This window comes from Podarcis liolepis, assembly GCF_965112155.1.
Source record: "Podarcis liolepis genome assembly, chromosome: 16".
NCBI classification, from domain to species: Eukaryota; Metazoa; Chordata; class Lepidosauria; order Squamata; family Lacertidae; genus Podarcis; species Podarcis liolepis.
Genome location: NC_139567.1, coordinates 7,845,255 through 7,917,343, shown reverse-complemented (window position 1 = coordinate 7,917,343; position 72,089 = coordinate 7,845,255). Strand labels below are relative to the sequence as shown.

At 45.3% G+C, this 72,089-nt stretch overlaps 1 protein-coding gene across 1 annotated transcript; it reads right to left on the bottom strand.

The window, feature by feature from the left end:
* Positions 1-51,764: 51,764 nt before the first annotated feature.
* LOC310695894 (glyoxylate/hydroxypyruvate reductase B-like) lies at positions 51,765-52,400 on the bottom strand (the record flags this gene model as incomplete). Its single annotated transcript, XM_083480832.1, is given in 2 exon segments — positions 51,765-52,064; positions 52,068-52,400. Coding segments are annotated over 2 exon segments (633 nt in total).
* Positions 52,401-72,089: the final 19,689 nt, after the last annotated feature.

Here is a 72,089-nt window from a genome sequence, read left to right as displayed (position 1 = left end):
CACAGTTTCCCATGGAAACACTGTGGGAAGATAGAGAATGAGAATGGGCCCCTTTCAAGAGAAAGGTCTAGTGGCTAACTTCCAAAATATATGTGGTACATAGAAATGGAAGCCAGCTGGTAACCATGGAGTTATCAGCCAGACTAGCTGTGGATCACTTCGCATTGTCCTTCAGTTCATCTTCATTCTCTGCCTATTTCAGCTCTTCAAAATAGGATGTTCCAGTGCATTTCAACATTTATACAGTGAAATGGATGGTATTTTCCATCCCATGGGGCAAACCGGTTGTTGTTGATACGCAGGGGCAGGGCTGTAGCACATCTGCTATGCAAGCAAAAGGTCCCCGGTTCAATCCTCTGCAAGCTCCTCTATTCCATTTCCTGAACTAACCTGGTTTGTCTTATTTTTCATTTATTTATTTTTAAAATGTCTATCCTGCCCTTCCTCCCAAAGGAGCACAGGGCAGCAAACAGCCAAGTAACAAAACAACTAAAACTAAATAAAACATACTTCAAACATTTAAAAACATCTAAAAGCATTCGAAATAAAAACAGTTACATACCCTCTCAGCTAGGGCTGGGGAAGAAATTCAATTCAGTATGCATTGAATACGAGTCTATCAAATTTGTATCTCCCACAACTGAATCACAACCATGCTTCTAAATTGTTATCAGTTTTCCAAGTAATGTTTGCAGAAATGCATATTTTATAGGAAATCGTGCATAAAATGAAAATAACATACAGAAATGTATTATATCAAGGAAATTTGATTGCAAAAATGTGTACATTAGTCTAAACTTCATAAAAATGTGTTTATCAAGAGAAATTTGCACGAAGGCACTGCAAACTTTCACAATATATATATATATATTTAATTTTAAAAATTCACAAATTGATTTTAAATGTGGAGAACTGGTTTTATGACTGGAAAAATGAGAGAATCCAAATTAACAGACCATTCCATCCTTACAGTTAATAAACCCAGGTGTTTATCATATAGTGATGTGGTCATGAATGAGACATTGAATTCTGGGGACCCTGACCCAAAACTAGAACCAAGACTAGCCGTGTGGTTTTCTTGGCATATCTGGAGATATATCCTGGAGGGATAAAGAAAAAGAAAGAAACAGCTGGTGGTAATACACATTATGACTGAAGTTGTCCCTCTGTGACTCATTACCCTTTCAGAGTATGCTGCTCATCTTGTGTTCCTGTTCAATTCAATTTACCTTCAAGTATATCTAATGGTTGATAGCCATCTCTGTGGTTCTCACCAAACTAAAACATCAATAAAACACATTTGTCAAGCTTCTCTACTTTTTCTTGTGAGCGCAACAATGCTTAGGAATGTCACTACCTCCCCACCTTCCGCCTCCCCAGCACCCACCTGTGACGTTAACATATGAGAGTGCTGGAGGTGAAATAGTTAAACAGGTTACCCAATCAGGACCCAGGGGGGTGGAATCAGAGGAACTATAAAACCAGCTCTGGGAGGGGTAAAGGGGGGAGTTCGTTGGGAGTTGGGTGGTTGGTTGGAGTGGGAGTGAATTGGGATAGAGTTTGTGGGTAGATTGAGTTAGTGTAATGAAATAGGCTGAGTCAGTTAGGGGCTAGGCAGACAAGTAAATATCTGAGAGGTGGTTTAGTGAGTGAGAGGAGGTAACGAAAATTATAGGTCTGGTTATGGGGTTATAGGTCTGGTTATGGGGTCATGGGGTTAGGTACCCCATGAATGTAATTGATACTGTTTATGAAACCACACACTTGTTAAACTGCAATAAATAAACAAAAGTTTATGTTCCAATTTAACCCTGACTGGACTCAGTATTGTCCCAGGTAGGGCCTGGGTGGTGGCAGCAAAAAATAAAGTGGTGGCACAGGGATCAATAGACGGTGAAACGTCTGGGGACCCTGTGTGATCACCACACCACCCACCCTCGTTCTATAGCAGTAGTAGCTGGTACCCATTGGCACCAGAAAGCAGGGAGTCCAGTGGCTGTCAGAGCCAACGAATTTTAGTTTTGCGCCCATCACCCTGCCTGCTTTTTTCTACAAGGGCAAAACAGACTAAGGAAAAGGAAGTGGAAGCTGACAGCTAGGACCACCCACCTAGACTGGCTAAGTAAGAAGGCAAACTGTGGTGACTGGCTGAGGGCAGACTGAGGTTGGTAGAGCAGTGCTCCATTAGCCATAGTTGACCAGCTTCCAGTGTTCCATAGGATAGGAAAATAGAACACTGTTTTCTTACAGTGCTGTTTGCCCACTCAGGCCAAAATTGTCTATTCTGATTGGTAGCAACAATCCAACAGAGCTCTTTCCCCTCCTTCTTCTAACACAGGGCTAGAGAAGCTCAGACATATTGAGATTATTGATATTGTGCATATGGAAGCTGTTGGATGAATAAAAACTGACTCTTGTATTGGAATAAAAATTCTCCAGTCCAAAAATATGGTTCAGAAGCTTTACTGACAGAACTTAACTTCAAAACAACTTACAACAAATAAAAGTTGAATTCATTTGGTTGCATAATTTCTTAAACTGGCCCCATTATAACGCATACATATATTAGATCACAAATATCTTGTATCCTGAGGTAAAAATAAAAACTCTGTCTCTTCTCAATTGCACCCTCCATTAGCCTCAGGCTGTTTGCGGGAGACAGAGATTCATATGTCCATTCTCTTCAGTAGCTTGGAACAAAGAGCTCACACCCAAACATGGATGCCATCCAGAATAAAATATGTTTGGGTCTGTAATACAATCCTTTTCATATGACTGTGAGCTAAACACACTTGTGCCTGAGGCACAGAGATACAGCCTCACCTAATGATTAACCTCTCAGGCTCTTCTTCAGCTTCAATGGAAATTTCCAGCCACGCTTCACAGGCACATTATATATTTATTTTTTATTTCAATATACATCAAGCAATTACACTTAACAAGCCATGGGGTCCAAATACAGCCTCCAGACATATCTATCTGGCCCCTGGGACTCTTCCTAAGCCACACACCTTCCTAGCCTACACCCTCTGTCTCTGGGATACCCACTCACCATCACCCTGATCTGCTCACTCTTCAAGTGCTTTAGCCTGGCTGGAATGTGTCCTTGAAGTGTGATAATATCTGCATAGGAGACAGATATGTGAGTGGATGTGAGAAATTTTCAGTTTTCCCATTGACACGTGACCCAGGAAGGTTACCCATGAAACAAAGTGGCCCTCAGAATGAAAAATGTTCCCTACTCTTATTTTAACTTGGGCTTTCCGTATGCAAGTCAGGGGCTGTACCACTGACCTACCACCCTTCCAGTTCCATAAAGGACAGGAATCAATCTCTGTTTTGTCTCGCTTATTAATTCCTTCTGGAGCATCTAGTTGGTTATTGTAAGAGATACAGAATGGTTAAATAGGCTGGACCCACTGACTTGACTTAGCATGACAATTTGCATGATGTTCTAGGGCAATTGTAGGAAACCTGTGACCCTCCATATGCTGCTGGACTCCAAATCCCATCACTCCTGACTATTGGCCAGACTGAGTTGGGCTGATGGGAGCTGAAGTCCAAGAACATCTGGGCACTGTCCCTGCCCTCCCCACTCTAGAAATTCTTGCCATCTGAAGGAGGAAAAGGGCACCCTACACTTTCAGGAAACAGAACAGGAGATTTATAAGAGCTGCTGCAGTGACTTGTAATGTCAAAAGGCCTGAGTTGCAGTCAGTTTCCTCACTAGGCAGTGCTGCCTTAAAGTTGGGACTTTAAAGAAATGAATGGAAAACCAGCAATTTCCTTAGAAACATCGAAAGTGCCTGTCACCTTCTTGCCACACCCAAGTGTCTATGATTTAATTAATTAATTTGTATACTGCGCTATACCCACAGGTCTCAGGGCAGTTACAACATAAAAATGCAATATAAAAACACAAAATACATAATAAAAGCAAAAGCAACCCAATAATCCTGAGCATCCAAAATGTTTTAGGTGAACAACAATAATTATTTGTCAGTGGAGGTTCTTACTTACTTTTGGTGTCGCAAGTTATCTTTACTTGTGATGAATAGTTTCCTTAAATCATGTTAAAACATGTTTTAATTTACCCCTGAAAGAACCCTGCCATGCTCACAAGGTGCTTCAAATGGGGAATCTTTTCATGATATAAAACTGGCAATGATCTTAAAAATCCACCCTAAGCCAAGGAGGATGAGAAGTGGATTTGCCAAGTAGAGGGGGGGGGGGAGCCATGAATGCCCTTGGAGGAAAATATGTAAGAATAACTGAAATGAATAAATATCCCTGTGCTTTGCCCCCTCCATGTGAATTTGGCCCAAAAGAAGGTGACAAGCAAATTAACAGCAGTGACAATGTGCTGAATCCACTCAGCAAAGGGGGGGGGGAGTCCTGGGGGCATCTTGGATGAACAAAACCTGATACAAGTTGATGAGTGGAGCATGGACCATGGAGGTGGGATAACCACCTGCAACTGATTATTCAGCTGCTTTTCTATTCTCAAAACAAGTCCTCCTCCTTTAAATGAAAGCTCGTATCTTGTCACAAGTTAAATGCTGGGGCAAATGAGTATTGTGTACTCGCTGCCCCCTTCCTAGCAATCACCCTGCACCCAGGCTAAAAAAGTAAGCCACCTGGTATCCACAAAGAGCATTTCTCACAACATTTGTCTTCTCTTCTCTTTAGAGGTTTGGGACTCCTTGACAGATCATTATGATGAAGGCATAAAGAAATGAAAATTTACAGACATTCTGAAACTGCAGTATACAATGTCATCTATCTCTCCCAACATATCCTATAGAGAGCCACACAACTGCGCAGAGCAATGATGAGCACTAATGCAATTCCAAGATACCCAAATCCCATGAGCTGTGAAGGGGGAGCTTCTATTTGCTGTTTTTACTTACCTTTCCTTGAGAAAGAGCACACTGCAGTAGTAAATAAGGTTAGAGTGCCTAATCATTAATTCTATTTAGGCGTAATGTGTCATAAAGCTAAGGAAAGCAGGGCATTTTCCTCTCTGTTGGGGCACAAAAAATGTATTAACTATTCCAGCCAGGACTGTGAATGATTTATTAATTCAATTTTGGAATGTGTGACTGTCAGATCATATAAATTCATGTTGTAAAAAAGACACTCTCTTGGAGGACTCCTTTGCCCCTTCTTTAAACCAATTGAGTGACATTTCATATGGTTCAGGGCTGTATTAATCTCTCTCTCTCTCTCTCTCTCTCTCTCTGCATGTCATGCTGAGGTTATGCAATTTGGCACATCCATATTAAGAAGTTGCGCACATTTGGGATGGAGAGCAGAGGGATGATCTCTGATGTAGTGAACTATGGTTTGCGTTCATGATCTGAAATTGCAGGAGATGTATTGAAGGGACCAATGTGTTTCCATTCCAAATGGTATTCCTCACAGGCATTTATTTCCAAAAAGAAAAGTGGCTTTAAAAAAACACTTAGATTGTATATATTGTTCTGTGCTTCTCACTTCCCTGAGCAGCAAAAAGTTTGAGAGGCAGTGCAGACAGGGTTTGGATTCAAACAGAAAACAGAACACTGGAGACTTGTGTAAACTTGGTAATCTTTGGTTTATTTCTTTTTTAGAAATATGAGTAGATCCTAGGGATGTGCTCATTTAATTGATTTTATCTGTTCGTGTTTTATCTTGTTAATATATTTCTTGACTCGCTTGTATAAAGTGACCGACAAATGTAAATAATACAGTGGTGCCTCGCAAGACGAAAAGAATCCGTTCTGTGATTCTCTTCGTCTAGCGGTTTTTTCGTCTTGCGAAGCAAGCCCATTGACGGATTAGCGGATTAGCGCTATTAGCGGCTTTTAGTGGCTTATCAGCTTATCGGATCAGCTGATAAGCGGTTTAGCGGCTTAGAAAAAGGGGGGGGGAACCAGCAGGAACTCGCAAGACATTGTCATCTTGCGAAGCAAGCCCATAGGAAATTCTTTTTGCGAAGCACCTCCAAAACGGAAAACTCTTTTGTCTAGCGAGTTTTCCATCTTGCGAGGCATTCGTCTTGCGGGGCACCACTGTAATAACATAATAAGAAGCTGCCTTATACCAACTCAGACCACTGGTCCATCTAACTTAATACTGTCCACACTGACTGGCAGTGGCTCTCCAGGGTTTCCAGCAGGGAGACTTTCCCAGTCCTAAATCATCTCATCAGTGATCTGCATTCTGCAGCCTTCCCAGGTGCCCATCCTCCAATTAAAGCCCAGAGAAAGACATCAAGAAGGAACTTCATCCTTTGAGCTTTTTCAGATCAGGAAGCATGGGGCGGGGACATAAAAATGTAAGAAGAACTTGCTGGATCTGGCCAGTTGCCCATTGTGGTGATAGCACAGGGTCCCCAGTCGTTTAACGGTCTATTGATCCCTGTGCCACCACTGTGCTCACTACCCCGCTGCCACCAACCAGTTACTCTTTGGTAAAACACTGAGTCCAGTCAGTTGTTAAAAGTGAACCAAAAAACAAACATTAACAAGTTTATGCTTTCTCAGATAATATTCCTGTCAGTATCTTAACTTTAGTTTCTTTACTGGCCTATACCTTCCTAATACCTTCTGACTGATTATCTCAACTGTTTGACTGACTCCTCTTAACAAATTCTCTCACTCTCTCACATCAGACTAGCCCAACCCACAGACTTATCTTCTCTGTCTCTTCTAACTCCAGACTGTCTTCTCAACCACCCTAACTCTAACTCCCAGCTCCTCCAAAACCCTCTGTGCTTAAACCTTATACACAGTTAACCCTGTCCCCTTGGGTTCCCATTGGTTAGTCATTTTACAATAAGTTAACCCTTTCCTTATGAACCCAATATGATGTCACACACCTAGGAGGGCAAACACTGCACCCATTTATTCCAGCATCTTGTTCTCATGGTCAGGGCACCCCCCCTTCCCAGAGTTGTCAACCTTTCCCCAAGCCTCTGGGGGGATCACTCTCCTCCTATGGAGGCTTGGGAAGGAAGCTGCATGCCTGCCAGCCATATGGTTGATTGGTTGATGGGGCACAGCTGACGGGCATGCAGGGAAAGTGGAGGCCACCGGCAAATCTGCGCAGCTCCCCCACTCACTGGGGCGCCCCTGAGAGGCCAGCGCCCTGGCGCAATGTGCCAGTAAGCCCAATAGGAAAGACAGCTCTGCTCTTCGTGGCCAACCATTCTCCAGCAAGCAGAGAATGGCATACCCTCCAAGTGCCCCTATTGTCCGGGGACAGTCCTGAATTTACAGAAGCCATCCCTGTTTCTGATTTCATCCCGCTTTTCCTTTGGACGTCCCTATTTTCATTGGAGAAATGTTGGAAGCTATTGAGTTATGCAATCCCCAGCCAAGGAGATAAGTAACTATACAACCTTTAGAAGACATCGGAAGGCAGCCCTGTATATGGACGTTTTTAATGTTTAATGTTTTATTATGTTGGAAGCCACCCAGAGTGTCTGGGGGCAATGCAACCCAGTCAGATGGGTGGGGTAAAAGTAATAAAATTATTATTATTATTATCATGGAATAGGTTGTCCCTAGTTTCATCAGAGAAATGTTGGCAGGTATGGAATGAGCACAAGACCACTCTTCCCTCCTGTGGTTCCCAGAAGCTGGCATTCAGAAGTATGTGGCCCCTGGAAGGCTTTCCAGAAGGGTATGCATCCCTCATGCTGAAAAATGTTCCCTATCCCTGCATTAAACCACAACTTATTTTAAACTATGTTTTAATGTGTCGTGCGCAGTCTGCATGCCTCCCTCGGCCTGTATCCAGAGCCTTTCATTTCAAAGCCTCTTTGCTTTATGAGGTTCAGTTAATTGGAACTGGATCAAACCCAAATCCCAATTGCTCCAGTTTAAGGAAGGCAGCACGCCTGCTCCAACTTTCTTGCACTCTCTCTCTTGGGGTGCCCTCCCCTCCCCTCGCTTTCAAGATTATTCTGGCAGGTGGATGTGAGACAGCAGAAGTTTGGCCACTCTAGGCTTCTGGGAGCCAATCCATCAATATAATTGGCACCTTATCTGTCAAAAGACCTCTCAGGGACCGCCAAGCGAGAGACACGTAATTACCTGGCATGATTCTCTCTCCCGGAAAGAATAATTGAACTTAATCAACATACTGTCCTCTGGGCATATGGGTGAAAATTGTTCTCTTATTGCACTCTGGAGCCTTCTCCTCTCACCTTAACATATCAGGCAATAAAGTGACCTCTCAAAGAGGGACAAGTGATTCATTGCATCTATGCAGCTAGCACAAGTTATAATTTCCACTTGTACCTGCACCGTCTGCCCAAATGAACAGAAAGCCTATTACAGTCACTTCCAAAGAAGCAAATTTGTTCATCATGGAAACTTCACCCCTCCCCTTTATGCCATCAGTTTGTGACTAGGAACTGTGCTTCACTCTCTGAAACAATTAGGTACCTGCCAAAAAAAAGCTTAAAAGTTATCTCCCTGTGTCTCTAAATCAACCTTCACTGGCCTTGGGTGCCCTTACCATTGACCATGCTGTCTGGGGCTGATGGGCATCATAGTCCAAAATAGCTGGAAGGCATCAGGCTGGGTAAGGCTGCACTTAATCACTTGTATTAAGGCTGGGCCAAAATCCCACCCCATGTTCTCCCTATCCAGAGCAATTAACTACTTCCTTGGGCACAGCATAAATATCTGTGAATTTTGGGGAGGGATTAGCTTACTGGATCACTCCAGAACATGCATCCTGTTCTCACAGCCCACACAGAGGAAATGAGCACAACAGCATTCTCACCTTCAACTGGTGATCACTGCCTCTGATAGTGGAGGAAAATGGCCGTCTCAACTGCTATCATCCTCATTAACCCTTCACTCTAAGGTCCCAGATTACAACATTAAAACACAATATTAAAAGCAGTTTGAAGACAGCTTGTGATCACAGAATAAGGTGGTCCTAAAAATATACACCTCAAGTGTCAAAAACCAGGGTAAAGAAGCTGTCTGGTATTGATAGCTTCATCCTCCTTTCCATTTCCACCCCAATGATATTTTTGGAAGGCTTTTGTTTTGCCCAGTCGTGACTGGTGCCTATTGAGACTGGTAGGGTGGAAGACAAGCAGACCAACAATAAAGGTAAAGGACCCCTGGATGGTTAAGTCCCGTCAAAAGCGACTATGGGGTGTGGCACTGTCAGGCTTCAGGGAATTGACTTCCTTCCCTGTGGCCATAAATGAGCAGTTCAAATGAAAGGAATTCTTACCATTTAATTTCTTTAATAAGCACAGCAAAGAACAAAAGAATATCTCCCCAGAATGGCAGTGCTCCCAATTAAGGGTCACTCCCTCTTCTGTCCCTATTAATCTATGTCACTCCTTGTGATGGCCTGGGATTCCGATTCGGAGGATGAAACAGAGGAATCCCAGCCTGCACAAGAGTCCCCGCCTCCAGGGCCGGCTGAACTGGGGCAAGGCCTAGATGCTGAAGAACCTGCACCTGTGGCAGTGCATCAGGAGCTGGTCCCAGGTGAAACCCTTCTGGCCCCAGAGAGGCTTGACGACTCAGTGGCCACAGGTGAGCCTCCTCCAGGGCCCAGTAACCCTTCGGCCTCTCCTGATCTGCAGAGGCTTAGGGCAGAGAGGCGAAGGGAACTGGTTGCCCCCAGGAGGAGTGCTCGCCTTAAGGCCAGAGGAGGCGGGGCTCCTGGGGGCCGGGACCGCCCCTGGCCTTAGAAGAGGATAAAAGCCCAGTCAGCCCGGCCCCAGGTTGCGGGAGCAACGTCGTTGTTGGCTTCGGACCTTCCTGTGTTCCTGATCCCTGCTCGGCCTCCTGTTCCTGACTATCCGGTACTCCTGTTCCCTGCTCGGCTTCCTGTTCCTGACTATCCGGTACTCCTGTTCCCTGCTCGGCCTCCTGTTCCCGACCATCCGGTGTTCCTGTTCCCTGCACAGCCTCCTGTTCCAGCGTTCCTGTTCCCCGCCCGGCTCTCTGCCTCGGACCTTGCCCCTCTTCGTGTGGACTCTGCTACACCCAAGGTACCTTACCCCCGGGACCAGCACAGTTTGCTCCCGCCACACCCGCACTCCCCCTTCGTAGGGGTGCGTTCGGGAAGAGCCAGAGGCCATGGCTGAACAGGCGGCTGCACTGGTGGCTTTGGCCCAGGAGAACCAGGCCTTGACTCACACCGTGCAGCAGCTCAGCGACGCGGTAGTGGCACTTCAGCAACGCTTGGAAGCCCTACCGGCTCCTGGGGCCGACGCCCCGGCTCCGGGCAAATACCCAGTGGCTTTGCCTGAGAAATTTGATGGAGCCCCGGCCAGCTTTCCCATGTTCCTGGCCCAGGCCAAGCTGTATATTCAGGGGCGAGCCCGGAACTTTCCTGACGACCACACCAAGGTGCACTTTTTGATTAGTTTGTTAAAGGACCAGGCGGCCAAGTGGGCGTTGCCGCTACTCAGGCAAGACTCCCCCTTGCTGGCAGACTATACGGGGTTTTGCAATCGTTTGGAGGCCGTGTTCGGCAACCCCCAGAGAGAGAGTCAAGCCAACCGGGCGATTCGGCGTTTGAAACAGGGCAAGTCCACGGTGGCCACATATACCACGGAGTTTCGGCTGTTGGCACAGGACTTGACCTGGAATGACTCGGCACTGCGGGACCAGTATCTCGAAGGGCTTTCGGACGAGGTACTGGACCAGTTGGCCACAATGGAACGCCCCACCACGCTGGACACTCTCATTCAACGGAGTCTACAAATAGACGACCGGTTGGAGGATCGTCGTCAGGCCCGGGGTCGCCGACACTTCCAGTTCACGGCACCAGCTTTTTCCGGCAGCCCCACGGTCACAACTGATTTAACGGAGGAGCCTATGCAGCTCGGGGCAGTGCGGCCACGCCTTTCCCCCGCAGAGAAGGCGCGGCGCCGGGAGGGAAATCTCTGTCTTTACTGTGGCGGAAGTGGACACTTCGCTCGGTCCTGCCCTGAGAAACGCCAGCCGCAGGGAAACCGCCAACCCCAGTAGCTGATGGCCCTAGCTACCGGGGGTCCCAAACCGTACAGAATGGGCCCGCACCAATGGACTTGCAACATCTTATGGTTTCGGTACGTTTATACCCTCCAGGTGGGCCCTGGATCCTCACCCATGCTTTGGTAGATTCAGGGGCAACCCGCTCCTATATGGACGCTGCTTTTGCCGCCCATCATCAGGTGCCACTTCGGAACAAGCCAGTACCGGTCCAGGTGGAAGCGATTGACGGACGACTTCTGCGTTCAGGTGCCGTTACTCAGGAGACCCAGCCCCTGGTCCTGTGTCTCCAGCAGCACCGGGAGTTGCGAACTTTGGACATTGCCTCTATGCCCCGCTTCCCCCTGGTGCTCGGGATGGACTGGCTGGAAGCCCACAACGTTCAGATTGACTGGGTCAAACGGACCGTGCACTTCCCAGACCCATGTTCCCATGCTCAATCCGGAACACTGGCGGCCGCGCCCTCAGAGGAGGCAGCACCCACGCTCCCAGCCGTGTACCAGGACTACCAGGACGTGTTCGAGGAACGGGGGGCAGACCAGCTGCCGCCGCATCAGCCTTTTGACTGCGGCATAGACCTCCAACCCAGAGCGCCTTTACCAGTGAGTCGCTTATATTCCCTAACAGAGCCAGAGCGCGAGGCTTTGCAGGACTTCTTGCGCAAGAACCTGGAGCGTGGGTTCATTAGGCCTTCCACCTCGCCTACCGCGGCACCAGTGCTTTTCGTTAAGAAGAAATGTGGGGAACTCCGCCCTTGCCATGATTACCGAGCCCTGAACAAAATTACCGTCCCAGACCGGTACCCCTTGCCCCTTATCTCGGAGCTGCTGGAGCGGGTGCAAGGGGCACAGGTGTTCACCAAGCTGGACCTCCGGGGGGCCTACAACTTGATTCGGATCCGAGCCGGGGATGAGTGGAAGACAGCGTTTGGGACCCGGTACGGGCAGTTCGAATATTTGGTTATGCCTTTCGGTTTGTGCAACGCGCCTGCTGTGTTTCAACGCTACATCAACCACGTGTTTCAGGACTTGTTAGACAAGTACGTGGTGGTGTATTTGGATGACATACTGATTTACTCCCGTGACCCGGCTCGCCATGAGGGACATGTCCGGACCGTGCTGCAGCGCTTGCGTGAGCACCGTTTGTACGCAAAGCTCAGCAAGTGCGAGTTCCATCAGCCGACTGTGGACTTCCTTGGTCACCGGCTCTCTCCAGATGGGGTGCAAATGGACCCGGGGAAGGTGACAGCGGTTCAAGAATGGGCGGCACCCCGGAACCGCAAGGACCTACAGCGTTTCCTGGGGTTCGCCAATTACTACCGGACCTTCATCGCTGATTATGCTCATCGCACCACCCCGTTGACCCGGCTACTGCGCCCAAAGACGCCGTTTTCCTGGGACAAGGAGGCAGAGGAGGCGTTTCAGGGGTTGAAGGCCTGTTTCCAGAGGGCACCAATCTTACAACATCCTGACCCCTCTCGACCCTTTGTGGTGGAGACCGACGCTTCCAGTACGGCTCTCGGTGCCGTCTTGTCTCAACAGATTGGTCCTGAAGCGCCACTCTTACCCTGTGCCTTCTATTCCCGCCAGCTCCTACCAGCGGAGCGTAACTATACTGTGTGGGAGCGGGAACTACTGGCCATCAAGGTAGCCTTTGAGGTCTGGCGCCACCATCTTGAGGGGGCACGACATCCGGTGGAGGTGAGAACCGACCACCGGAACCTGGAGTACCTCCAGACCACCCGCAAGCTGAACCAAAGACAGATCCGGTGGGCGTTGTTCTTTTCCCGGTTCCAGTTCCGGATCCGCTACATCCCTAGCTCTCAGAATCAGAAGGCGGATGCCCTGTCCCGGAAACCTGAAGACAACACAGACACGGTACAGCAAGCAGAACCCACCACGATCCTACCTCCGGCTGCATTCCTGGCCACCCAGGAGGCGCAGCCACTGCAGGTTCGGGTGCGGGAACAGCAGCGGGTCGACGCTTGGGCCCAGGAACGACTCCGGGAGCTGGCTGAAGGGTCCAGCCCAAAGTATCCGGGGCTGGTCCTGCATCAGGGCCTTCTGCTGCACCACGGTCGTCTGTACATCCCGCCAGGGCCACTACGGCTGGAGGTTCTCCAGATGGCCCATGATGCCCCAGCAGCGGGGCACTTTGGACGGTATCGGACCACCCATCTGGTCAGTCGAGAGTTTTGGTGGCCCCACCTGAAGGCTGACGTGGCTCGCTACGTTGCTGGTTGTGATGTCTGCCGGCGCGCCAAGGGACCTACCGGGCGACCCCCCGGCCTACTTCAGCCATTGCCAGTTCCACCGCGCCCTTGGCACACGGTTTCGTTGGACTTTGTAGTGGACTTACCCTTGTCTCGTGGCTGTACCTGCCTTCTGGTTTTCTCCGACCATTTCACCAAGATGGTGCACTGCGCTCCCTGTCCATCTGTACCCACAGCCAAGGAAACTGCTCAGCTGTACCTTCAGCATGTCTTCCGCCTGCATGGCCTACCTGAGCGCGTGGTGTCCGACCGGGGCGTTCAGTTCACATCCCGGTTCTGGCGAGCATTACACCAGACCCTCGGGACAGAGGTCTGCCTCTCGTCAGCATACCACCCACAGACCGATGGCCAGACGGAACGGGCGAACGCGGTGCTGGAGCAGTACCTCCGGTGTTACTGCAGCTACCAGCAGGATGACTGGGTCGACCACCTGGCATTGGCAGAGTTCGCCTATAACAACGCGGTGAATGCGTCCACCCAGCAGACCCCGTTCCAGGCCAGTTATGGTTATCATCCACGGCTGTTTCCAGAGGTGCTGCCGGCGTCCGCGGTCCCGGCGGTGATGGAGTGGCTTCAAGAGCTCCAGTCCCAGCAACAGCTTTTGGTGGAGCAACTGCACCAGGCCAAAGAAGCGTACAAAGCCCAGGCCGACCGCCACCGCCAGGTGGGGCCGGAACTTCGCGTCGGTGACCTGGTTTGGCTCTCCACTCGCCACCTCCACCCCTCTCGACCTTCGCAGAAGTTGGACGCCCGCTTCACCGGCCCATTCCCTATCGTAGACCAAGTCTCTCCTGTGGCATTTCGTCTCCAGTTACCCGCAACCCTGAAGGTTCACCCGGTCTTCCACAGGTCCCTTTTGAGTCCGGTGGCCCCACCCGACGAGTTCCACCCGAACCGTCCCCGACCGCAGCCAGTGTTGGTTCGGGGAGAGCCTGAGTACGAGGTGGAACGCATCCTGGACTCCCGATACCGCAGGGGAAAGCTGCAGTATCTCATTGACTGGAAGGGGTACGGACCGGAGGACCGTTCCTGGGAACCAGCGGCCAACGTCCACGCACCTGCCTGCCTCCGAGAGTTCCATGCGACGTACCCCGGCAAGCCGGGTCCGGACCCTCGGTTGAGGGGGGGGCCTGGGAGGGGGGATGGTGTGATGGCCTGGGATTCCGATTCGGAGGATGAAACAGAGGAATCCCAGCCTGCACAAGAGTCCCCGCCTCCAGGGCCGGCTGAACTGGGGCAAGGCCTAGATGCTGAAGAACCTGCACCTGTGGCAGTGCATCAGGAGCTGGCCCCAGGTGAAACCCTTCTGGCCCCAGAGAGGCTTGACGACTCAGTGGCCACAGGTGAGCCTCCTCCAGGGCCCAGTAACCCTTCGGCCTCTCCTGATCTGCAGAGGCTTAGGGCAGAGAGGCGAAGGGAACTGGTTGCCCCCAGGAGGAGTGCTCGCCTTAAGGCCAGAGGAGGCGGGGCTCCTGGGGGCCGGGACCGCCCCTGGCCTTAGAAGAGGATAAAAGCCCAGTCAGCCCGGCCCCAGGTTGCGGGAGCAACGTCGTTGTTGGCTTCGGACCTTCCTGTGTTCCTGATCCCTGCTCGGCCTCCTGTTCCTGACTATCCGGTACTCCTGTTCCCTGCTCGGCTTCCTGTTCCTGACTATCCGGTACTCCTGTTCCCTGCTCGGCCTCCTGTTCCCGACCATCCGGTGTTCCTGTTCCCTGCACAGCCTCCTGTTCCAGCGTTCCTGTTCCCCGCCCGGCTCTCTGCCTCGGACCTTGCCCCTCTTCGTGTGGACTCTGCTACACCCAAGGTACCTTACCCCCGGGACCAGCACACTCCTACTCTTGTAATCTGAGTTTGTAGCCTCTGTGCTTTCTGTTCTGATACTTTCTGAGCTCTCTGTGACTTTGGAGAAGGGGGGTGGATACCATCCAGAGACTGTGAATCTATTAACTCTCTCTTTCCCAGTGTTTCTTCTTCTAGCTGTTACCCATCCAGTATTTTCCAGCTTCTGCATTCTGAACTATGCCCCTCTGCAAACCACTGTTCCAAATCTATACTGTCCTCCTGCTCCTGGGAAGATTCAGGATCAGGATCAAGGAGAGGGGGTGGCTCCCACCATTCTTCCTCAGTGCAGCCCTCCTCAGCATGGTCCCTGACAGGCACCCATCTCGCTTCAGGCTGAGGGAGCCAGTGTTTGTTCACAGACAACTTTCTGGGTTGTGTGACCAGCATAACTAAATGGCTTCTGGTGCAACAGGACACCATGACAGAAGCCAAAGCGCACGGAAATGCCATTTACCTTCCCGCCACAGTGGTACCTATTTTTCTACTTGTACTGGTGCGCTTTTGAACTGCTAGGTTGGCAGGAGCTGGAACAGACCAACGGAAGCTCACCACCATCATGCGGATTTGACCTTCTAATCAGCGTCACCCGCTCCCTGAGACCAACAGTAGGTGGTGCCTGAACCAGTGACAGGCAGAGCCAACTGATTCCAGTTTCGTCCCAATCTCCTCCTTGGTGAGTTCTACAAGGGTAACCCTGAGTCTAAGGAGGAGGAAGTGCCAACCCTTAGACCAGGGGTAGGCAACCTAAGGCCCGGGGGGTGGATGTGGCCCAATCACCTTCTCAATCCGGCCCATGGACGGTCTGGGAATCAGCGTGTTTTTACATGAGTAGAATGTGTCCTTTTATTTAAAATGCATCTGTGGGTTATTTGTGAGGCATAGGAATTTGTTCGTTTTTTTTTTTTTTCAAAATATAGTTCCCCCGCCACATGGTCTGAGGGACAGTGGACTGGCCCAAGGCTGAAAAAGTTTGCTGACCCCTGCCTTAGACCCTAGTTGTACATAAGAGAACTGTGTGGTGGGTCCTGGCTGACTGCAGACTAAACTTGGTGGGGCATTGGCCCATTCACCCTAATAGACCAGCCACCACTGGCTTTTCTCCCATCCATCTAGTGTATGGTCAGAAAATAACATTACTGCCGAATTGTAATTGGTGTTTAAATAACGGGGATGGAGGATGGTTCACTGCTTGCCTCTTTACCCTCTCATTCTCCTCCCTTGTTGTGAAGTTCCCAGATTCTCTGCAGGGAGCAAATTGCCACTGGCTCAGCTCTCTGGTCTGATTAGAACATTCTGATATAAACTCCAGATGGCAAGCCATGGATTTTCCCCAAGTGAGGATCATTTCAAAGATTAGCTCAGATTGGCATTATGTATTTATTTATTTTATTTGATCCTGCTGTCGCTGCGAGAGGGGCCTGAATTGGAAAACATTCAGATGCAACCAGAGTATGGAGACCCAGTAATTTTTTTATTAAAAATAATAATCATAATCATAACAGGCTGAAGACATTCCTAAAAGCCTCTTGGTCCATCTCCCACTCTTGTCAGCATAAGACCTCACATAGCCAAAGAGGCCTAAGAGATTAACCTGTTTTCTAGGAACATGCAATCTACAAAACCTAAACAACAATATGCAATGTACTGAGAGCAGACACCCCCAAAAAGAGCGATTACAGAAATGTTTTCAGGCAGAAGGATTGAGTACGTTCAATAAATGCAAATCCAGCCACCCCTGTCAATTGCATTACAGGGTCTGGTCAGGCACCAGCCAATCTTAGTTGAAGGAATATCCTTTCTGGGCCCCAAATGTGGCAATCACTCTATTAAATAATGGGCATGTAAAGAAAGACCATCTGCCACAGCTTTCTAGCAGCACGCAGAAGCCGAGGTCAGGTGGTGGCATAATCCCGCTCTTACTTTGGCTTAATTTCTTCTACTGTTAGAAATCAATGTGCTGCAGTAGCTGGCCCTAATGCAATCCTAGTCCATGGGCACCAAGCTGTGCATAACAACTGGCGAACAGCATAACATGAGAGGAGCCCTGCTGGATCTCGCTAAAGTAGTGGTTTTCAACCAGTGTACCGTGGCACCCTGGGGTGCCTTGAATGATAGCCATGTGCACTGGCCTCTTTCCTTCCCTCCCTCCTCTGATGCCCTCCCCCATCTCTGCCTCCCAAAGGCTTGCACAGCTGTTTGTTGCAGCAGCCCTGGTTATTAGCACCCCATGGTGCCTTTGGGGCTGGTCAGGGGGTGTGCTGGTTGCCAGGAGCTGAGGTGGCCTCAGAGTAAGCAAGCAAGTGGGTGAGAGAGCCCAACCAGCCAGTCCACCAGCCCTTGCTGTTGGGAATGGACAGACAAGTGAGAAGCCGGGCAGGTAGGCTGGCCTTTCTTGTGCTTGCTGTGTGCAATGCCTGCCAGGGAGCTGAGTGCCCACCACTGAAGGCAAGCCTTTCCACCATGCAGGCCCAGCACTGCCTGCTGCTGCCACTGCTGCCTCCCAAGGTGAGTAAGAGGGTGGCCAGTCTCTGTTAGGCCACTAAGGCCTCTTCCCAGGCCCCTGTGGGGCGGCTTGAGGAAGCACCTCTCTTTGGGGTGGAGGGTGGCTTAGGGGCAGCTGTGGTGGCTGCCCAGAGGACTCCCAAGGAGAGGGGAGAAGAGAGAAGGCTGAGGGAACACTCCACACAGGAGGGTGTTCAAAAAGGGTGAGGGGCTGCCGGCTGTAGGCAAGGGCTTCTGAGGCTCGGAGAACATTTCGCCACAAGGGAGCCACATAAATGATGTAGTTGGTCAGGGAGCCATGGACTCAAAAAGGTTGAAAACCTCTGCACTAAAGGCTTATCTAATTCAGCTTCATATTTCCCCAGAGACCAACCAGATGACTATAGGAAGCCCACAAGCAGCCTATGAGGACAATCACAGTGTTCTGGTGTTGTTTCTCCCTGTACAGCATCCAAAGACATCCTGCCTCTGATGATGAAGAAGAAGAGTTTGGATTTGATATCCCGCTTTATCACTACCTGAAGGAGTCTCAAAGTGGCTAACATTCCCCTTTCCCTTCCTTCCCCACAACAAACACTCTGTAAGGTGAGTGGGGCTGAGAGACTTCGAAGAACTGGGACTAGCCCAAGGTCACCCAGCAGTTGCATGTGGAGGAGTGGAGACGCGAACCCGGTTCCCCAGATTACTAGTCTACCGCTCTTAACCACTACACCACACTGGAACAGCCACCATGCCTGGGATAACTGATAGACTTACCCTCCATGAATTTGTCTACTCATCTTTGAAAGCTGCTTAAGTTGGTGCCCATCAAAACGTATTTTACTTTACTAATGCAATAGTTTACTTCTACATACAACACATAGTAAAGAATACTGTGTTGTGGTTTTGCAAACGTTCCATTGGCTACTTGTTGGGTGGAATGATCTTCCCTGTCCTCCTCCAGTGCACTGTTCTGCATGTTCTCTGAAACTTCACCCTTAGCCAATTATTGGGGGGGGGGGGAATCTTGAGTCCTGCTGCACTAGTGGAAGACCTTGCATGGGCTTCTGCTAGCATGCTAGCAGGACTATTTAGCTGAATCTGGCACTCAGTTACTTCTCTTTGCTGTGACTTTCCCACCATTAAGCATCACTGGATGACTTTAGGTTCTTCTACTGTGATAGTGGGAGAAAATTTCTATCATTTTATACACCTTTACCATATGCACCCTTCCCTCCTTTCCCCCCCTAAAGCTCAAAATGTTTCCTCATAAGGAAGTTGCTCTGGCCTGATCATTTGGTACTGTTTTGGTTTGGTTTGGTTTTAAGTCCGCTCATCTTTTCTGGTGAGTGCATGTCGGCCCCTGCAGTGATCTGGCAGGGGGGTGGAGACAGACGCTCCCCTCGTTGTCATCCTGGCTGCTTCACGGCACTGAGAAGGCCACGCCCAGGGGTAGCCCTGCCATCCAATCAGCACCGGTAGGAGGCATGGCTGCAGGAAATTTAAACCTTGATGCAGCCAGGGGGCTCTCCTCTCTCACCCTTTAGTTGAGCTCACCCTGAACTCAGCCAATCCTCACGTGCCTGCCTTCTTGTTTGCAATCAGTCAAGTCAAGTACCGGTACTTTATTACGGTCATAGACCAGCATAAGCAAAGCATCTAAATAAATAGCATAACAGTATGAATCTAAATGAATAATTATTAAATAAATAGGAGCAAGAACCGAACATAGATTTAAACATATACATAGAATACTTAATTAAGCATAGATAATGGATGCATAAAAGTTTATAAGAAAAATTAAAAGATCGGTTAACACAGCTATATGGGGTGGGCTTCAGAAGTGTGGATCTAACAATATGGGCCTTCAGTTTAGGATTGAATTGTAGCATAGACCATTCTTCATTACAATCAGTCAGAGCAGGCATAGGCAAACTCGGCCCTCCAGATGTTTTGGGACTACAACTCCCATCATCCCTAGCTAACAGGACCAGTGGTCAGGGATGATAGGAATTGTAGTCCCAAAACATCTGGAGGGCCGAATTTGCCTCTGCCTGAGTCAGAGGATGGGTCTGCCTGTCCTTGACTCTGACTCCACTTACTGTTGGGTCTCACTGTCTTCTGCCTTACGAGTCCCAATGGGCACCACCCACTACTGAATACAGGGTCCCTTTCTTACAGTAGTTTAGTCTGGTGGCACGGAAGCTGATGCAAGGCATCTCCTTCTTTTATTGCTAAGATAAAATGACATGTTCCAGGAATAGGAAAGGGCTGTAGGCATCACCATAACATCACCAAGCTCCACCTGCTGAGTCTCAGAGTTTGGGATGCTGCACCCTTGGCAACCGTACTATCAACTACATGATAGGAAACAACATCAAAGTAATGACCATTTGCTAGAAATGTTTTTTTGGGGGAGGGAGGGGGGCCTGTGCCTTTAATGGCACATCAGTATGCAGGCAGCCGAATGCCTGAAAAGCTTTAGATGCTGATTTCTTTGTACCAAGTTCCTGTTAAAAGCTGTTTATTATTATTTTTCTGATTGTTGGGAATCCTATGCACAGAGAAGTCCCAGAAAGAGCACCATAGTCTCCCTTCAAGCCATATAGAATTTTGCGCCCACTTTTCAATAGAGTTTAATAAGTCCCTTGCTTCATGGTACTGGGAAACAGAAAAGCTTTGTGCTGGAAAGCTCAGGGAAGAGCAAAGCATTTTGGCAGAGAAGATCAATTTAGGTCAGTATTCCTGAAAGTGCTTTCTTCCCTCTTCTAACATCACTGGCCTCAAAGATTAATGATTATGCAAATGACTCAGCCGCACACATGTCTCAAGAACAGATGGGCCTGTTTTGGCTCAATTGCCACCAAGAGGCATTCTATCATTCTTCCTGTTCCCAAATGTGCTTCTTTATTTATTTTGTCATGTCTCTTAATTTCAGTGAAGGGGGAGAGGGAAGGCAGGTGGGGCGTTTTTGTTTTCTTAGGGCCAGGGCTGGGAATAAGGCATTTGGATGGGTGGCGATTTCTGTCACTGGCAAAGGTATCAAAACTCCTGTCTTCAGGCAAAGCGAGGCCACATTCTGCGTGAACATTCTGTTCAGGTTAGGAGTGTATCAGAGGACTTGCATCAGTTCGCGGGTGTCTGTTATGGATGATGGTGGTTCTTATTATTGAAGGAAGGCGTTGTGGCTGAAATCACACACTATACAGGAATGCAATGTGGAAACATAAGCCCTGCCCACAGGCTTGCAATCAAAATTGCACAGACAAGCCACAACGAGAAAGGACAGGCTATAAAATGGAAGAAAAATTAATCAGGAAAAGTCAGGGAGATGAACAGATGTTCATCTTAAGGAGGCACTTAAACGCCAGAGGGAGAAAATCGGATGCCAGGCAGATGGGATGTCAAGTGGTAGGGACCTGCAAGGGAAAAGGGGCACATTCAGGGAATTCAGGGAGCCATATTTGTCTTAAGCAGAGGTCTGGAACCTACTGAATGAAGATGCGGAGAAAGAAGAATCCTTGTTTGTTTGGGTGTCCCTTCATCTTCCAACCCCCAGAATGAAGATGCAGAACAAAAGTTGAGTTAACGGGTGGCAGCTTTATGAACTAATAAGCAAAAGTATCTGTACTGGGGTGAATCTCTTCTGTGATTCTGCTGAAGGTATCCTGAGTCGAGCAGAAAGACCCAAGTTGTCATGATGGCTTCCCACTTGAGTGGCTCTAAAGGAAGATTGATTAGACAACTGTCATTGGCTCCTAGCCATGATGGCTGTTCTAGCTCAAGCAACAAGCCTCTGAATACAAGTTGCTGGGAATTACGAGGCAATAACAAAGCTGCTGCGTTCATGTCCTGAGAGTGGACTTCCTATGGGCATCTGGCTGCCCACTATGAGAACAGAATGGACTTGACTAGATGGGCTTCTGGCTTGATCTGGCAGGGCTTTTCTTATGTTCATACATAACCAGGTAAAACCTTCCTCTCTCCCATAACCAGGTAAAACCTTCCTCTCTCACCACCCAGGCTCCTACAATGGTTTGGTTTGTTACCTGTTGTGAGGCTGTCATTATCTTTTAAACTTGAAAACAAGCTGAAGGGATGCATCTCTTCCATCCCTCTCACAATGGGGTTTGAGTCTGACAAGGCCCAAGGCTATCTCTCCTCCTAAGTCCATTTGCTATAAGAGGTTAATGCCTCATTCATTTCTCTACTATGGGGAAACCTTTGGTCCCTGTTGCTGAACTACAACTCCTACCATCCCTGGCCGTTGGCCATGCTTTCTGGGGCTGGTGGGGCTCATAGTTCAGAAGCATCTGGAAGGCCAAAGGTTCCCCTCACCTGCACGGCAACCTTAGCAGTGCCTCTTGAAGCCCCACCCATGATCCCTCAATATCTCAATGTGAGTTATTTTAATGATCATCTACTTCATTGTTGCTGTAAGCACAAATTTCCACAGTTCATATGTTTGAGGATTTTTGATTTTGATTATTGTAAACAACTCTGAGGAATGTGGATGCATTAGGAGAGCAGAATCTACATCTTTGAATAAAAAAATAATGAGAGAGAGCGAGAGAGAGCAATTTGAAAGACATGATTCCCCTTTGTCAGTTATATGGAGGAAATGTTTAATTTGGAATTATTTGACACCTTTTTGCTGCTGAGATAATAAATTATTTATATAAATTATTTATCAGGTATATTCAGATTCAAAGGTTTTTGGATGTTTATTTCTCTGTTCAAAGTGATTTATTACAGATTTTGTATAAATCTATGTTCATATATTTTGGTTTTTTTTTTTATAATAATTTTTATTAATTTTCCAAACATATAATAAAACAAATAACCAAACCAAATCATCACAAGACAAACAAACAATTAAACATGTATAATTTCTTAAACTTATTTTCATAAACCTTCTTTCCCGGACTTCCCCATACCTCCCTTTTTCTGCATCCTTATGTTAACCCTTTCTCAGCAACCCTTCGTTTCAATTTGTTCACTCATATTCATTATGCATTATTTCTAGAATTAAGATTTACAGCTGCAGTTCTCTATTTCTTATAACCATAACATCTCAGCCGTCATCAATTTTGCAACAGTCTTTAAGATATTTTTTAAATTTCTTCCAGTCCTCTTCCACCGTCTCTCTCCCCTGGTCGCGGATTCTGCCGGTCATCTCTGCCATACTCATATACTCTGTCACCTTCGCTTGCCATTCTTCCAGAGTAGGTAGCTGCTGCGTCTTCCAATACTTTGCCAGAAGAATTCTCGCCGCTGTGGTAGCATACATAAAAAAAATTTTGTCCTTCCTTGGCACCAATTGGCCTACCATACCCAAAAGAAAGGCCTCTGGCTTTTTCAAAAATGTCCATTTAAGGACCTTTTTAATTTCATTGTAGATCATTTCCCAGTAGGCCTTTACCTTCGGGCAGGTCCACCAAAGGTGATAGAAGGTACCTTCAGTCTCATTACATTTCCAACATTTATTACTGGGCAGATGATAGATTTTTGCAAGTTTGACTGGGGTCATGTACCACCTATAGATCATTTTCATTATATTCTCTCTTAATGCATTACAAGCTGTAAACTTAATACCTGTATTCCATAACTGTTCCCAGTCATCAAACATTATGTCATGACCTATGTCTTGTGCCCATTTAATCATGGCTGATTTTACTACTTCATCTTGTGTATTCCACTTCAGCAGCAGATTGTACATTCTTGACAAGTTCTTTGTATTGGGTTCTAACAATTCTGTTTCTAATTTCGACCTCTCCATCTGGAAACCTATTTTCCTGTCCTGTTTAAATACCTCATTTATCTGACGGTAATGCAACCAGTCTCGTACCTTAGACTTTAATTTATCAAAACTCTGCAATTTAACTCTTTCGCCATCTTGTTCTATAATTTCACAATATTTTGGCCATTTGGACTCCATATTTAGTTTTTTTATCTCTTTGGCCTCCATTGGTGATAACCACCTGGGGGTTTTACTTTCCAACAAATCTTTGTATCTTATCCAGACATTATATAGCGCTTTCCTCACAATATGGTTTTTAAAGCCTTTATGCAATTTTACCTTGTCATACCATATATATGCATGCCAACCAAATCTATTATCATGACCTTCCAGATCCAAAATGTCTGTATTCTCAAGAAGTAGCCATTGTTTCAGCCAGCAAAAAGCTGCCGATTCATAATAAAGTCTCAGGTCCGGCAGGGCAAAACCCCCTCTGTCTTTTGCATCAGTTAAAATCTTAAATTTTATTCTGGGCTTTTTGCCCTGCCAGACAAATTTTGATATATCTTTTTGCCACCTCTTGAAACAGTCCATCTTGTCCAAGATCTGGAGTGTCTGGAACAAAAACAACATTCTAGGCAATACATTCATCTTGATGACAGCAATTCGGCCTAACAAGGAAAGTCTCAGCCTTGACCATATTTCTAGATCTTTCTTCACCTCTGACCAACATTTTTCATAATTGTCTTTGAATAAATTTAAATTTTTAGAAGTCAAGTTTACCCCCAGATATTTCACCTTTTTTGTTATTATTAAACCTGTTTCATTCTGAAACTTCTCTTTTTCTGCCATTGTTAGATTTTTCTCCAACACCTTAGTTTTTTGCATGTTCAATTTAAATCCTGCTACTTGACCAAATTTCTCAATTAGTTCTAAAACTCTTTTGGTACTAGTCTCTGGCTCTTGCAAAGTCAATACCAGATCATCTGCGAATGCCCTTAATTTATAGTCTTTTGCTCCGAGCTGGATACCTTTAATCAATTGGTCCCCTCTAATCATATTCAGCAAAACCTCCAGGACTGTTATAAAAAGTAAGGGTGATAGTGGGCATCCCTGTCGTGTACCTTTTTCTATAGGAATCTCTTCCGTTACCACATTGTTAACAATCAACTTTGCTTTTTGCTTAGAGTATATAGCACCTATACCGTTTTCAAAACTTTGGCCTACCCCCATCCCTTGGAGATTCTTCTTCATAAAGGTCCAAGAAATGTTGTCAAAGGCTTTCTCCGCATCCACAAAAATTATAACTGCTTTCCTGTTAATCTTTACTTCCAACAACTCTAAAATGTCTATGATGTTTCTTACATTGTCTGACATATGTCTCCCTGGGAGAAAGCCTGTTTGGTCCTTATGAATCTCCTGTACCAAAACTCTCTTTAATCTCTTTGCTAAAATGTCTGCAAAAATTTTGTAATCCACATTGAGTAATGATATAGGGCGGTAGTTTTTAACCTGGTTCTTTTCAGTCTCTGTTTTCGGTATAAGTGAAATAAAAGCTTCTTTCCACGATTCAGGTGCCTTTTTCCCTTCCAAAACTTCATTACAGACTTCCTTCAGTGGTTGTATTATCCATTCCTTCAGTGCCTTGTAATATCTAGCAGTCAATCCATCTGGGCCTGGAGATTTTCCCAGTTTCATCTTCTGAATGGCGTCCTCTATTTCTTGTCCTGTTATTTTTTCATTCAAAATCCTTTTACTTTGTTCTGAGATCTTTGGTAATCCGTGCGTTTTAATAAATTCTTCTGTTTCCTGTTTATTTGCCGGCCCCTGTGCATATAATTTCCTGAAAAAGCTTTGGAAGCAATTATTTATCTCATTTGGTTTGTGGATAATTTTTCCTTCCATTTCCAAACTTGTCACAGTGTTCAATTTTTGTCTCTTTTTCAGTTGCCATGACAGAAGTTTCCCACATTTGTCTGCTGATTCAAATGTTCTTTGTCTCATTTGCTTTATCTTCCATTCTATCTCTTGGTTCGTCAGTTCCATATATTGTGTCTGATAATACTTTATTTCTCTCAAAATCTCATGAGACTTTGGTTTAGACCTCAGTTTCTTTTCAGCTTCTTTTATTTTCTCCAAAAGTTTTTCTTTTCTCTCATTCTGTTTTTTCCTCTTTATGGAGTTTTGTTGTATTAGGAAACCTCGCATCACGGCCTTACTTGCGTCCCAAATTGTTCTTTTTTCCACATCAGTTCTCAAATTTATCTCAAAGTAATCTTTCACTGCTTTTTGGGCCTTTTTGTAAATCTCTTCATCTCTAAATAGGGCGTCATTCATCCTCCATCTGAAGGTTCCAGTTGTTGTTAGTTTCATCTCTATCTTCACTGCGTTATGGTCGGAGCAAGTTTTTGGGCAGATTTCTGCTTTTTTTATCTTCGGTGCCATAGAACTAGTTACCCAAATTTGGTCAATCCGTGTCCAGGTCATTTTTGCTTCAGAGAAGAAAGTTCCCTCCCTCTCTAGAGGGTTCCTTACTCTCCAAATATCAATCAAGTCCAGTGTTTCAGTCATTTCAAAAAAAGTCTTTGGAAGTCTTCCATCGTTGGAGATTGTCTGTCTCTGCGCCTTGTCCATATTAGTGGAGACAACACCATTCATGTCTCCCATCATTATGATTTTAAAGTCCAGATAGTCCATTAAAGTCTCATGCAACTTCCTAAAGAATTCCGCCTTCCCCTCATTTGGTGCATATATTCCTAATATTATAATTTTTTCTCCTTGAAGTTGTATTTCTATCGCCAGGTATCTTCCTTGTTCATCTTTAAAGATCATTTTAGGGGCCAATTTTTCCTTTGCATAAATCACAACACCTCTTTTTTTAACTTTGTCTGATGAGATAAATTCTTGTCCAAGCCTTTTGTTTATCAGTAGTTTTCTATGTGTCCTAGTCACATGAGTTTCTTGCAAACAAATTAAGTCCAATTGCTCTCTTTTCAAAATGTGAAAGACTTGGCGTCTCTTCCTGGGGAGGTTAAGTCCATTACAATTCCAGCTAAGAAGTTGCAGAGACATTTTGATACTATGTACCTACTCCTCCAACTGCTCCAAGTTTCTGTTCCTCCTCCGATGGTGGTAAAAGTCCAAATGAAAGATTTGCTATATCAGTTGGTTCTTCCTCTGCTGTTGTATCTACTGTTCCTTTCTGTAAATCTTCCAAGTTTTTTTCCAAAAAGAATTCTTTATCTTGAACTGTTTTTATTTTGACTTTCTTTCCTGTGTAGTTAAAAGAAAGCCCTTGTGGGAACTCCCACCTGAAAGGTATGTTGTTCTTCTTCAGAAGATAGACAAGATCTTTGTAGAAGGCCCTCAGCTCCAGTATATATTTAGGGATGTCTTTGAAGATCTGGACTTGACAATTCTGGATTACAAGAGCTTTTTGATAATGTAGATTTAGTATTTTATCTCTCTCTTCTTTAGATCTCAGTGTAATCAAGCAATCCCTGGGCTTCTTGCCTTGCCTTCTTCCCAACCGGAAGGCCGTTGTTATTTCAAAATCTTCCTCCTGAAATTCGTCCTGCCAAAATTCAAAGATATTTTCTGTGAGGAATTCTATAAGACTGTCTTTTTCTCCCTCTGGAACTGATCGTAATTTAAGATTCTTCTCCTTTCTCTGAAGTTCCCACAAAGACAAAGTTGCGCCGTGTTCATCCACCTTTTTGGTAATTGGTGCAAGCTCCCTCTTAGTTTCTTCTGCTGTATCTTTTGCACTTTGGGCCAGTTTTCTTGTTTCAGTATTTTCTTGAATAAGTTTGTTTATAGAGTCTGTATTAGATGCTACGCTTGCCGTGTTCAAGTCTAGTCTTGTTGTCAGGTCATTCAGTTTTTTTGTATTCTCCACCGATTGCTTTGTCAGTGCTTCCAAAGACTGGTTTATTTTAAGCAATGCCTGTGTCATTGACTCCATAGATGCAGTTGGTGCTTTTTCCTGTCCAGCTGGTATTATGCCTTGCATCGAACCCCTTTTCTTTTGAGGTTGCTGGGTTTGTTTTGTCTTGGATCTAGTTGTTATCTCATCTGGTTGGCTACTCATGTCCTCAAGGTCAATTCTCACAGGAAAGATTTAGCAGTGGAAAACTCCACTCTTTCCCTCTCACAATAGCAATTTTTTTTTAAGTCCTCTAGAGGGAGCATTTAATTGTATCCAATTTAAGAAGCCATAGGCACATGAAATAGTAAACAAAGAATCCAAACAGCAAAGTCCAAAAGTCCACAGTCAAAGCACTTTTTACAGTTTCAGCTTAAATGGTCACAAAATATCTCCATTAAAGTCCTGTAACTTTATCCCAGTCAAGATCTTAACTTTGTATCCAAATCAAATTGACAGCTCAGCTGCCCGGTGTTTTCTCCGGCAGCCCGACTCAGGGTTTTGACGGTGGAAGCTCTCTTTCCTTCACTCTTTCACGCAGGTTGTAAATTTCCAATTTTCCTCCCCCCCTTCCCCTGCTTACTGGGGGGGACGATTTAAGTCCGATGTCCGGTTTTAAGCAGCTTACTAGTTAACTTTCATTTAAGTGCAGCTTTGTCCTCTCGTTGCTTTATTTACATGCAGTCCGGGGAGGCAGACTTCCTTACTTTATGCCTTTCCCGTTTTCAGCCAAATTTTAAATTAAATGTCCCGTTCAGTCTGTCGATCTTACTCACGGGTTTGTAGTCCTGTTCCGACTTTCAGGAAGGAATCAGCGCTCTCTGTTTAATGGCGACGCGGCTTCACTCCGCAGGCTGGGTGACGACTCTCAGCACCGCGCTCACTCCCGATGCCGTTCCGTAGCCTTTAAAAAGGCTCTTTCACAGTACCGGGGGGCGCAAAAGGTGCCCGCCGAGTCTCCTTGCTTACAGGCTTCAGCGCCTGCAATTTTAAGGGTCCCCCGCACGCCGTAGCGGGTCAGACCCGAACTTGCGGAGCAGTCCTCCCTCGGAGCTCGAGGCTAGGACCGCCATTAAACACTGGCGCCAACCGGAAGTCCCATATATTTTGAATTTGAATAATGCTTTATATGTTTGTTTGTTTGTTTGTTTGTTTGTTTGTTTGTTCATGTATGTTTGTTCCTATGGAAAATCAAAACATACATGCATACATAAGGCAGAAGATCATGGAGAGACAATCAGATGGTAGTCTCCAGATCAAAGGAGTAACATTTTAAGGCTCTCCATTCTTGATGAATAGAATATCTTTTGACTATGAGCAGAAGCCTTATAACCATGAGCAGTGGGCACACTGTACATCAGAGAGCTGCTTACCCACATGGAAGGTATTAGGTGAGATCAGGCTGGAGTTGCAGGACCTTGGATACTTCCAAGAAACCAACATCATTTGATGAAGTCTGGAGCTTAATTTAAGCCTGTTCAGCTAGACTACTTCTCCCAGGCTTCACCTGCCCTCTCTATTCCTGACCTCCCAATGTTGAACAGAGAATACCTGAAGGGTGGGGATATGTGCCCATGTTTGCTTGAATGGAAGTAAGATATTTCCATGCATTCAGGGCTTCATATCACATGGAAGCTCCTATTTATGTTAAAGGGAACACAGGTAGAAGCCTCCTCCAGATCTTCCTTGCTCAGTACAGGACAGTCAGGGACTGAAGGAATGAGGACAAGGATACTGGAGGCTGTGGAACACAACCCTGTGCCCCCAACACAGGCCAACATTTCCTGTTCAGGTGTAAATGAGCAGGAGATGGGTTGCAACCTTGGTCTTCCTGGAAAGCAGAATGGACTTTTTAGATATACTTCAATCATATTTAAGGTGTTATCAGGCACTTTGGACTTGGTGCAGGGATGTGGGATGCTGCCAAAGAATAGGAAAGGATTAGTTAAAAAGGTAAAGGTACCCCTGCCCATACGGGCCAGTCGTGTCCGACTCTAGGGTTACGCACTCATCTCGCTTAAGAGGCCGGGAGCCAGCACTGTCCGAAGACACTTCCGGGTCACGTGGCCAGCGTGACGAAGCTGCTCTGGCGAGCCAGCACCAGCACAGCACATGGAAACGTCGTTTACCTTCCCGCTATAAAGCGGTACCTATTTATCTACTTGCACTTAGGGGTGCTTTCGAACTGCTAGGTGGGCAGGAGCTGGGACCGAACGACGGGAGCTCACCCCGCCGTGGGGATTCGAACCGCCAACCATACGATCGGCAAGTCCTAGGCACTGAGGTTTTACCCACAGTGCCACCCGCGTCCCCAAAGATTAGTTATGAACCCATTAATTCTTTAATAAACTGCAGCTGTCCACTCCTGTGACTCCACTTGCTGATTCTTGAAGCTATTGCGGAATGGATCCTGAAAATGGCAATTCATTTTGGAAATGAGGCACCGGGCACACTCTCTCTCTCTCTCTCTCTCTCTCTCTCTCTCACACACACACACACACACACACACACACACACACACACAAACTGGGAATAGCAAATCTGACCCAGAGCCCTCAATCGGCCACAGCCTGAATCAAACTTCTTAGAGCAGCTGGATCTGTCTGGCACCCACTGTAATTAATAGGATTGCAACCGACACAGTATCAGTGCCATAGATCATTAAACCTCAACGATTCTCAGGAAGGTATTGATTCAGTTGCATTGCTGTAAGACACTTTAATCAGAATCAGAGAAGTGGTGGAGAGGGAAGGATCTGATTAATCCGTGAGATACCATTGAGCAGGGAGGACCTCATTTATGTGAAAGGTCTCAAGTGCTGACTATTGATATTAAAGTATCCCCCTGGACTGCAGTTGGTCTATCTGAAGAATGTACAGTGGTAGTGCTGTTCTGCAGAGACAGGTGTGCAGTATATAGCCAGGATTTGGAGCTTGCTGAAACATGCATGTTGGGGCTAGTTTATACATACTGCTGTTGCAGTCATTGAGCGTATGAATTGTGTGTGTGTGTGAAGCACCTCTTGGTGATGAACACTCAACTGAAAAGCAGCATTCAGTGTGCCTTGAGGTGCTAATGCTGTCTCTGATGTATTATCTACTGACTGACTGGCTGGCTGGCTGGCTGACTGATTGACTGATTGATTGATTGATTGATTGATTGATTGATTGATTTGCTGCATTTATATCCCACCTGTCTGAAAAAGAGACAAAGAGCCAGTGCCAGTGTTGACATTGCTAAGCTAGATAGGCCAATGGTATGACTCTGTAAAGGCAGCTAACACTGTCCCTATGTCTATTCTTTAATAATTTCATTTCCCTCTGAACCCAATCCTCTTCATTTCCATCACCTCACCTCACAACTATGTCTACCCTTTTAGGATTGCACTTCATGCATCTGATGAATAGGACTCTAACCCACAAAAAGCTTATGCCATTATAAATGTCTGAAACGTGCCACAAGAGTCTCTTTTTGTCACAACCAGTGCTTGGGGGGGGGGGGACACAGAGTCTGTCTTCTGGGATCCATCTGTGAACAGAATGAGTGAGTGAGTAAAATCTTTTTATACTTTTATAGAAGACAGTGTTGTGTCTATTTCTTTTATGAGGGGACTAAAGGGAATAGTACCAGGTAACTTATTTTAGAGGCTTTACAGAGCCTGAGCAAACACATCCGCTGTGCAAGTTTAAAAAGGGGAGTGTTACTCTGCTAAATTGCAGAACTTGTTAACACAAGTTGGAAAGGATATAATCAAACAATATATCCTCTCCTGCCTCCCTGAACATTCCCACAATGTGGTCCAAAGAAAAGCAGAGTAATACATTTGACACCAGCTTGGCTGCAGGAGTTGCTGGAAGGAGAAGAAGAAGAGTTTGGATTTGATATCCCGCTTTATCACTACCCGAAGGAGTCTCAAAGCGGCTAACATTCTCCTTTCCCTTCCTCCCCCACAACAAACACTCTGTGAGGTGAGTGAGGCTGAGAGACTTCAGAGAAGTGTGACTGGCCCAAGGTCACCCAGCAGCTGTATGTGGAGGAGCGGAGACGCGAACCCTGTTCACCAGATTGCAAGACTACCGCTCTTAACCACTACACCACACTGGCGTACAAGGAGGCGTACAAGGTGCATCCAACTGTTTTAGGGACGCCACTCTAATTTTTTTACTCCTTAGCTTTTTCTTCTCCCAAAGATGTCCAGCAAGGTACCCCTTTGTAAATCCATTTGGACTTCAGAGGCACAGAGGGATCACACTTGAAAGCAAAAATTATGCCAACCTGCAGATTTGGAAACTTGTATTTGCTTTCTTGCTTTCACTCACTCTCTTTTTAAAAACTCTCCTTATTGCAGTGCTAGCAAGAAACAAAGGGAAGAAAGGAATTTTTTAAAGGAAGTGAATGGTTTTAAACATTTTCAAAGTGCATTACCTTTCTATCTCCCTTCCCCAGCTACTCTCCAGCTCATATATCCCACTTGCACTTTGGAGAAGGCAGAAAAGTACATATTGTACAGCCAAACTGCCAGCTCAGATTTCTGTTGCATAACTTCTGTGCCTCATAATTAGATTTGCAGTGACCTCTGCTCTCTGGCTTCTGTTCCTCCTGTAACACAGGTGCCCTGGTGCCTGAATAGTTTTGGCCTCAACTTAAGCAGTTCTGAAAGTTTTGCAGCCCGAGGTTTCTCCTTGTCCAAGCTGCCTACAGCTTGACAGCTTTCTTTCTCTCCCTGGTGACAAGCAGCCTTGGCTCTCGGGGACACAGCAAGGAGGTCTGTGTGGGATGCAAAGAGAAAACAAGGACAGCAAAAAACAGATTCTCATTAAAGTATATATTATTATTATTATTTCTAAAAGAAGGGAGGAAGCCAACTAGATGAATTCTGTCACAATCTTACTGTGCCACCAGCACTGTGTAGGTATCGAATGTGGGTGGATGTTTGACCATGTGGGTTTCACTGACAATTGCCCAGGGTTAAATGTTTACCTGAGAACAATGAAAATAAATTCACAACAAATTGAGTTCCAAGGTGAACATCATCAGAACCAGTGTAGCATAGTGGTTAGAGTGTCAGACCAGGACCTGGGAGACCAGGGTCAAATCCCCACTTGGCCATGAAACTCACTGTGGTGACTTTGGGCCAGTCACTGCCTCTTAGCCTAACCTACTTCACAGGATTGCTGTGGGGGTTAAATAATGAGGGGGGGGAGCCACCTCGAATACCTTGGAGAAAAAGGTAAGATGCAAATGCAATAAATGAAATGAATGAGATGGACTAGATAATCCTCGGTGTCTTTTCCAGATCTACAATTCTATGATTTAGAATGCTGATTGGACAGAAATGGAAGAAAGGGGGTAAGAAGCAGTGTGGGACGGAGTCTAATTTGGAAGCCCCAACATGGCTGATGTCTGTCAAGCCTTGATACAATCAATATTGAATATGGCAGCCTTTGGAAAGTCAGATGTTCTGTGACATTGACACTATGCGGGTATATATAGATGTGTCAGCTTTTTGAGCCACACCTGTAGCCATTCCTTCAAGCAGCAGAGTGATCTGCAGCCGTTTCCAGGTGATTGTGCCTTAAAAACCTTTGCTTGCCAAATCCTACAGATCAAACAATTTTTCGTAACCAAGAGACAGGAGCTGGTCAAGTTAGCCTGACAATTTTTTTCTGACAGCTTGATAACCTTATATGTATGGTGCTGTCAAGAAGAAAATTGCTCCATTAAGAAAATGTTCATCTGAAGTCATTATTTCATGAATACTTTGTCAGAACAGCCACCAATTCCTCTTTGATTTCCTTTCCAACATGTGTTCATTGCATGCCACACTGTTTCTCTTCGGCTGCAGTATGGCTTCTTACAAAAACTAGGTTATTCATCTCACTGTCCACCTAGTCAGAATTTTACAAAATTAATTACATAAATGTTACGTTATAACATTTCAATGCAAAGGAAACACAATGCAAATGGGGGGAAATGTAATCAATTATGTGATGGTCGCAGACTAGAAGCTATTTCAGACATGGGGCAAATAAGTGAACCTTGGCAATTCCTGCTGTTTCCCCACTTCTATCAGACTCCTCTGACATCCATTTAGGGATAGTTTGCCTTTGAGGGGTTCTTTACCACAACATGAAGCTGTGAAAATATATCCAGATATTACCCTTTTACACTTTTTTCATGCTGTTTTTCCATACATTTTCTTGTTATTAATACTCTTGCTTGTTTTACTATGTATTTCTTACCCATTCATTAAAATCACTGGTGAGGACCTAGAAATGAAAAATGGTGGAAAAAACAGGTTTGTTTAGCCTGTAGAAGAGAAGGTTAAGGAGAAACATGATATCTGTCCTCAAAAACCTGAGGGGATACTAGGCAGAGTGGAATGGTTCTCTGTTGTCACGAAGAGCAAGACTGCAATGATTGAGTGGACTTGTCAGGAGAGCAGTTTTTAGCTAAATTTTAAGAGAAAATGTCTAATGGCAAGAATTGCTTGTCTGATGAATCCACACTGGGTCATCAAAAACTTGCATACAGTGGTACTTCAGGTTAAGTACTTAATTCGTTCCAGAGGTCCGTTCTTAACCTAAAACTGTTCTTAACCTGAAGCACCACTTTAGCTAATGAGGCCTCCTGCTGCTGCCGCACCGCCGGAGCACGATTTCTGTTCCCATCCTGAAGCAAAGTTCTTAACCCGAGGTACTATTTCTGGGTTAGCGGAGTCTGTAACCTGAAGCATATGTAGCCTGAAGCGTATGTAACCCAAAGTACCACTGTATTTGAGAAATAAATCTTTCATCTCTTGCACAACAGATCCACATAATAGATATTAAAAACACATATCTATTAATTTTGAGTCAACGAAACAACTAAACAGTAGAACTATAAAAGGATCACCTTCCTGGCCGTGAAACTATGAATTGAACACAATAAAGGCCTGTCAAACTGACATCATATCACCAGCCAGAAAGGACAACATAGCAGGAGGCTGGTCTCCCTTGGTTCTACCTAGCAGAGCTCTTCATAAAATTGGCACTTTATGTGTCAAGGGCAGATCCTACAATTGGTGCCCATTATATTTAATAAAGCCACACATCGTTCAGCACTATAAGAGACGAGGTCTTGCAAAAGGCCAAGGCACTGTTGTTTGTGCAGCAGCTACAGCAAAAGTTGAATCACCAACCATCCCTCCTTATCTGCAGACTGCTGGCATTTTGACATCCATCCTAGGTCTGCTAATAAGGGAGTCAATGTCAGGTGCATGGGACTACAAAATAATAAACTAGGCACCATACACAACATGGGGTGGAGTAGGGTAGATGGGAAGGGAGGGAGGGTGAATTCTCGTGCAACTGTACAGCTGGTGATCAGGGTTTGGTTTATCTTGGATGGAAAAGAGCTGCAGCTCAATGGCAAAGCAGCTGTTTTGCATACAGGAGGTCCCAGTTTCAGTCTCCTGCATCTCCAGGCAGGGGTGAGATATATGCTTTCTAGGCGTGGGGCTGAGCTCTTTAGCACTAAAATGGAACAAAACAAAACCCACACAAAACCCAATTGCCATTTGTTCCAATTCAGAGCTAAATTGTGAGTTTTCCTTCTTGAGGTTGTTTTCCTTCTTGAGGTTGTTTGACTAGTTCTGTCTGTCATACTAGCTACCTTAGCACCTTCAGTTTCTTCATCTGCGAAATGGGTCTACCTTCTAGGGAGGGGAGGGGTTATGTGTCTGCTGTTTTATTTTTTAATCACTTAGCAAAGTTTTTGCACTCTTCCCAGAATAGGATTTGTTAATCTTATTCTGGGTGTTAAGCACTTGACTCTCACAAGAATGGCTGGAAGGATGGGATATGCGTTTAAACTGGAGACATTGTCTTCCAGGACTAGAATCTGCTCATGTAAATTGGGATTGGTGAAGCATTTATTTTGCTTATGTCAGAAATGCTATTGTCCAAGAAGACTTGTCAAGTTCCATCAAGAACAACCAGAGCTGAGAATTGAATTTCCGGTGCTCTTTGCTCAAAATGCTTACACTTGAAAGCCAAACAGCTAGATTATCAATCTTCATGCCCTAGCTTGGGTGACATTTATTGGCTTAAACATTGAACAGGACCCAACATGTTATGTGGGAGTCCAGAGCCCTTTCTTTATAGGAAGGAAATTGTAGGAAGTTTGCAGAGATTCCAACCATCATTATGTTACAAAAACAAGGCTATTGACCTCTACAATCTTACATACAGTACACTGCAGTTTGTGGGCTGTATCCAAAGTCTGTCATACTCAGAGCCGACCCATCGAAATCAATGGGTCTACTCTGAGTCTAACTTGGCCAGAAATCATCCAACATATGAAACTCAGCGAATGTTGATATTAACCACTAATGCTAAAATTTAAGCAGGCTGGTGAGAACTGTCAGGAAATGCTAACATTTATTAGTAAAATATATGCAATACCACATGAATTTAATGAATGGCCATATGTAATTGAAATATACTCAGAGTCGAGAGTGGATTTCATGCTCTTTATTCAGCTCATAGTGGTGAGAAGGAATGAAAGTCCCCTCAAAGTATCTGCTTTATATACATTATTTACACAATGGGCTGCACGTGATTGGCTAATTCTGGAATTCTCCTGTAGGCCAATCAGATTGTGGATTCACTTCCATCTGGAGCTGGATTGGGTGGCTCCTGCAGACCAATCATACTGCTGCATTGTTCTAGGACCAATCAGACTGCTGCATTTTGGATCCTATTGTTCTAGGACCAATCAGACTGCTGCATTTTGGATCCTATTCAACTCAGTACATAACAGTAATCCTTACCATCTACTAATAAAGGCATACTGGAAAAACTTCAGAATAAGGAAGTTTCTCACTTTTCCCAGTAACTCTTACATTTACTCCAGCTTCAGTGTGCTCTCACTGCTGCTGTTTGAAGCTCAGTGCACACGGCATTAGCCACAATATATCTGTATCCTGTAGTTTCTTGAGAAATACTCCTGTTTGATGCCTTTTCCCTCAAACCAGATTCCATCCGTTTTGAAAACATCAGTCATGGTTAAGCTGAGGTGTGTACATTTCAGACATCCATTGTGCATGTGCGGATGATGGCACATCTACAAATGGATGACTTCATTGCAAAAGAAGTTGGGGGTTTGTAGGCACAGAGAAATGGATCAGGTAATGTGGGAGGGGGGATCAGGTAATGGTGTGTACAACAACATAAAATGTGACTTGAAACACAGTGGGGGGGGGACAAATTTGCTGCATTTTAAAACACTGATCTGTATCTGCCCTTTGGGGGCCAATTGGCCATGGAATTATTCCTTCCTTTAGCTCTGCGTGACTGCTGTAAATAGCACCCGTGGGTTGAGACCAGGGCATGCGGAAAGGAGGGCTTTAAAATAGAATCAGAAATCACAGCTACCCCCAATATATTGTTCCAAATGTTTTTTCGAGATGTGCTTCTTTATCAAGTGAATGCCTTTAGTGTCTTCTAATGTTTCTTAAGAGCTGCTTGGAAGAGCCTCGCTGCCGATTCACGCAAGAGCAATTGCCTTGATAAAGATACACCTTTTGAAATTCATCGGAAACAATATAGTGGAGCATCTGACCTGACTGAGGGAGGTCTTAAACTTTTTCAGCCTGAGAACCACATTCCTTGATGGAAAATCTTTCAGGGGCTGCATAGCAGTAATAGGTGGGGGCAGAGGTAAATGGGAGCAGCATCAAAAGGGTCCTGTTTGTGAACTTCTTCAGGGCATCTGGTTGGTTAATGTGAGTTGCTGGAGTAGATGGGCCTTTGGCCTGACCCAGAAGAATTTTCCTTATCTTCCTATGTGCTTATGAGAGGGGCATTGCCTGGGGAGAATCCCAAAGGTCATATAGAGATGGTTGGAAGGCCCTTGCACCCTCCATGGCCCCAATCTGAATAGCAGCTTCTGTATTTTCTATTTGCAGAGGGACACAAGTTCCCATCAGTATCAGGGGGTAGTTTCTCCTATTCCAAACTGCAAAGGCGGGGAATCAGAATTTGAACCATGGCGCAGGCACAGGGTCCAAGTCCTCCTCTCTGTAAGTCAGGTGTGGGAAACCTCTGTCCCTCCAGTTGTTGCTGAATTACAATTTCCCTCATCCATGGACATTGGTCATGCTTGAGACAGATGGCAGCTTCAGTTCAGCCACATCTGGAAGGCCAAATGTTCCTTGCATTTGCTCTAAGCCATGATCTCACTATCCATTAAGGAAACTATGAGCTGTGTAATACATCAAGGCAGGAATAATGTCACATCTTGTTTAGTTGTGGAGGGGGGTTCCCTTAAATCTCATAGCAAAATTATTTGTATTTCTTTCCAAAAAACATCCCATATTAATACTGAGACTAAACTTAACAGATTTAAATGCCCCCCCTGCCCGTGATAACAAAATCAAACCAGAAATAGCAATATAGTTTGTTAAACAAATTGTAACCATTTCCTTTAAAAATTCTAATTATGTTAACTGTGGCTGGAAGCTTTAATGAACGAGCTAATCAACTAAAGTTTTACAGTCCAATCCTATGCAAGCTTTCTTGGAGCACTGTATTACATTTATAGCCCATATTTCCTCCAAGGAGCTCCAGGTTGCATGTGTGGTCTCCAGTCCTCATTTCATCTGCATAAGAACCCTGGAGATGGGCTAGAATAGGAGAGCAACTATGCAAGCCTAACTATGTTTACTGGAAAATAAGTCCTATTGAATTTAATGGGGCTTTCACCCAAGGAAATGAAATTAGGATTGCAGCCCAAGTGGCTGGCCCCAGGTCACCTAGTGCGCTTCAGTGTTGCCCAATATAATTAATAACAAAGGGTTGCATCCAACTAACATCTAATCAGAGCAGACCCTCTGAAGTTAATGAACTAAATTAACCATGTCTATGAATTTCAGTAGATCTACTCTGAGTAGCACAAGCGACAACTACAACCCAGAAAGCCAACTGTTAATTATGCACTTGCTTATTTGTGGGGCTAGTTTGCTACTGTAAATAAAGGAAGAAAATATAAACCGGTAAAGGATATCTTTCTTTGTAATTATGAATGATAGTGTTTGTTTATTAAACTGTAATATTTCAAAATGTCAAAAAAAACAACACAACACCCTGCAATATGCCAAAAGGGTTTCAGGAAAATGCAATGCTTTTAATAAAAAAAAATTATACGTAAATTCCTCCATTCATCAATCAGAAGGCAGGTGATTAAGCAGCTAAAAGCATATCCCATTGGAGGCAAACTCTAATTTACACAATTTAGACTGTTTAATGCCAAGTGAATACAAATGGCAGTAATGCATTGCTTTTTACTGGCAGAAGGAGGCCATTCTGTTGCTTTCTACCATTTAGGACTCTAAGCCCTAATCCTGCTCTCTAAAAAAGATTTCAGCATCCATGTGGGAGAAAGGTAGGTCTCCGTATGACAGTGCTGTGCTGGTGCTGGCCTAGAATGATGACTTCAATCAAAAATGTGTAAAACAGACTCCGTAATTCCAGATGTGAAGAGAAATCATTCTGTGAAATTGTCTTCCCTCCTCCCACTTAATCCCCACCTTGTTTTAGCACATCTTTTCATCATGAAAGCTAATGGGTCTGATGTCTGATTAGGCATAGATAAAATGGTACTGTTAATCTTGGGTCTCCCCCCCCCCCATGCTGATGGCATAAGGTGCATTTAAACCTTTGCACTTGCTTTCAGATGAAGCATGTTTGGAGTTTTGCAAGACATTCCGATTAAAGAGAGAAAGAAGCCCAAGTGGAAACAGTTGCTTTCCCTCTAATTGCAGGTCTGAAAACAGGGCTTTATGAAGCAATGCAATGTAACTTTACATTTTTAACAAACCTTGTTCAATCATTGCTGTTTATTTCGAGAGTTGTTTATCACTGCACCTCTCAAATCCAGAGGAACAATTGGTTTGCATAACAGAGTATTCATTTATGTAACTGCAACTTCATGGTTTTACTGTATCTACCCAACATTAAATTGAGGTCAACTATAATGACAGCTTCTAGTAAATGGTACAAGAGACAACCATTTTTATTATGGCAACCATTTTGATTGCACTAACATTCAAAAGGCACCTCGAAATAGGGTTGTCATATTTCAAGAAGTTAAAATCTGGACACAAAAGCTGTCGCACTTTTTTTTGTCACAGTTGTGGAGCTTTTTAATTTTTGACCAAAGTTGTTAAGCTTTTTTGGGCAAAATCTCAACTATTTTTAAGGAAATTCACCAATATCAACACTTTAAACATGGATTGTCATACATCTGGATTTTCCCAGGCATATAAGCGATTTCTGCCCAGGCGTTGTTTACGAGGGCAGAATCCCGGCTATGTCCAGGAAATTCTGGACATATGACAGCCCTACCTCCAAACAACATGCTTCGTGGGAAGAAATAAAATGGTGTGCATTCCAATTCTATGTCCACAATAGAATATCTATTCATACCAAGTATATAGCTAAAACAAAACAACCAATTCCAAGAGGGTGAAACAAATGAAAAGTTCTCCTTGCGTTTTTGGTACAGCCTCTGTTTCTGCTCTGGTACTGCTATTCAACATACTCTAGCGCACTAGCATGCCCCCGCAATTGAGGTGGTCAGGGCTTTGTGACGCACATGCCGCAGAGTGTATTGATGTCACTTGTGCATGTCACAATATGTGCTGATGTGGCATGCGTAAGTGAGGTGAGCACATGTGGCAAGCGCACATGGGCACTATGGAATTTGGGGAGCCCTCAAGCCCCCCTAGATGGTGCCCTTGCGCATACAGGCAATGAATTGGCATTGGCAGGAAGCAGATGTCATGGGGCACCTTTAGGATGAAAGAGAACCAGTTCTGGAATAAGATGTCACCTCGATCTCAGTCTCTACCTAAAACATGCCATTGGTCTACCTAGGCTAGCATTGTCTACACCAGGAATGGAGATCCTTCTTCAGCCCAAGGGCCACATTCCCTTCTAGACAACCTTCCAGGCAGTGGTGTAGCAAGGTCAGGTGGTACCCAGTGTGGAAAATTTCTTGTCACATCCCCACCCCCCTCATCAAAATTATTAAAAGAAGAAAAAACAAGATACTTACAGGACCACGTGCCAGTCATGGGTGTAGACAAAGGCAAAAATGGTGAAGCAATGAATGTAAATATTGCCTTGGCTAGTGTCTACACATGCTAACACACACCTCTCGATCGTCTATGCAGGCAAGCAAGAGGCATTGCCAGAGTCCAAGGACGCCTTCCAGCCAGGCAAAAAAGCAATTGAGGAGGGTGTGACTTGGGGAGAGGTTTGACCTGGGGAGGTTCCTGAGGGCCAGAGAGAGAAGCCTGGAGGGCCACATTCATCCCCTGAGCCCAAGGTTTCCCACCCCCAGAGATGCCAGGGACAAGCTCAATATCTGAGCTTCCGCATGCAGTGCATGTACTCTCCCACTGAGTTATGGTTCCTCTCCTAAAATATTTTAAGGTGATTAATATTTTTAAAATATTTGTATTATAATTAGTATTATAATTTCAAAAGAAAGTTTGGCATGATTCCAACACTTTATATGTCTTTGGTAGCTTAAGGAACATATTGGCATGTTTCTTTCTGGTGCCATATTCCATTCCTTGTTTATTTTCCTATAGTTTTAATCCAACATTTAGGAGGCAAAAATGACTAAGTGTTCAGGTCTTAGAAACACTTTTCCCAGGGCTTGTCTTAATTCAGACCTATTTTATTTCTGCTGATTGCTTTTATGCTGTTTTGTATTTCTTTTATCTCTTTGTTTGTTTGTTGCTGCTGTTTTAAATTATGTTTGAAGCAATTGTTTGATTTTTTATTTATTTTTCCCTCTAACAAAAGCTAGATGGATTCTGTTTTAATTAACGTCTATTGTCATTTTGATTATTTGAAACTCTCCCCAAAATGTAATCATCATTATGTCATATGTTAATTTGCATGCCATTTTCCCCATATTTGCTTACAGGATAACAAAAAACAACATAACAATTCCAAACATATTAGAAACAATTGCAAATAATAATATCAATAATAATAATAATAAACCAAGCCATGCATTTTGTAAAACAAGACAAATAAGTGATCCTAGTATAACAGCTTAAGCTAAACAACACTGTATGAAAACAATACAAATCAGGAAACATACTGAAATCACCAAAACTAAATGGAAGAGAAAGTGATGCCAACGCAAACATGGAAGAATAGCACACAACACATCACGCCTCTTCAAGGGTAAGCTATAAATCGCTGAAATTAACAAATAAAAGAAAACTGAAGAGAGGGAAAATGCAGCAGAACTCTTCTGCAAAATATCCATTCCAACACCAACACCTTAGGTTTTCTGATAAGGTCAATACCAACATAGTGAGGACTGTTCTTCCTGGCGGATATTGATCGTTCAATAAAACAATTCTTGAAAATATTGGAAGGCACTTGCAGTGATGCTCGCCTGCCTCCTACAGATGCCGGGAAGCTCTCGCCTTTGATTACCTACAGCGCTGTGGCAACATCTCAGAAGAGAAAAGATGCGATCCCATTAGCACATCCCTCTAGAGCTGCCACCTGCTTTGATTTTGTCAGCGTATGCCAGAAAAACAAAACCAGGTCCTGAATGAAGAAGCATCCCTTTCACGGCAAGCAAATGTCCTAGAGATTTACTGTATGGAATTCAACACTGGTGAGAGATCAAAGGCTGCATGCAGAAAAGATGATCACAGGGTCATAAATGCCTTCTGAGCTCACCTTATTGAGGGGAACATAATAATAATAATAATAATAATAATAATAATAATAATAATAATAATTTATTTGTACCCCGCCCATCTGGCTGGGTTTCCCCAGCCACCCTGGGCGGCTTCCAACAAAGATGAAAAATACACTAAAATGTCACATATTAAAAACTTCCCTGAACAGGGCTGCCTTCAGATGTCTTCTGAATGTCAGGTAGTTGTTTATCGCTTTGACATCTGATGGGAGGGTGTTCCACAGGGAGGGCGCCACTACCGGGAAGGCCCTCTGCCTGGTTCCCTGTAACTTGGCCTCTCGCAGTGAGGGAACCGCCAGAAGGCCCTCGGAGCTGGACCTCAGTGTCCGGGCAGAACGATAAATGCAACACCATTCACGCATATGCAAACTGCATGAATGGTTTGTTGAAAAGTGCACAGGGGTTGCAACAGGACTGATTCAGATTGGCACCCCAATAAGGAGCACTCAGCCAGCACGGTCCAGATTAGGCCTGTAGAGAGCTGGAAGCCCATGACTCCAAAATGTATTTTTTAAAAAGAAGGAATAAAGAGGGAGGAGTTTTAAAAATTAAGAAATAAAAAAGTAATTGCTAGCCTCCTCTCTTCTTCTTCCCTCCCATGTGACTTGTTCACTCCTGAATTATTTTTTTCCCCTTGCCCCCCTCCCCGCCACCAAATTATAGGTGAACCCCCAAGGTGAAACAAAAGATTGGCCTTATTGCCAGGGCTTAAAATTTCGATTTGATTTCCTTTTGGCAATATTGAAGCACTTCCATTCAAGGTGTCTAAAGGGGAAGCAAAAAAAGAGAAAAGAAGAATAGTTCCTCTCCCCCCCCCCCTTGTCAAATAACGCCTGTGCTTTTATGGATTTGAATCCACTTGACATTTCTCTTTCACTCCGAGCGGCACACAGCATGCATAATAAGATTGCAAAGGAAGCTGGTCTTGTTTTCCCTGCTCAAGTGTTGTTAAAGCTCTGCCAAATGGTCTCCTTTCTCTGCATGCTTTTATACATCCACCCTCAAATTACTTGGGGTGGAATGATACAGCGTGGTTGGAAGCATTAGGCCAAGATCGACAAAAACATGAGATCTCTAAGATACAAAGTCCCAGTGCAGAGCAACTTAGTCGGTCCTGAACATGCCTGATTGGGGGCTTTTGAGGAGAAGGAGAGATTCACCAACCATTTATATCAGTAGGTTGGGAGTGTTTTTCCGCCACAATCGATATCCTAAGCAGAAAAAAATGTAATTTGAACGGAGGCAAAAACCAACAGTGTAAATAGTAACAAGGTTATAATTCTTAACAAGAACCATCATCTAAAGTTCTGTCCATACTGTATAGCTGAGTTTTTCAGATGCTGATAAAACCCACCACTTTGTCCAGTGCAGCCTTGGACCCCCTTGTTTATTTTTCTTCTGAAATCAGCTCTCTGAACATTTGATTTGGCTTGAAGAAAAACTGCAGGAATTAGAAAAGTTATGCTTGTGAGCCTGTGGTATGTTGGACTGCCACCACTCACCTGACCTGGAGGTCAGGTCACATAACTGGTGCTTCCCAGAAGGTAGAGGCAGCAAGTTGTGGTGCAAATGCCCCAGATCTAGCGCTCCTGCTGATTTGCACCACACCAAACTCCTCACCCCTTCCCCTCTGCCTCTTGGTAAGCAGTAGCAATGTGGCTGCTCAGAGATCAGGTGTAGCAAACTCTCTGCTACTGCTTGTGAGCTTAGATTAAGGAAATGCTGCAAAGCTATTGCTCTAGAGTCATGCCACCTCTCTCTTCTACCAGTTACCAGGCAGACATCTTTATAGAATGGGGATGAAAAATCTGTGGCTCTCCAAAGGTCACTGGTCTAACTCCAGTCATGTCCGACTATTGACCTTGCGGGCAGGGGCTGATGGGAGTTGGAGTCCCTTGGGAGGTGGTGGACTCTCCTTCCTTGGAGGTTTTTAAGCAGAGGTTGGATGGGTATCTGTCATGGATGCTTTAGCTGAGATTCCTGCATTGAAGGGGGTTGGACTAGATGACCCTGGGGTCTCAACTCCCAACTCTACAATTCTATGAACATCTGAGGGGGTCACCATGCAGAACAAAACACACACACACACATCCAATTATATCAACATTAGGCTATACAGCAGGGGTCCTCAAAAATTTTCAGCAGGGGGCCAGTCCACTGTCCCTCAGACCTTGTGGGGGGCCGGACTATAATTTTTTTGCGGGGGGGAATGAACGAGGAATGATGAGTGGCACGTGAAAGGGCTCCGGAGAGGGGCTGGCACCAACAAAGCCCAACCCCCCTCCTCCTCTAGGCAGGGCGGGGAGAAGCCAGGAGGAGGGAGGGAGGGAGGGAGGAGGAGCCGCTGTAGCCATTTGAGGGGGAGAGAGGGAGAAGGAAAGAACATGCTTGCTGGCGATCCACGCAGTGATTCCTAGACCATCCACGGGCCGAATTTAGAAGGAAATTGGGCCTGATCCGGCCTGTGCACCTTAGTTTGCCGACCCATGCTAGTATACAGGCATTCAAACAGGATATAATGAATGAACATGAGAAGGGTGAGACATTTATACACGTTAAGGGTGAGACATTTATACACGTTCAGTTAAACCTCAGCATGCCACCTATAATTGTGCCCTCTCTGGGCAAATCTGTAGTTTTCCTCATCCAGGGGCCATGGGAGGGTTTCTGATAACTGCAGCCCCAGTTATATGCACCAAAGATCCTTGCAGGTATTCAGCTGCCACCTCCTTGCATATTAAAGGCACAAATGAGAGCTTCACATGTTTGAACCAAGCCTGACCCAAGTCCCCCCCCCCCAAAAAAAAATCAACACAAGAGCAGCTAATAGTATCCACTGCCCCAGGCTAAAATGCATAGCACCAAATGCTGGGTAAATTGTTTTGGCACTTGAGTCAGAAAACCCAACAAGTACCCTCCTTCCTGGCAGTAGAAACACAGCAGTAATACATCATCAGATTATTACAATCAACAGATCAGAAGTATAATAAATTACTTAACCATTTTGACTCTTTTACAACACCCAAAATCAGCATTATCAGACTAAGAGCCAGCCTCCCAGTACCAACACTAATACAGCTCCCCTGTATGGAGCAGGGCAGGGTGGCAGCAAAATTGGGGTTGCATGAAAAAATCAGCAAGAGAACCAGATTGACATCATATGTCGCCTTGCTCAGCCCCATCCAGGAAAACTGCCACAATGCTATTCTCCAGAGATGGGCTCCACAACTCCACAGCTCTGCCCTACAGCATTGCCTGCTATTGCCTAATGGTAAGGCTAGCCCCAGTTTGAACATATGGATGTTGCTACCATTCTTCCACAGGCACTTGCTACACAAGCATCCTTTAGCACAGCTGAGACCTTGAAGAAGGACACTGACTAAACTGATAGTGTCCAGAGAAGAGCGACCAGGGTGATGAGGGGTCTAGAAACCAAGTCCTATGAAGAACAGTTCAAAGTATATTTTAGATGAGGGAAAATTACAGTGCTCAAACAGCAAGAAATGAGCCTTGGGTTACAGTGAAATTCGGCACAAATTCAAAATCCCAAGGTTGGTTGGCGAAAGATCAGAATGTGTGATTGATTGATTGATTGATTGATTTATAATTCCTTTTGTAATTTTGGGGTGCTAAAATTTCCATTGCTTTACTTTCAGAAGCCAGGTTTGGAAAACCATTACAAAGCAAAGAAAAGTAAGTTGCGCTGCTGAATTTTAAGGCAGTACTGTTACATACGGGTCTTCATGTGCAGGGGATGTCCCTAACTCAGGGAGGGTTGAAGGCCCATCAGCTACTCTCACCTGGTTTAGCTGGCCAGTCAAAGCCATTCCCCAGCGTGTGTAGGGTGTTAAGGAAGGGCTAGTACCTCTGGTGGGAAACACGTCTTGCTCCTTCTGAAGTAGTTTGTCCAACCTGCACTCAGCTCTCACCTATCATGCAACAGCGGCCATACCCCAGGAAACGACTTCGATTGGCTGGCTAAACCAGGTGAGGGTAGCCAGTTGCTATCAAATCCTCGATGCGTTAGGAACTTCCCCTGCATGCGAAGATAGGCTCCAATGGTCCAACCATGCAATAGGCCTGAAGGTGTTTTCTGCATGTGCTGTAGAGGGAAGTGAGGGGCAGATGTCAACCTGAGAAGAGAAGAAGAAGAAGAGTTTGGACTTGATATCCTGCATTTCACTCCCCTTCAGGAGTCTCAAAGCGGCTAACAATCTCCTTTCCCTTCCTCCCCCACAACAAACACTCTGTGAGGTGAGGTGAGTGAGGCTGAGAGATTTCAGAGAAGTGTGACTAGCCCAAGGTCACCCAGCAGCTGCATGTGGAAGAGTGGGGAAGCGAACCCGGTCCACCAGATTACGAGTCTACCACTCTTAACCACTACACCATGCTGGCTCACCTAGAAGAAGGAAAACTCTACTCCTAATCCTTTGCTGCCTTGTGGGAATATCTTCAGGAGAAGAAAAGGCTAAGGAGTAAGCCCTACACAAACCCAGAGTGGAGTCCCTAAGATGGTTGGATGGTACCATGTACACATCTCTCTGGCAACTCCTGCAGCCAAGCTGGTACCAAACATATTGCTTTGCTTTCCTTTGGACCTCATCTGGAAGAGGGGGTTCTTGTTGTCTGGGCATCTCAGGACCTCCATACATACTGCCCAGGTTTGCACCTCAAGGAGGTCACTTCAGTGCTGCTAAGGCTGCAGTTTGACTTCACCCCCAGAGGTGCACTCCATTGTCTCTCAAGACAACCAACAACAATAACTGGTACATAGCAATTTTCCAGATTCAATATGTGTGTACACATTTATTTGTGTGTGTTTGTACCTTTTTGGATTACTGTATTTTTTTTTGCAGGCTGCTTCAAAGCTAGGATAATTTTTTTCTCCATGCACCATTTCAGCTCTGCAGAACTTATATCATTACTCACGCTCTGTTGGTTCACATATACATGCATTGGTTTGTTTTAATGGTCTTTTAGTCATTTTACAACATTTCCACCATAACATTTTTTTTGTTTACAGGTGTTGTCACTCACATTTAAATTTATTTCCTTCTGTTCCTATTGTATGGAGTATTTTGAATAGGCATTTATTTATTTTTTGTATGTGTTTCCTATTTATATGTGTTTCCTACAGACCAATGAAGAAGAGCTATGGTCAGAACATGGGTGGTTAAGCTACTCAGGCTGATTTGTATTTCTTGTAAATAAAATAATAATAATAATAAATTTTATTTATATCCCGCCCTCCCCAGCCGAAGCCAGGCTCAGGGCGGCTAACAACAATCAAATAATCAAACAATCAAATAATCCAACATTCCAAAAACATTTCATTATAAAATTTAATTAAAATCAAATTGATGGCAACCGTTAAGCAAAATTCTGTGCAGGTTGCCAGAGGAGGGAGTCAGGCTGCGCCCTGACCAAAGGCCTGGTGGAACAACTCTGTCTTGCAGGCCCTAATGGAAAGATGTCAGGTCCCGCAGGGCCCTAGTCTCTTGTGACAGAGCGTTCCACCAGATTGGAGCTGCAGCCGAGAAAGCCCTGGCTCTAGTTGAGGCCAGCCTAACCTCTCTGTGGCCTGGGACCTTCAGGATGTTTTTATTTGCAGACCATAGGTTCCTCTGTGGGGCATACCAGGAGAGGCAGTCCCGTAGGTACGAGGGTCCTAGGCCGTATAGAAACAGTTGTTGCTCAAGGAACCTTTTTTCCTTTTTTGCCAAAATGTCCTGCAAACAAATCTCCTGATTCCCCATCCCTGGGATGAGATGGACAATGTTTCTGTTCTGTGAGTGTGACCATCTCACCTCCCAGCTGCCATTTCCAGACTGTAAGGTAAAAGGTAAATGACCACTAGTCAGTTGAGTCCAGTCAAAGGCGACTATGGGGTGTGGCGCTCATCTCACTTCAGGCCGAGGGAGCCAGCGTTTGTCCACAGATTGCCTGAATCCCTGAGTTGTTGGGTGGCAGCAAAGTGCGACGAAAGCTGTTTTGTTGCTGCTGCTGTTTCCTTCAAAGTAATGGCAGTCACACTTGCACAGCTAATGAGCATACATGACAGATGGCGCTCTCCTCCTTCATAAACACGGTGGGGGGAGCCAGATTCTCAGAAGAGGCCCAAGACAGAGCCAGCTGAGCTTTATCTGATTAAATGTCTAACAACTGCAGCAACTTGCATAATGTTTCCGATGCTTGCTTTCCCCTGCTTAACACGTTTGAGCAGGCATGTTATTTTTAACCTATAGAGACATCATGTCTAACACAAATCACATTTGCTGAAGGTTCCAAGGTGGCTTGCACTAGCTCCCGGCAGTCATTTGACCACATGCATTGAATATGTTTTGACAAGGAGAAGCCTCACACCTTTAACAAGCCACAAACTTTCCAGCCAGGTTCCCAACTTGCTTTGCAACCTGCATGTCCTCTTGCAACACTTTCATGCTTGCTAGACAACGGGGGGAAATTCGATTCAGTTCTTATTTAAAAGTGACTCTGTCAATTTCCAAAACAATATGAGAACCGAAACACAGTTATCTTTTGAAATCCAAACTTCTCTGAATTTTGTGATGAAGTTTTCCAACCAAGCAATACTTAGAAAAATAAGATATAAAATGCATTTTTGCTTGCAAAAATTTGGACATCAGTCAAAACTGCATAGAAAAAGGGTTTATTAGGAGACATTAACACTAAAATGCTTTTCATGAGTGTGTGTGTGTTTTTAAGGGGGAAAAATCACAAATTGCTACAGAAATGTGAACTGAATTTCAGATTGGAAAAATGGGAAAGTGAGAATGTTAAAATGGACAGATCCTTCTCCCCCTATCCTTGCAAAAAGGAGTTCAGGCAAGTCTCCAACCTTCTTCTGCATAGCTTAGAATGCGTTTCTATTTATCTACTTTAATATGCACATTCCCATTTTTTTTCTAAGTGGTGATATGAGCAGGACACATTGCTCACTTGGCTTTCCAACAATGTGCATTGCTGCTAGTTACTGAAAGGGTAGCAGAGTCTACAACAGAGTGTGAAGGTAGCAGAGTGTACAGCATGATGCGGGCACAGCAGCAGAGACATTCTGATGCTCCCAATGTTGCAGCCACATCTCACTGAGCTCTGTGCTCCCTTGCCCCTCCCCATCTCAGGAACCAGCAGCAATGTGCAGCTTTGGGGTGGTAGGTAAACAACACCATGCTGTTCACACCAACCCACTCTTGGCCGCTTTATACCTATAGTAGAATAGCAAAACATTGTCTCAATTCAGTCTACGTGCATCAGAAATTAACTTATTTTTACAAGCATTTTATCCCTGCTAAAGGTCCTATCATATACAGTATGGAGGTGAGACTGGCATCCCCAGGAAACAGGACCTTTTCTGTGGCATCCCCAAAGCTCTCCCAGGAGACAGGTGCCTGGACAGGTGCGTTCATTTTCCAAGAGCAAGTGGGCTTCATTGGACCTAGAAATTATGGCGGAGTTTTGAGAACATGAAATGAACCCTGCTGCTAAAATTAGCCTGCCTGTGGGGTGAGTTCACCACTCCTAGTTGGAATGTTTATATGTGCTGGCCATGAATATCCTTTAAACAAATGTCTTTTTAAAAAGGGATTTGCCATGCTGATGAAGACGTCATGTGGAGAGTCTCGATGTACCTAACCCATGTTCCTGGCAGCAGTTGGCAGAGGCTCAGAGCCTAACTAGGGAAGGGAGACTATCTCTGTGTGAGAGAGAGACCTTTGATCTGCCCAGGTGTTCTTGCACTTCATATGCATGCAACTGGGCCTCCCAGAATGGTCCCATATCAGAGGCTTTCAGCATTACCCAGTCATTCCTATTCCACTAGACGCTACAGCTTTCACGCTGCATTGGGTATAGAGCTGCTTCCCTTTTTCTTTTGCCATTTACATCCCACCATCTTCCTGTTGTCAGCTCCAGTCGTCCGAGCTGATAAGGCTCATCTTCCTCCGAGCCCACCCAGCAGAGCACCAAAACAACACAACGGAAGGTTGAGATAGGTATGAGCTACACGTCATGCTTTATTACTAAGCTATGCAGAGAGCAAAGAAATATACATCTTCTCTATACAGAGAGCAATTGAACAAAGGAAACAGGAAACCAGTAACGTCACATCCCATCTCCCTTTCCCATGAGACTCCAGTAGCCTGGAATCCCTGGAATGTAAACACAGTCCTGTGACTGCAAGTAGCTGCACAGTGAGAAACAGAAACTAACACTTCCATCCACAATAGGCAGCAGGGGTGGAGGAGGAGAAATTCAACTCAGTTCACATTTGAATGTGTATATACCCAGGGCTTTTTTCTAGTGGGAACTCACTGGAACTCAGTTCCGGCACCTCTCAGGTGGGTGCCATTGCCATTATAGGAAAACATGGGAGGTGTTCATGGTGAGTTCAGGCACCTGTTTTCCTAAAAAAAATAGCACTAGATATGCAGTACCTAAATCACAATTCCAAAACAATACATGAATCAAAATGCAGCCATCCTTCAAAAATTTGCGCTGCTCCAAATTTTGCAGTGAAAGTCTCCATCCATATATTAATGGACGCATTAGAAGAAAGCCTCCATTGAAAAATGTATATATTTGTGAAAATACCATCACACGTGGGGAAATTGCTTCCTGAAATATGCATAAATGCATACATTTGCATACATATGCATACAAAGCTCCATATAAAACTGTGTCTATTACCAAAAATGCACCTTAATGCTATTTATTTTTTATGTTTATTTTTCTTTTAAATTGCGAACTGATGTGAAACTGTGGTGAACTGAAGGCTTGCAAATTGAAATTGACATATGCAACCATCCCTACTAGGCGGGAAGGATGCAGCCAGGTGAGCACAGAAGCAAGAGATGCACCTGTGCGTAGGTACAACATCACTCTCTACCTCCCTATCTCCCTTCCTGAGTTGCACAATCTTATTCTTACAACCACTCTTTGAAGTAGGTTAGACTGAGAGAGGTAGACTGGTCCAAGATCAACCAGAGAGCTTCATGGCTGAGCAGGGATTTGAACCCAGGTCTTCCAGGTCCTAGTCCAGCCTTCTAATCACTACACCACACTGGCCAACATTATTCTACTTTGTCTTGGACTGCCAGTAGAGGGCTAATATATCATCTGTTGAGCAGATCCAAGGCCTCTAGGTGGCTGTGCTGGAATAACAAGAGTTGCATGTGTATGGCATAATTGCTACCGCTACCCCAATCCCCTTGACTGTAATGGCACCAGGTATTTCAGCGAAATGTGTTGTTGGCCAGCTCTCTGCCCTTCATATATTTAACAAGGAAGGATGCTGGCTCTGATAAGATCCCAAAGGGCTGCTAAACCAACCAGGCGGAGATTGGCACTCACTTCAAAGTGATTCTCTTATTAAGGTGGAACATTTGGATCAAGGCTCGCGAGCACAGATAATGCTTCTTGCAGATGTCTACATACTCAGCAACTAGTTATTTACTTACTTACTTATTTAATTTATATACTGCCCTATACTGTGCCTGCAGGTCTCAGGGCAGTTCACAAGATAAAATGGCAATATAAAAACACAAAATACATAGTTCTTTTACATAAGAATATAATTGCAGAAAATGGTTACAATATGGGAGGCCATAAATGAAAGCTAGGATGAGTTTTGATTCTCATACTCCATTGTTACTTAGCAGTTGGTGTACTTTGCAGATCAGCCATTGATTATTAATGTTCTCCATCAAACTATTTGGGGATCACTTCACTGGGGAGGTCACTGAGAACAGTGTGTATATTTCCCACTGCTTCTTCTGTCATCATAAGCAGGGCTTGCACAGTTGCAGTTCCAATGTGAGGAGTTATAATAACATTTTTCAGTAGCAATAAGAGGTGATCCCTTGGCAATGGTTCAGGGTCAGCCACATCTAAAGCTGCAGCCTTAATAACTCCATTTTGGAGCGCTTCTACCAAGGCATCTTGATCAACTACTGCGCCTCTGCAGATGTTGATGAGAGTAGCCGTGGGTTTCATCAGCTGCAGCTCCCTTTACCCAATGAGCTTGTGTGTCTCAGATGTCAGATTCACAACCAACATCACAAAGTCAGACTGTCGGAGCAAGTCTTCTATGTTTTTACAATAAGTGGCACCAATTGCCTGTTCTTCTTCCTCTTTTCTGTGGTTCCTGTTGTGACAAAGGATGTTCATGTCAAAAGCTTTTGCTCTCTTTACTAAGTTATACTCAATGCTGCCCATCTCAAAGATCCCAAGAGTGGCCCAGGTGACTTCTACTCCCAGCCAGTCAACTGCAAAATGTGTGGTATCTGGAGATGTTGCAATGTGACAAGCTTCCACTAGTCTTCTTGCAGATGGCATTAAGGCCATTTCTACGTTCACTGTGGAGACAGAAACAGCATTTGGGATGCTGATTATTTTTACTCCAAAGCTAGAAGATTCAGTTAGAGAAGAGACTTCTCTTTTTTTAAAAAAATAAAATTAACAGGCCAATCAAATCACATTAATTCCAAACCACATTAATTCAAAATTATACAGCCAAATTTTTGAAATTTTTGTTGGGGGTACCCATACTTCAAGCTCCGAAAGGGGTCCAAACATCACTCTTGCTGCTGCTTTGATTAAACAGTTCTATCCAGTTCTGTCCAGATAGTCTTTTTGTTATTTTCTTCATCTTCTTGTTGTTATCATATATTCCTTTCTTTGTGATCTCTGATAATCTTCACATGCGGGTGAAAGACAAACATCTCCTATGTGGGTTTTACACTCTCCAAAAATCATATCACGTAAAGGACAGACGCCATTTCCACACCTCCGTTAAAAACATTCCCACAGTCCGTCCGTTGATTTACAGGCTTGCCAATCTATATCTCAGAGGGCCCTGCCAGGTCAAGATAACGTTCCGATAACCATACATTCACATTCCAATGACCCTGGTCCTCCTCCCCCTCGTCCTCCTTAGGCAAGCCTGTCTTCACGAGATTCCATTTATTGCTGTGTCATAAAACTTTCCTTCCATTCCCCAATGTTTCCACCAGTTCTCTCTTTAATCAGTAATTCATTCCCACACAGTTCTTAGTCTCCTGCTTGTGATTAATAATCACAACGATTCTTCTCTCTGGAGGGGAGGGTTATTGGTACTCACATAAGGCAAAAAACGAAAAGTTTTTTCCTCCCCCCCCTTTCCGTTTCACTCCGACATACCAGTCTTTTAATGATGATTCTTCACTTGATTTATTTATCCAGCCCGTCGCTCCACTCCCAGAGATCCCATTAATCAGCAGTCTTTACTTCCGATCTTCACTTGATGTATGTGCATTAAACCAGTGCGCTGATTGGAGACAGCGTCAGGGAGAGCCGATCTCACTTGAGGGCTTCGTGCCAAGTGTCCACACCCCCTTATTTCGAATCCGGGGGTGAATTATGGACACAGCTGGCAAGGCAGTCCCCCCCATCCTCTTGTGGGGGCAAGGGCTACATACTCCCATAGCAGCCTCTTAATTACCTCGTGTGGGTCAGAGAGATGTTATTGTCGGCCATCTTCCAATGTGCCCCCTGGTGGCCCGAGAAGAGACTTCTCTTATCTGATGGTCGAAGGTTGGAGAAAACATTACAAATCTCCTGAGTACAGAAGCATCCCTTCTGTGTAAAGTTAAGCAGCCGTTCTGATCTGTCATCAGTGCTTTTGATAAGCATGGAAGATGCAGGAAGCTGCCTTATTCTGAGTCAGACCATTGGTCCATATATCTCAGTATTGTCTGCATTGACTGGCAGCAGCTCTAAGGAATTTCAGGCAGGGTTCTCTCCCAGTTCTACATGTTCTACATTGAAACTGGAACCTTCTGCATGGTCTGCAAGTGAACTATAGTCCTTCACCAACTGAAGAGGACAAAATGGCGGAGTTGTGGTTTCGTGGGCAAATGTTTTATTTTCAGACTGCCGCCCTAATTAAAGGAACCTTCGCTGATTAATCGTATGAGTTCTAATGGATTGTTTAATTGATTAAAACTGCATAACTTTGCATAAGAATGAAGATGAAGCACACCGTTGTCATGTTGCTGTCTGAATACTGTGAATTGTCTTATCATTATGGTTTGGTCCTAGTAAGGTTTAGATGGGCTGTAATGGTACCCACATCCCAGCCCCCTTGCCGGAATAGAGGACCTATTGAGATGGCCAACCCCTAGAGACTAATGGAATCAGAAGGATTTCTGTATGCTCTGGGGGATTTTCCAGTTGCTGTGGTTGGTCTCACTTTGCAATAGCAGGTTGCATAATGTCATCAACATGATCACTCCCAGGTGTCCTTAGAGAGTTTCCTGATATACTGAGGAGCTGTGCATGATGAAACAGGAGAGGTGGCAATGAGAGCATTAGGATCAACAAGTTCAACCTGGTAAGGCTGCTGCAGCCTGATGATTCTGGTTCTGATGATTCTGATCCACTTCTGGTTACACAGACACCATGCTGGGTCACGACAGTAGCTCAGCTAGGCCATCACCACGTTCTCACAGTGACTAACCAGATGGCCATGGAAGTTGTGGCCTTTTTCTGCCCATTAACCTAAAATAATGTGTCCCGTGTCTTCATTTCACAAGGGGGAGGGTACTTGCCACGCAATATACCGTATTTTTCGCCCCATAGGACGCACTTTTTCCCCTCCAAAAATGAAGGGGAAATGTGTGTGCGTCCTATGGGGCGAATGCAGGCTTTCGCTGAAGCCTGGAGAGCAAGAGGCATCGGTGCGCACTGACCCCTCTCACTCTCCAGGCTTCAGGAAGCTCTCCGCAAGCCTTGCAAGCCCGGTGGGAGTTCCCGCGGGCTCACAAGGCTTGCGGGCAGCAGCCTGCAGCCCCCACGAGTGTCCGCAAGTCTTGTGCAGGAGGTCCTGCCGAGCACGCAAGGCTTGGGGTGGCAGCCTGTCGCCCGAAGCATAGGGAGCCCTCCAGAGGGCTCCCCGTGCTTCGGGCAAGTGTCTGCAAGCCTTGCGCGCCCGGCAGGAGGTCCCGCTGGGTGCGCGAGGCTTGGGGCGGCAGCCTGTCGCCCGAAGCACAGGGAGCCCTCCGGAGGGTGCCCCGTGCTTCGGGCGAGTGTCTGCAAGCCTTGTGCACCCGGCAGGAGGTCCCGCCGGGTGAGCGAGGCTTGGGGCAGCAGCCAGGGCGGGGGGGGGGGATTTTCCCCCAAAAAAATCGAGGTGCGTCCTATGGGCCGGTGTGCCCTATAGGACGAAAAATACGGTATATTGTGGTTTTTACGTTGATCTTTTCTGTGAATTGCCTTTATTCCTCCGGGTATAGGGCGGTACATAAATTCAATAAATAATAACAATAAAAATAATAATAACCACTGCCTCTGAGCAGGGAGGTGGAGTATGGTTGTAGTTACTGATAAGGTTATCCTCCATGAATTTATCTAACCCACTTTTTAAACTATCCATTTAAGCATTTGGCATTTAAGCATTGTATAAATTAATTAATAATAGGAACAACATTTTGGGCTGCTTCTTTCCTGCTACAAACCGATCTATTCCTGCAATATGAATATGGAACTTTGGTGTATCTATCATTCTAAAAACAAAATGCTCTAGCGGGGGGGGGGGTGATTTGCTTGAATCCCCAGACTGCAAATTTGCAAATAGAAATGCACATCCAAGAGTTGCTATTTTGGGGTGCTGTTGTTTGGGGGTGATGCCAAATTGCAAATTTATATCATTCCCTACCCGCCCCCTCACCCAGCTTGGGTAGAATGCAAAAGCTGGACTCTTTAGCATGCAAGATTGTAGCCCAAGGTGGTATATGATTGCCAAATAGTACAGCTGAGAAATATATCAATAGCATTAGCAATCACTCTTTGTAAAAGGAGTGTGAAGAAAGGAACATATTGAGTTACAAAGTCCACAAAGGAATGGAAACATCAGTGAGATGTGTTTTCAAAGGGTTTCCTATAAAATAGTTTATGTTCTTCCCCTTTTCCCTTTTCACGCTTCTGGAGACAATAATTTCATTAAGCGATTAAGTACTTTTATTCTTCTGAATGGTTCATAGGGCCCAAGAGCATGAATTTCAATTAGCGATTCTCCCTTAGAAAGCAAAGGATGAGGAGGAAAATGGAACTGCTCAGAAAGAGGCTTTGTTAGTGTGAGTCCTTATTACATATAGTTGTGTTAGCAGCAGCAGGTGGCAAGGTGGGCAGTACTTGGTCATCACCGGATGATGGAGAGTGGGAGTACAGCCTATTAGTGACCACAGTACAGTGGTGCCTCGCAAGACGAAAAGAATCCGTTCTGTGATTCTCTTCGTCTAGCGGTTTTTTCGTCTTGTGAAGCAAGCCCATTGACGGATTAGTGAATTAGCGCTATTAGAGCTAGTAGCGGCTTTTAGCGGCTTATCTGCTGATCGGATCAGCTGATAAGCGGCTTAGCGGCTCAGAAAAAGGGGTGAGGGGAAAAAACCAGCAGGAACTCGCAAGACATTGTTGTCTTGCGAAGCAAGCCCATAGGAAATTCGTTTTGCGAAGCACCTCCAAAACGGAAAACTCTTTCGTCTAGCGAGTTTTCCGTCTTGCGAGGCATTCGTCTTGCGGGGCACCACTGTATAGCAAGAGCAAAGGCAGGATAAAATCAGGGCTTTTTTCAGCCAGAACTCACTGGAACTCAATTCCGGCATCTCTCAGGTAGGCAGCATTGCCATTATAAGAGAACATGGGAGATGTTTATGGTGAGTTCTAGAACCACATTTTCTAGAAAAATAGCACTGGATAAAATAGAACAGCACTGTTCAAGCTTGTGGCTGCTGACAGACCAGAAGCATCCAGTGTAGACCCTGATGTAAGATGTCACCAACCGACACCTTTGCCCGGTGGTGACTGCAGTGGTGAAACAGCCACCACCAGGTATGCTGCTGCCATGCAATGCCATCAGTAAAAGCCAGATCATCTCACCTGCTGTCACTTCATGTAAGGCCATCAGATCTAGAGTGAGCCATGCCCCAGGCAAAGGCACTGGTAGACTCTTAAGGTGACTGTCACTTGACAGCTTTTCCATCTTACAGGCAGCAGTAGCCAAACTCATTTTGGTGGTGGGAGGAGACAGCTTAGCCCTTCCCAAAAGTTCCTAAATCCTTCAGGTTCACCTTATCCACCTCCTGCCACCTTCCTCTCCCAAGAGGTGGCCTCTGTCTTTGTCTTCTGGCTTCTGTCTCCCTTCTATAACTTCTTCTGAGGCTTAAATGCTTGCAACATCTCGCCAGCAGCCTCAACCTTGCCCAACAGCAGCTCCTTCAAGCTGATTGTTGGCAGGCTACTGATGAGTAAGCAGATGATCTTGTGGATTCTTCCTCCCATTCCACACCATGACTAATCATTATGCCCAACCATGACCTATGTGAGAAACAGGGGCAAATAGAATTATACCAAAGTCACTAACAGGTCAATCTTTTCGGTTAGCTGTGTGGCTCTAAAGTCTTACAAATAAACTCACCTGCCTTCCTGTTTGTCGGACAAGCTGAGTTTTATGCAATGTGTGGAGAAAGAGGGAGGGGGAAGAAAACACCTCACCTATTTCCCTTCCTTGTTCCATTTCTGGAAATTTGTTCGCAGAAGGTCAGGTCTAATTTTCTGATTATGATAAGAAATGTCAAATGAACAATTTTACCATTCAAAGTAAATGTATTGTGAATAGCTTTAAAGGACTTCCTCTGTGCTTGCTGCCAAGACTAGAAGACTGACAGGCACTCATGAAATCAGCAATCAAATATTCTCAGACTGGTTGACATCTGTCATGAAATGCTGGTGGTCATCACTGAAATCCTGTCAAAGTATCCACTATGACTGTTGGATATCAAGTATGATATTTCTGGATTAGGGAGACGTCAAGTCTTGCAAGTTCCAGCCAGAGCTGCTTCTTAAGAAAGACACACAGTCTCTGAAACTGACAGCCACCAGCAATAATTTGTACAGGTCTGTTGCTCCCATGACCTTGCCCTCATTCTTAGTGCCACCGGCCCCTGGACTGGATGTACAGTAGATAAGAAGTCAGGCAGGTGGCATCAGGTTGAGGACAAACTGAGGTTGGTGGAGCAGTGTCCCATTTGCCCTAATAGACCAGCCCCCAAAGCTTCCAGGATACACCCTTGCCCACCTCGCATAGGATGGAGAGGGAGATAGGGTAGGCTGCCCAAGTATGCTTCTCTATGCTTTGCTCTGCAGTGGTAGGATAAAATAGCAGTCAGCAGCTCTGTGTGGCTGACAGTCTCTTTCTAGGTCTAGCCCTTGCACTTAATACATGCCATGCTACTCTGGAGTTTCAGCCTAAGCCACTTAATGGAAAGAACAAATAAATACACCAAGGACTCTCTTTGAGAAGAAATAAGATGTACTGTAGCACTGTAGCAACACATTACAACAATTCAACAATGCTGTAAACAATGCGGCAATTAGATGACACGATCCCCTACTTCCATTCATTCTCTCAAGTGCTGGCCTACAAAAAGCAAAAAGAAAGACCTGGGGAGGCTTATTTTTAAGGTATGTCTGCATCAGCACTCATCTGATTTCATTTCATTTCACATTTGTCCCTAGCTGCTATCCTGGAACTAATCTGCACACATTTCTCCATCTTCCTCCTTTTGGAACTGCAAGCTCAGGAAGATTTCCCCCCTCCCCTAATAAATGCTGAATTTGTGCAATTGCACTCAGACTCACCCTCATACATTTGATACACTGCGCCAAGTAAAAGGTGAGACAGGCTTGTGAAGTAGTAGGTTCAGAATATTGAAGCAGGTGGGCTTTTGTTTTGTTTTGAAGCTTCTGCTACTAGAGGAATGTCATAGGGTGTTTGGATGAATGGGAGGCAAGGCTATGATATCTCCAATATCATATTACAATAGTTAAGCATCTGTATGTAATGTGTCTTTAGATTTAAAGTTCTGATTAGTTGAATGAAATTCAACATGCTGGAGTTCGCAGTGCCTTTATAGGAAGTGCCTGACTAGTTCAGATAGCTACTACTTTAAACAGTCATGGCTCCCCTGCAAACAATTCTGGGAACTGTAGTTTGTTAAAAGTGCTGAGAGTTGTTAGGACTGTTCCCCACACAGTGTTACAGTCCTCTGAGTGGTTTAACAATTGACCCCTCTTCCTAAGGGACCATCAGAATTGCAGCTCTGTAAGGATAATAGGGCTCTCCTAACAACTCTCAGCTGCTTCCTTAACAAGCTACAGTTCCCAGGACCTTTGGAGCGGAAGCCACGGCTCTTTAAAGTGGTCTTGCAGTGCTTTAAATGTATGGTGTGGTTGTGGCCTTAGTAATTGCTATCACCTGAAGGTCCAAAAACACCCAGAAGGTTCCCCATCTCTGTGTTGGATAATGGCAAGTTCTCTCTTAATTCAGGTGCATCATACCCTCACACCATATAATAGTTCCCCTGGTGGTAGAACAGCCAAACAGAAGAATCTGCTGGTGTTGCTGGCATGACGCTTGGTCAGAGGTTTGCACATCTGATCTGCTCATCAAAAGAGGGCAATGCACTGGCCCTTAGTGGTAACCTCTTTCACAACCCCACAGCCCCAGGTCCGTTTTAGGACACAATTCTTAAGTTGAGTGGAGAAATTACTTCTGGTAAAGGCCAAGGGCATGATTCTGACAGAGGATGTCCTTGTGAAATCATGTGGCTTGTAAAACTGTCAGGAGGACAAATGCCTTTTTAAATAGTCTCCTCCTTCAACCCGAGCTAAGACATAATTATCAAGCATCATTATGGGGAGTATATGCCTGGTGGTTAGCCATCTTTCATGGAGCAGCATTCTCTTGTGTTGGGAGGGTATCTCTCCATGCAGATGTGAAAGGTGGTGACTCAGAAGCAGTGGCTGATGCCCACTGAGACTGGCAGTGCCAAAGGCAGGAAGCCTGAACAATAGGTGGAACCAGAGCCGATGATGGGCAGAGCCAACTAATTCTGATTCTCCCCCTTCTCTTCCCACTGAAACTAAGGAGGAGGAAGCTGTCGGGCAGAGGCTGCAACCCCCAGGGCTGCAGTAGAACTGCCTCCCTCAGAAAGGTGGTAGACTCTCCTTCATTGGAGATCTTTAAACAGAGGTTGGATGGCCATCTGTCAGGGATTCTTTAGCTGTGATTCTTGCCTTGAAGGCTGTTGGACTAGATGGCCCTAGATGATTCTAAGCAAGGAGGCAGGCAGGTGGGGGGCTGGCTGAGGGGCTGACTGAGGATGGTGGGGCATTTTCCACTGCACTCAGAGCGCTACAAGAATGTACAGGAAGCATCAGCCTGAACACGACATCAGTTCCAGCAGCCACAGCAGTGGGAGAATCTTAAGTGTGTGTGACAGTCAGGCTTGCCCTTCGATAGCTGCTTCCATTCCTCTCCAGTGACTCTGCTGCTGGCGAGACACACCAGACTGACAACCCTCAAGACTAGAGGCCATCATTTATTCATTCAGAGGCCTGAAGTGCATGTTCCCCCCACACCAGCCTTCCCTGCTTGTTACAGAGAGAAAGATGGATCATTCCTTTTAGCAGCCAACTAGAGTGGTCCGTGCTGATCACTCTGGAGGAGAAATGGGGCTACGAACAAAAAAGAGGTTACTGCTTAGGGGGAGGGGAATACCCTGAGAGATAAAGATGGACAGGACAATCTGTTTCCAATCTGTCCGTTTTGCATGTCTTCATTCATAAGTCTGTTCTCTCCTGTTTCCAAATTGATCTATGATCTAAAATTGTTGTTGTTACTATTTAATAACAGTAGCAACAACATTAATAATTACCGTATTTTTTGCACCATAACACTCACTTTTTTCCTCCTAGAAAGTAAGGGGAAATGTCTGTGCGTGTTATGGAGCGAATACCTGCGGGTGGCGGGGGGGATCTGCTGCAGTCGTGAGCAGAGGATCCATGGTTCCCCTTCCTTCCCTCCTCCGTGGTTACAAAGCATGGATCCTCAGGATTTTTGCATTGGGCTACTCCAAACTCACTGTCAGATCACATGTCTGTGGCCACAGCATGAACTACAAAAATCATATATCCACTATTTCGTTTAGAATATTTTTTTTCTTGTTTTCCTCCTCTAAAAACTACGTGCGTGTTATGGTCTAGTGCGTGTTATAGAGCGAAAAATACGGTATATTTCATCTGAAGATTCACATTAAATTTATGATCATTAGCATAGATTATTTAATAATCATTGACCCACTTTTTTTTTAAGGCAGAATTTGGCTCAAATGTTGTAGTTCCATAAGACTGAAAATTCTCTTCTTTTTTTCAAACTTTCTAACCTACTATTCCAAAATTCACCATGACGTATGAGAAGAAAGAATGTGGTGCACAAATAGCTATTTACTTTTGATAATTTATAATGATAAGCATAGGATTATTAGGAGTATTGATTGATTGTGTGTTATTCACTGGGTGATAGGTGCTTGTTTTGAGGTACACCGGGTGTATTTGGCATGGAACACAGAACATGCCTTATACTGAGCATTGGCCCATCTAGCTGAGTATCATCAATGCTGATTGGCGGTGGCTCTCCAGAATTTCAGGCAATACTTTTCCCCCCAAGCACTGCATTGCAGAGGACTGGACTAGATGAACCGCATGGTCCCTTCCAACTCTACAGTTCTATGATTCTTCTACCTTGACATACTAGGGGAACAGGATGTTTTAATGTCGTCATCATCACATGTGTCTGTGGTGGGGATTCCTTGATTGAAAAGGTCTAGCAAACCAGATTGGTAGTTGGGTTCCTATTGAGGGTATTTGGCAAGCCAACATTTGGCAAGCCAACATGACAGTGATATGGGATTGATGATTGGAGTGATTATTCTGTGTTATTATGGCATTGGGCGAAGTTGTATGAGAGAGAGAGAGAGAGAGAGAGAGAGAGATACCTGGGTGCTGTTTTCAAGCCAAGCAGATGCTCTACAACTGAACTATGACTTTCCCCTCACAGATGTTCACCAAGACTTACTAACCGATGCCCTTCCTCACTGATATCCCATAAACATGGACTGTCTTGATTCTATGAAAGAAGGAGTGGCTGAGGAGGATGAGTGACCCAGGAAAATTCCCAAGGGCCACGTGGAGAGGCCTGGAGGGTCACATTTGGCCCATGAAAGCTTATACCAGAACAAACTAAGTTGGTCTTTAAGGGGCTACTGGACAATTTTATATATATTTTTAAATGAAAATAAGGAGTGAGGAACCTCAGACTCAAGGGCCAAATGTGACCCTCCAGGCCTCTCCATGTGGCCCTTGGGAATCTTCCTCAGTCACTCATCCTCCTCAGCCATTCCTTCTTCCCAGGCTACCCCCCTTGGGTGTTTTTGCCTGACTAGAATGTGTCCTTGAACTTTGATCGTGCCTCTTACATGCCTGGATGGAGGACAGAAAGGGCTATGAGAGTGAGAGTGCAAACTAGCCTGATAAACAAAGATAAAATTTAGATTAATTATTCTGCCCACTTTTGCCCCTGGGTCCAACCACCAGTGGCATGTGACCCCCAAAACGGTTCTGCAGAAGGAAAAGTGGCCCTTGGTTGTAAAAGTGCTCCCCACTGCTGGTACAGGTGGTGGAGAACCAGGAGAAGGATGATACATTTGAAGCAACACAGAGGAACTGTGAAATAATATGGGATGAAGATGTCTAAAATGTAGCCCTCCTCTTTTACAAAGAATGGAAGGTTCTTGCTTGTATACGTGCACCGTGTTCACCTCAAGGCACCTTCCTGCGGTCCCTGGCTGGCGTGCAGGATGAAAAAAGGAGTTGTTGTTCTTACAATACAGAAGGTTAAGTCTTTCGGTTACTGTCTCGGTGTTTTTGTTAAGCAACATTGTTCCCCCGGTTTTATGAATGCTAAGGTCATCCAATCCTCATAGCCACTGTGACATGATTTGTGAGATTCTCCAAAGGCCAGGTGCTGCTCCCTGCCAGCCTCTGAGTGCACATCACATTTGCTGCTTGATTTGTGGAAGGAGGCTTGGAGACTTCATGGAGGCAATAACAGGGATCAAGGGCCAAGAGGAGGGCATGGGAGAGAGAGAGAGAGAGAGGCTGCTATTTAGGAGAATTGGCCCTGTGGCTTTTATGGGGCAAGCTGTCTTCAGAGGCATCAGCATTAACACTCCAGAAGAATTTGTTTGGCTTCTTCATTGCAAAGGCCAGCCCTGCCGTTATTTATTTGCCATCATTATATCCCATGTTTTAAGGGGGGGGGGACACCTCTCAGAGCACTTTTGTTTTTAAAATTCACTTCTAAAATGGATGTTGCGCTCAGGCTCCCAATCTAAAAAGAGAGGAAACAGGAGGGAAAAGGAATGTGATGAAGGAGGGCAAAGTAAGCTCAGGTTCCTAAGGTTACAGCTGATGTCAGTGGCAATTTTGGGTAGCCTGTCCTTGCAAAAGAGCACATGAGGGGAAGTGCCCCTCAGGCTGCAATAAAAGGTTCACTGCTCTAAACATAAAAAAGGACCAGCCTTGAGCAACCCATGATGGCCAATTATTTGCATCAGTTAGAGATCAATTCTCAGAAGTGCAGAGAGAGCACCCCTGGGTGTGCCTTGCCTGCTTTCATCCCCATGCAAATCTGATACCACCCATGAGACACTGACTGCCTTCACACAGCAGATTTTTACATTTTCACAGCCTTTTCCTAACTTTAATTTCTGCCTTATATTTGACTTTACACACTTCCAGGAATGCCATGGAACATAGCACAAGTTTAGTGCACATTGTGGGCCCAGTGTGTCTCCAGGCACGCCGGCAATGAGCTCTAAACTTGTGCAATATCCCACAATATTTCTGGAAGTGCCTTTTATGTAGTGTGGCAGCTCAAATATAAGGCAGAAACCAACAGTTAGGTAAATGCCATGCAAACGAAATCACTTGCCGTGTGAATGCAGCCACTCTCCAGCTGAACCAGGCGGTTAATCCAGTAGACTGGGCTCCCAGTCAATTTTTCTGAACACTGTTGGATCCCTTTCTTTTCTTCTTTTTTTTCAACTTACCCAACTCTCTTGCTTGTCCCTGTCTATAAACTCATGATCAGTTGTAATGGTCCCATTGATTCTTCCCCCCCTTTTTTTTTTACATTCAGAACCCTGCAGGGAGAGAAATGATGTTACACAGCATTTATTTTAAGGGGTTTCATTTTTATTCATGAAGAGACATTTGACCTGAAAGAAGATATATTGCACCTTCCTGAAAAAGTAAATGGCACTGAAGGCATTTCTTCTGCATATGATTTTGATGCACCAATATAGCCTTCACGTTCACCTTTCCCTGGCATATAAAAAATCCATGGCAGCCTTTCCAGGGTCACTTTTCTCCAGAGAAGAAAGGATCGAGTACTCTGGGAACCTTTCTAACTATTTTCCTTATTTGCAGATGCAGATGTTGAGGCTATAGAAGGAAGGACAGGACACGTGAAATAGCACATACAATTTTCTCCTCTCGGTCTGCAGGTAAAAACTGATTTGATGTGCATTACAATATGGCTTTGAACAAAGATCAGCTCCTTTCCCCATCTGGGGTCATTGTCATATACTAATGACCAGATGATAGCAAGCTAAGAAAGACCAAACTATACCAAACTTAGAGAGAGAGAGCCGTTTCTTCATTTTGCATTGCAGAACACTATAGGAGGTGTGGGCAACTTATGGTCCTCCAGATGTTGCTAGGCTTTGCCTCCCAGAATTCCTGATCACTGGCCAAGCTGGCTGGTTGGTGCTGAATTGGGGAGGGGGGTGTCTCATCTCAGCTAGGAAATTAATGGACAACAAGGCTCTCAATGGCTACTAGCCATGATGACTACTGTCTAAGAAAGTATGCCTTTGTATCAAAGTTGCTTAGAGCCACAAGTGAGAAGAATGCTTTTGCATTCAGGTCCTGCTCGTGGGTTTCCCCTAGTAGGCATCTAATTGACCACTATGCAGGTGGGCCTTGGGTCTGATCTAGCAGGGCTCTTCTTATGTTCTGACAAAGCCCGAACACGTATTCAATGTGTCCAGGACTCAGACTCCCCTTTCCTTCATCAGACCCCACGGGCAAATTTTCTGGAATTAACTTCTATTCAAAATCACCACTTTCCAGCCAACTCAAATAGGTACCAAAATTAGTGCAAGAGTCAAGTAAGTGTGGGGAGGAGGTGAATTTGGAATAGTTCTGCTCTTGTGTGATTTTATTTAATCAATTTCTTCTCCTCATTATTGCACATTCAATACAAAGTTGGTTTTTTCCCCCTGTGGCCATAAGAAAAAGAAATCAGTGCTAGGGGGGATTAATTTCCCCTTGTTCTGCTAATGGAGCAATTTTCCACTTGTCACTCTGAAAATCTCAAGGCAGAGAAGGCTTGCAGTTAGCAAGTGAAAAACGATTTGGGGAAAACGGCAGGACTCAAGTCATTAGGGTCCCAGGAACATTCAAAACAAGGGTGGAATTCTCTCCTCTGATCCGTAATGTGGATCTGGAACTTGCCAGCTTCTTTTATCTGTATAAGCAAAACCTCCTCGCATTGTTTTTTTAGACGCAACAGAGAGACTGAAGGAAGTACTATGAAGCAGTCCCATTCTCATGGCCTGAGCACCAGAAAAACAGGGAGGGACATACAGCAATGTGGTACCTGCCAGATGCTGTTGGACTACAATTCCCATAATCCCTGATGACTGGCCATGTTGACTGGAGCTGATGGCAGTGGCTTTACCATAATAAAAAAAAAGGTAAAAATAATAATACATGGGGTGTGGTAAATTGGCCCCCATTCAAGGGTGAGAGTGACATAATCAAATGCTGTAATTGTATATAACTAGTTATGTATTAATACTTATAAAATTATGCTGCTTAAATATTATACCATATGGGGCTTGACTCTGTTATGCACATTATAAATATCTATAATATACATATTTTTATTATTTTAAAAAAATATTTGCATACAAATCTTTGGGCTATTTAAAAAAACAACAACAACCAACAATGCACAAGCAGCTTCAACGTCAGAATATACAGTACTTGATGCAAGAAGAAGTCTGATGTAGGCAGACTGGATTGGGTCAGAATTCTGTGTATAAAACTGTTTAAAATGAATTTCTCCTTTATCCCTAAACTGGATTTCAAGAGCAGCGGAACACAGGACAGAGACAACCAGAGGAACAGTGAAGACACAGTAAAGCAAAATAAGCAGGGTCACTCCCTAATTGCTCATGAATGTGGGGGTTATTTAAGCAAGCCCTTCCCTGTAAGCTGGTCACAGCCTAGCACCACTGTGCAAATGCCTCAGAAAGAACTCACCGCAGGAACCCTGCCTTTCCCTCTTTAAAATGCAGCGCTATAATGCTAGCAGTAAAGTTCTATCTATATGGAAATGTGCATTTCTGGCATTTCTCTTACAATAATCAAATGATTTTAAAAATGTCTTCTAATGCGCAGCTAATAAAAGTTTGCTTTTTTTTAAGTCAGCCTAAAGCTGTTTGCACAATAAGGAGCAGATTTATAATGTACTTTCTTTTTTTCTTTTTTCTTTTTTGCAATGTTGCCTTTTGCTGTTGTTCATTACAAACTCTTCCAATAGACAAACCTTTCGGCCATGGCTCTGTGCTATTTAATCCATGCACTCACTCTGCCGCCTGCACTGACTTCACACCGCAGGTCGCAAACACCTATAACTGTAATGTCTGTTTCCATACCCCAGGGGCCAAAGTCTCAAGCGGTGTCACTCCACCTGCCTGACCTGCCTGGCTGGCCAACAGCAGCTCTGCTCTGACACCAAGTGGATTGCTTGTCCTCGCGGTTTGCTCTCCCCCGGCGTGTTTCTAACTGGTGCCAATGCCCCCTGGGAGTATTGATTAGCCATTGAAATCTTGTTGCAAGTAATGATGAGGCTATTAACTAGAGGACATAAAAGCAAAGTTGGTGTAACTAGAAATTGTGTAAAACATGAAGTGTCTTGTGATGTTTCATGCGGTCGATCAATTTCCGGGATTGTTTCTTCTTAATACAGCTCTGGATTACATGGTGCACACCGAAAAGCTCCCCATATCTTACCCAGAAAATAGAGTGGCAGGGGTCCTAACTACAGAAACATTGCAAACCAAGGCAGCAGGCAGAAAAGGTGAGTCAGATACCTAGTCACATGATCTCTCCATGTTTACACTGAATCCATGGAGACGGAAGAGGTATTGTGCTGTTATAAGAAAAAAAACCTGCTCCTTTTTCCTTATGGGGTACCCAAGAGCCCATATAGAGTCCTTAAGAAGGTTCTCTATCCATAGGAGAAAATAACAGAGGCCAACCAGAGAATATTGAGAAACAAAGCAGCTAGTAAGCATGATTTTTATTAAACTGTCGCAACAGGGTGCTCACCCCCTCCCCCCACGCAGGAGGGAGGAGGAACCCTGAACAAAGGTGTGCAAGCCCTTATATAGACTTTTGAAATTGCCACCCTGTAGCTCAAGGTAAAGGTAAAGGACCCCTGACAGTTAAGTCCAGTCATGAACGACTCTGGGGTTGCAGCACTCATCTCACTTTGCTGGCCAAGGGAACACACGTTTGTCCACAGACAGTTTTTCCGGGTCATTTGGCCAGCAGGACTAAGCCACTTCTGTCTAAACCAGAGCAGCGCACAGAAACACTGTTTACCTTCCCGCCGGAGCAGTACCTATTTATCTACTTGCACTTTGACGTGCTTTCGAACTGCTAGGTTGGCAGGAGCAGGGACCGAGCAACTGGAGCTCACCCCATCGTGGGGATTTGAACCACTGACCTTCCAATCAGCAAGCCCTAGGCTCAGTGGTTTAGACCAGTGTTTCCCAAACTTTTTTGGGCAACGGCACACCTGTTTACTGAAAAAAATCTCGCGGCACACCACCATTAAAGCCCCGCCCCGTGACGTCAGCGCGCAGCGTCACGCCGGGAGGGACGCACGAAAGTGAAAGTTTTTTCCCTCCCCCTTGCCGGGGAACCTCCAAGCTTTGGGGGTGGGAGGAGGCAGCAGAGCGAGGGACTGAGGGACGGCGGCAACTGAGGCGGCGGCGGCTGTTGTGGTGGTGGCGGCGATAGCGGGCGGAGGAGGGGGCGGCGGCGGGGCTTGAGGAGCCGTCGCCGGGAGTTGCTGCTGCTGTTGTTGTTGCTGCTGCCCGGACATGCCGGCCTCCTCCTCCTCCGCTGTCTCGCGCTCCTCCCTTTTGCACGCGCTGCCCCGCCGCTCGGCACCACCACCGCGGAGCCGCCCCCGGCTCGACGCGGATCCTCGCCGCCGCCGCCTCTCACCGCCCGACTCGCCCGCCTCCCTCCCACAGCACACCAGCCAATGTCTCACGGCACAGTAGTGTGCCGCGGAACACCGGTTGGGAAACACTGGTTTAGACCACAGTGCCACCCCCCAATACATCATACATACATCACAGAAGGGGCGGTCTACAGCAGAATCCTGCCTGGCAGGAAACTTGTTAATGGGTTTAGCCGGAGAGCCTGGCCATTCTTTTGTGATGATAAATACTTAATTCCGGAGTCCAGGTCACAGACTCACCCTATTCATACACAAATGTGCCCTTAAGGCAGGATTTGTGAGCACAGAGAGAATGGGGAGGCTTTTCCCATTTCCATCCAAACTGCAGAGGAATATTTGAGGTCACTGAAAGAGTCAAAATGGGCTGTTTTCCTGTCCTGTTTCAGACATGTGTTTTATATATTTATGTATGTGTTTGCCTGGTACATTTATGAACATTTATTTTATATCTTTGACCTTATAATTCTCATAACAGTGCCCAGTGACCCCATCACTGACCCCACAGGAGGAGAGAGAGCCCATATGGAGGAGGGGGATATCGAAGGCTGCCAGCCACAGTTGGAGGCAGTAATGATTCTGAATGCCAACTTCTGGAGGGTACAGGAGGGGGAAATGAACTTCTACTCAGATTCTGCTTGAGGATTTCCCCGTCTGGTTGTGAGCACAGGATGCTGGACTCAAAGCGGCCATTGGCTATTTTTCTAGAAAAAGAGGTACCAGAACTCGCCATGAACCCTTGTTCACTTATAATGGGCATGGTGCCCAACTGAGAGGTGCCAGAACTCAGTTCCAGTGAGTTCCGGCTGGGGGAAAATCCTGGCTCTTACTGTATGGCCAGTGATGAGCCTGAACAGAGTCAATGTGTGTCCAATGTGCCTACAAGTGTAGGTCTTGTATATGCAGTTTGGAACCTTCCTACTTCCAGGGCTCCCAGTCAAACAGTGATCCTACACATAGACAACTTCTAGGTTTGGAGGCTTCCACACAGGAGACTGGGAGTAGGGACAGCAATCATGATCCCACTCTCCACTACGCTTCCATGCACATGTGAATATGGCTGCAGTTGTTATTCTATACTCCTGTGATCAAACAGCACAATGACTGAATTTTTATATTATTATTATTGTTAGAATAAAAGGTAAAGGTAAAGGGACCCTTGACCATTAGGTCCAGTCCTGGCTGACTCTGGGGTTGCGGCGCTCATCTCGCTTTATTGGCTGAGGGAGCCTGCGTACAGCTTCCAGGTCATGTGGTCAGCATGGCGAACCAGAGCAGCACACAGAAACACCCTTTACCTTCCCGCCGGAACGGTTCCTATTTATCTACTTGCACTTTGACGTGCTTTCAAACTGCTAGGTTGGCAGGAGCAGGGACTGAGCAATGGGAGCTCACCCCATCGTGGTAATTCGAACCACCGACCTTCTGATCGGCAAGTCCTAGGCTCTGTGGTTTAACCCACAGCGCCACCTGCGTCCCTATTGTTAGACTAGCACCTTCTAATAGCACTAAAAATAAGAGGATAGGTTCTTGCCCTGATGAACTCACAATCCAAGACCCAGTGCAGAGGAAGAGTAGAGAAATGGGGGCAAGGGTGAAAGGGTAACCCCACTTCTCTTTTTGAAAGCATGTTTCTAGCCCTCAGTGCTACGGAAACAAGCCTGAAGAGCTCACAAGGCCATGCAATCATCTCACATAGCTAGCAGTAGCAGCAGGTGGGCACGGGACTAGGAATGAAGAAGGGAAGATGTATAATACAACTCAATAAGGATCTGGGATCCTATGCCCTCCCTCCCATTGCCTCCCCATATTCTCTCCTGTCTCTGGAATCACTGTTTATTTCTCCCCCCCCCCCAAAAAAAAGGCTTGAAGATCGGGGTTACAATCAAGCTTGTTAATGCAAACTAAATAGGCATATCTGTATGCATTTTATTGATTTCCCATGCCAAGTTTGCATGGAGACTATGAAGGCTATGTGTATAGAATTTTCCTGGGTTTGGGCACAAAATATGTGCAGCCCAAGAGAAGAAGTGGGAGGGTGAAACTCTTTTTCCCTGTGTCCCAAATTTCCCTCCAATTGTGGCTTTCTATCACTCCCCCCTAGCAATGCGAAAGTAAAATATTCATGTAGCGCCATTATTCTAATGGCTCTTCCGATTATGGATGCCGCAACCATCTCACAAGCCATCAGAGGAGCCCCCAAGTTGTCTGCTCCATTTCTTAGTTTAGCTTTATGACTATTGCTATGGGTTGGCATTAAATCCTAACTAGTCAGCAGCACATTCTCGATCAGAATTTGTCAAGCAACAACAGGAGGCTGGCTGGAGGTAAATATATGCATAAGTATAAATGCAAGCACTGTCCAGATCTGGGATGGAAGTAATATGAATAGGAAAGATTTTTTTAAAAGGGGCATATGCTTATTGCTTTTGATTCTAGATGCAAGAAAGTGCAGCCATGGTTTTACGGACTGCAGGATGGCCTGCACATACAACAGAGAGGAACTGTGGTGTAGTGGTTATAGCAGCCTTCCCTCTCCTGGTGTCCTGCCTCGTACTCAACAAATGCAGATAGAGGCTCTTACATGTAAGTAAGTAAGAGATATTTATTCAGGCAAGCAATGGTACAGGCTTGGCAGCAGATGCGGAGTTCAGGACTCATGGTTCAGGAACCAGGCAAGACATTCAGAACATGATGGAAGCAGTGAAGACTAACTCTTTAATAAGGATGATGTGGTGCAGGTCTCTGCATCTGAAGAGACTGCAATGTGGGAAAGACTGAAAAAGAGTGGAGTTTTGGATTCGGTAAGCTAACAGTGTCATGGGGTGCTGGTTGCCTCCTTGGAGGAGACCTTCGGTGCGAGCAGTGGACTTTCGCTGTCTCTTAGAGTCTTTAAGCTGTTCCGCGCCATCTCCCTTCAACCTATATATTTGTAAATAAATGCAGATATGACATTTGCACCTACTAATCTCTTTCCAACAAGAAACCAAACCTGGGTAAGCTATGCTCCTAAAATTCCTGGCTGCTTGGAGAAGTGAGGGTGGGCACAACAATATTGTATCTTATCAAAGGAACCCTCCCCTCTACAGCCAGGCTAGGGAGTTGCTCTTCAATCACAACTCCCATCATTCCTGACCACTGGAAGTGTTGGCTGAGGTTGATGGGAGTCGGAGGGAGGGTCACAATTTCTCCAGCCCTACTCTATAATTTGGCAGCACTTGCATACTTTTCCAGCCCAGTTGTTTCCTTTCCCTTAATCTTTTTCCTTTCCTTTCTCTTTTTTCCTTCCTTCCTTCCTTCCTTCCTTCCTTCCTTCCTTCCTTCCTTCCTTCCTTTTCATCTTCCTTTTCTTCTTTTTCCTGTGTTTGGGGCCTTTATTAAGGTCCAGGGATTGCATACTCCTGGGGGTAGTAGATGGCTGCTGGTTACTGGAGGACCCTGAATGAGGGGGGGGTGTCTGTCTCCCGGGGTGAGAGGCTGGGATGGCATGGTATTACTCAGGGTAGATCCACTGAGATTAATGGCAGACCCTCCAAGTGTCCCTATTTTCCAGGGACGTCCCTGATTTAGAGAAGTCATCCTGGTTTCTGATTTGATCCTGGAATGTCCCACTTTTCCTTAGGCTGTCCCTATTTTCATTGGAGAAATGTTGGAGGGTATGGAGCTATCTGACCCCTAAGCCATTTCATTATGTTTTTATATATGTTGGAAGCCACCCAGAGTGGCTGGGTCAACCTAGTAAGATGTGTGGGGTGTAGATAGTAAAATTATCA